At 32.7% G+C, this 72,089-nt stretch overlaps 3 protein-coding genes across 3 annotated transcripts; 1 reads left to right on the top strand and 2 right to left on the bottom strand.

Moving 5' to 3' along the window:
• Positions 1-2,912: 2,912 nt before the first annotated feature.
• LOC133180585 (complement component receptor 1-like protein) lies at positions 2,913-8,673 on the bottom strand. Its single transcript, XM_061315063.1, has 4 exons — positions 8,610-8,673; positions 8,213-8,398; positions 7,752-7,848; positions 2,913-3,061 (listed from the first exon to the last, which is right to left on the bottom strand). Exons 1-4 carry the CDS (start codon positions 8,671-8,673, stop codon positions 2,917-2,919), a joined length of 492 nt encoding a protein of 163 aa, XP_061171047.1. The 3' UTR covers positions 2,913-2,916.
• An 11,308-nt stretch (positions 8,674-19,981) lies between these two features.
• LOC133180705 (secretin receptor-like) lies at positions 19,982-38,926 on the bottom strand. Its single transcript, XM_061315173.1, has 13 exons — positions 38,346-38,926; positions 30,298-30,403; positions 27,001-27,111; positions 25,746-25,864; positions 25,526-25,620; positions 25,245-25,398; positions 24,671-24,827; positions 23,306-23,366; positions 22,436-22,508; positions 22,116-22,201; positions 21,753-21,891; positions 20,898-20,939; positions 19,982-20,392 (listed from the first exon to the last, which is right to left on the bottom strand). The coding sequence occupies exons 1-13, from the start codon at positions 38,436-38,438 to the stop codon at positions 20,099-20,101; spliced, it is 1,530 nt and encodes a 509-aa protein (XP_061171157.1). The 5' UTR covers positions 38,439-38,926; the 3' UTR covers positions 19,982-20,098.
• Positions 38,927-69,106: 30,180 nt separating this feature from the next.
• On the top strand, positions 69,107-70,185 carry LOC133180584 (complement C1q-like protein 3). Its single transcript, XM_061315062.1, has 2 exons — positions 69,107-69,488; positions 69,784-70,185. Exons 1-2 carry the CDS (start codon positions 69,107-69,109, stop codon positions 70,182-70,184), a joined length of 783 nt encoding a protein of 260 aa, XP_061171046.1. The 3' UTR covers position 70,185.
• The last annotated feature ends 1,904 nt before the right edge of the window (positions 70,186-72,089 follow it).

Below are 72,089 nucleotides of genomic sequence, written 5' to 3'. Positions count from 1 at the left end.
TATCATAACTATGTATTTAATTTGTTTAAATAATTCCCAGGAGTAGAGAAGAAGATTCTCAAAGAAATAATGCACTTTCACTATATGATATATATAGCCCCGCCCTAGCAAACCCCTGACCCTGGGGCTATGAATTTCACAATTAAGGTAGAGTCACTCTTGCTTATCATAACTATGCATTCAATTTGTTTCAATAATACCCAGGAGTAGAGAAGAAGATTTTCAAAGAAATAATACACTTTCACTACATGATCTATATAGCCCCGCCCTAGCACCAGAACCCCTGACCCTGGGGCCATAAATTTCACAATTTTGGTAGAGGGCTCAATGCCTATTACAATCATGCCAACAGTTTGACTGCATGATGTCCAGGAATAAAGAAGATTTTTAAAGATTGCATTAATTTTGGTGGTTTTAGTCACATTCCTCAGGCCCCAGGGGGGCAGGGACCATGAAATTCACAAATTTTGTTCCCCTACACACATAAATGCCATATGCTAAAATTGGCTGAAATTCGTTCAGTGGTTTCAGAGAAGAACCTGAAAATTTTCAAATGTTAACACACGACGCACGACGGACGACGCACGACGACGGACGAAAACAGATAGCAATAGGTCACCTGAGTGGCTCAGGTGACCTAATAAAAGAAGTATGTCTTTAAATATCGCAAGAGCAGCTCTAGCAATGCCATGGTTAGAAACAATTATTACAATGTATTGTACAAGCATCAGATCATAATTTGATTCAAGTCGAATTACTTCAATAAATTCTTTTTCATAGGAATATATACTAATCAAAACTTCAAAGCCACCAGTCTAATGAAAATGTAAATTTTAAGAATTGAAATCTGATTTATATCATTTCATGAATATGCTGTAACGCATGCAGTACGTTGGAGGTTCCTCTCTTTTTGCAGTCAATATTTTTTGTAAAGTTTGGGGTTTTGGCAGAGCATTTGCTGGTCCCAGCAATGTATCTCTGTTTGTAAAGAATTTTTTGATTTTAGGAGTCCAGTATAGGTAGGGTTTACTGAGATGTAAAATGTATTAAACACTGAAATGTGATTTCGAAGATTTTCATCTTTTGTAAGATTTGAAAAAACTTGAATCCTCATTACCTGACGATGCTTTTATATTAATATCACGAAAAATAGCTTTGTTCTTCTCGAGGTGAAGATTTTTGTAAAGATCTTCATATATGTTTCAAAGTAAATAGCTCACCAGAGCCGTATGCTCAAGTGTGCTTTTCTTATTAAAGAGTGTCCGGCGTCTGTCTATCGTGTGTTTTCTGTCGTGTATCGTCTAAAACATTTCACATTTTCGATTTCTTCTCGCATTTCAACTAAACTTACCACAAAACATCCTTGGGTGAAGGAAATTAAAGTTTGTTTTTTTTTCACAGGAAGTGCCAAGCCCTTCTTCAAGGGGGGGGGGGGGGTGATTAAGAATTCGTGAAAATTTAGTGGCATCATCAAGAACAACTTGGAAAGAAAAGATGAAACTCATGTGAAAGCTTTATTACATACTCTAGATGCAAGTTTTTTTTTTGTTTTTTTTTTTGTTTTTTTTTTATCATCACCCTTGGAGCCACCAGAGGGGTTCTAAGTTTTACATAGGAATATAGTCATAACATAGTCATAGTATCATCCGGTAGTGTTGAATCCAGTTTATTTCAATCATGTCTCCTGGGTTAGGACAGGGTTACAATGGGAGATCAAAGTTTACCATAGGAATGTATCGGAAACATCTTTAAAAACTTCTTCTAAAGCACAGCTAAGCAGTCATATTAATTCAGTATCCTCAGGTAGTGAAGATTCAAGTTTGTTCAAATTATGACCCCGGGGGCTTTTGCTGGACCACAACAGTGGATCAACTTTTTACATAGAAATATATAGGTGAAATATTTAAGGGCTGTTTGCGTAAAGGGCAATGAAGACTTCAAACAGTCGAATGACCTGACAACCATTGGAATGGACTAGCCAAAGGATATGTAATTTAAGGGAAATCTTTCGGAACGTCAGGCATGCAGAAGCAAGCTGAAGACGTTAAGGGTAAGAGCAAAATAAAAGTATAAAAGTTATAAGCACCAGTGGCAAGTATCCTGGGGAATAGATGTTAAGTTATAGGTGTAGTAAATGAGACATCCAGTTCTTATCTATTAATAGGAAATTAGGGGAAAAACAGAATGCAAATAGTTTCTTTTCCAATTCCCGTCTCTAAAGAAAAAAGAAATAGTGTGTAATTTACCCTCAAACAGAGCGGTATTGATAATCATTCCAATCATTAACTCAGACAGAGTAGAAGGAAAACCTATTTAATGATGAATATATAATAATGAAATTTGAATGTTCAGGCTAACGTTATGTTAGCACGATCCTACATTTGACATTTACGGCTATTAGTATACATGCGAATCTGTTCTTTACTTTTTCACCTTACATGTGTTTGGAGATGATATCAGTAGCGTGCTCCATCAGTTGATATTTAACAAAAGACGTACTCTAACACACAGATAATAAATATCACAAGTTTATTTTCGTCATACATATGTTTGTAAACTTTACATCTGATACAGTGACTGTTAGTTAGAAACCTAAAAGTACTTTAAAGTCCGCCAGCGGACTTTTCAAGTCTTAGTTAAAATTGCAAAGAGAATTCATTATTTTTTTTCTTTATTGATTTTCAAATATTAACCATATCTTGTACTCTATAAATTGAAAGCATCTTATATTGTGTGCTTTTAATTGAAAAGCAAACATGTGTCAAAGTATTGTATTTCTGGTAGCACAGATATCTTCAAAACATCGTTTCATAAATCAAATAATTTTAAAAGCTTCATGTATCCTTAACAGGTGATCGTTAAGAATTAGCTGATGTAACCACATTCTCTACACATAACAAATGGCTCTCTATTTCTTCACATTTTGTGGAGCTGGTGTTTCCCCCTGTCTGTGATGGGGGTGACGGGGTTTCCATGACCACTCCTCCACATTCCCCCTCCCTTCTCTCCCCCCTTGTACAAGGCTTTCTCATCGTCTTCTTCTCCTTTCTTTTTCTTGTTCCTGTATAAATTTGTGTAAACATACTATCATTGAAATATCTGATAAATAGCTTACTGTACATGTTTTAACAATCAGTGATTATTTAAATAAATCATTAAAAAAAATACAGAGTTATATATTACATGTAAAGTACATATTTCCGTTTTCCTATCATTGCGCTGTGTTTTAAGATGTGTAGCTTATAAGAGTTATAAGTAGAAATCTCTATTCCGTATGTTACTGTACATAGATGGCTATTTCCTTATCCTATCGTATTAAAAACAATTGTGACGGTACATATTGTCGTTTTGTACATATTGTCGTCGGCGACAATATGTACCTACCCTCACTGCACATATCGTCCTCCATCGATACATATTGTCGCCGGTTGAAAAGTTACACATGTACATATTGTCGCTGGCGACATTATGTGCCTCACCCTCACTGTACATATTGTCGCCCCACATATATTGTTGTTTAAAGATTTCTCTTTTTTTTGTTTTTTGGTAGTTTTGTGAATGTAATTGGTGTGTGAATCACACTGACGTATCACGTATGCTATTTCATGCAGCGTGATTGCGACGGTATTTTGTCGCCGTGTTCATATTGTCGCCGGCGACAATGTGTACCTACCTCACTGCGCATATTATCGTCCATCAGAACATGTCGCATGACAATGCACGGCAATGGTCCATATAAATATGACTTATCATTGCTTTGTTGTTTTTGAGAAGATAATTTTTAAACAATTTTCCCATATATTCCCGCGGGCCTCTTGCTGTTCCTCAGTGGTGGATCCAGAAATTTCAGAACGGAAAGGGGGGGGGCGGTTCAGAATTTTTTTTTGACAAACAAAAAAAAAGTCATTTGAATGTAAAGGTGTGTTACTGTATGTTATATGCTAAGTTTGTTTGTTGCTTAACGTCCCTCTCGAGAATTTTTCACTCATATGGAGACGCCACCACTTGCAGGTGGAGAGCTGCAAATTTTGACATATGCTCGGTACTTAGGGCCATTGAGCAGTGAGGGATCTCGGTTTATACGGTCTCATCCGAAGGATCAGTCTCCACGCCCCACAGTGGGATTCGAACCCGTGACGTAATGATCAACTCCTTACTCCGCGACTCTAGAGCAGATACTCTACCACTTCGCCACGCGGGCGACATATATGTTAAGTAAAATATTTAATTATGAAATTTTATCTGTGGACTCAATTGAGAGTATATATAAGTTAAACAATCAGAATTTACCAAAGCAAAATAAAAAAAATCAAACCTCCGGGAGGGGGGGGGGGGGGTGTGCTACATCTGTCTGGTTTTTGAGAAGATTTTTTAAAGATTTTCTATATATATTCCTATGTAAAACTTTGATCACCCATTGTGGCCCACCTTACCCCTGGGGTCATGATTTGAACAAAATTGATTTTATTTTTGTTTGTTTTTTGTTATAATGTCCATCTCGAGACCTTTTTATTCGTATGTAGACGTCACTACTTGCCGGTGGAGGGCTGCAAATTTAGACCTATGCTTGGCACTCAGGGTCATTGAGCAGTGAGGGAATTTTTTCGTTCCAGCACCTCAAAATTCAATATACGCTGTATAATGAAGCTTTCACATAAGTATCTTCTCTTCTTACCCAGTAGTTATTGAAAAAAAGATTTTTCTAAATATTCTATGAAAAACTTATGATCACCTATTGTAGCCACACCCTTCTCCCGAGGGACATGGTCTGAATAAAATTGAATCTACACTTCATAATGAAGCTTTCACATAAGTTTCAACTTTTCTTACACAGTGGTTCTTGAGAAGATGTTTAAAAGATGTCACTAAATTTTCACTTATTCTTAACTACTTCCCTTGAAAGAGGGCATGGCCCTTCATTTGAACAAACTTGAATCCCTTTTATTCACGGTAGCTGCAGAACTGTAGCTCTCTGGTTGAAAAAATTCAGACAGACAAACCAGAGAGCTACAGATCCAAGCGTTGTAAAAACCTTCGATTTACGCCGCCGCTTTTTTGTCGCTCGCTTCGGGTTTTATTTCTTGTATTTTATGCTTTCCCCCGCTTTAAGAATAGTATTCGATAATTAACCATATATTTTACTCCTATTCCTGATACTTTATTTACCTTTCAACGTTTCCAAACGGCCGTATAATGTGGAGTATGGAGTATCAGTTAAAAATGTATTCCGACATCCATGATTCATTGATGTCGTCCTGAAATAACACGCCCGAGTTTTATTTATCTTATTTCTTTTTTACGTACACATTGTCTTCGTTATAGACAATATTCATGATATTTGAACCTCCTGTATTTTAAATATTTTTATTTACATTTTCTCGACAAGTGCATTATGTTCTTTGAGAGGCCTTTTTTCGCACGACCCCAATATGGACGTCGGAATATTTTAATCCGACATTCCACATCCATTAATGGCTGTTTGGGACCGTTGAAAGGTAAAAAAAATATTAGGAATAGGAGTAAAAATATATGTTTAATTATCGGATACCATTCTCAAAGTGGGGGAAGGCATAAAATACAAGAAATAATACCCGAAGCGAGCGACAAAAAAGTGGCGGCGTAAATCGAAGGTTTTTACAACGCTTGGATCTGTAGCTCTCTGGTTTTCTGTCCGAATGCTTTCAACCAGAGAGCTACAGCTCTGCAGCTATATTCACGGATGCTTCGTGGCAAGTTTGGTTGAAATTGACCCAGTAGTTGAGAAGAAGCTGAAATTGTGAACAGCTAACAGACAGAGGGACGGTTAGACAAAATGTGATCAGTAAAGCTCACTTAAACTTCCAGTTTAGGTGATCTAATAATGTCAAGCCCAAGACCAATTATATCGGCACATGATTGTATATAAGAATAACGCAAAAAATTAATTTCCAAATAATCATTATTACTGAGCAAAAAACTAATACATGTATTCAATCTCCAAGTATACGTATATTACAAGAAAAAAAGAATAGGCTGATTTATCAGATATCTCAAGAATTACATTATCTTGACATATCATAGTGATGTACATCAATCCTGGACACAATTTTCTGACCAAAAAATTTTCTCCCTACGGTACTGCGAGTAATGCTGTCTGTCTCCCTCCGTACGTGCGTGTGTGTATGTCAACCGCTCTTTCCTTTCTCAGGTAAACATTCGTCAAAACAAAATATCGACGACAATATATGCCGACATTGACTGTACATATTGCCGCCGACGACAATATGTGCTGGTGCTTGACTGTACATTTTGTCGCCCATTATGCAGGAGGAAAATAAGGCTCCTCTTGGTACATATTGTCGCCGGCGACAATATGTTCCGATGGACGACAATATGTGCAGTGAGGGTAGGTACATATTGTCGCCGACGACAATATGTACAAAACGACAATATGTACCGTCACAACAATAACAGAAAAGGGAAAGGATGGGCCAAAGGGCAAAAATACTGATAGTGCAAAACAATTGAATATTTTTATATTTTTTCACTAAAAAGTTAATACTGTAATCACTTCACATAAATCTATAAGATCGTACTACGGATGATGACTAAACTTTGTTTTATACATGTATAGAATTCATACTCCAGCTCAAAAACTATAAAAGCTCAAATAGCTCTTTCAGGTAAAAAAAGAAGAAGAGTTTTTGGTCGGGTGGGGTGGATTTTACGGAAGCCCATTTAGGACCTATCAAAAAATATTTTCAAATTCGATATAACGAATTGTAGAATTTGTTATAACAAATTTAATTCGTTATAACAATTTCTTTGAATTCGTTATAACGAATTTAATCTGTTATAACAAATTTGTTGAATTAGTTATAACGAATTCAGAAATTTGTTGTAATGAATTAAATTCGTTTAAACGAATTGTAAAATTTGTTATAACAAATTTAATTCGTTATAACAAATTCAAAAATTTGTTGTAACGAATTAAATTCGTTAAATCAAATTCAACAATCGGGCCTATAGAAAAATATGTATGAATTCGATATAACGATTTATTGAATTCATTTTAAAGAATTTAAGTCGTTATAACAAATTAGAGAATTCGTTTTAACGAATTTAAATCGTTATAACAAGTTTCAGAATTTGTTATAACGAACTTAATTCGTTATAACAAATTTTTGAATTCGTGATAACGAATTCAATAAATTTGTTATAACAGATTAAATTCGTTATGACGAATTCAAAGAAACTGTTATAACGAATTAAATTCGTTATAACAAATTCGACAATTCGTTATATCGAATTCAAAAATATTTTTTGATAGGTCCTAAATGGGCTTCCGTAGGATTTAGAGTGGTGATCTGAAAATTCCACAAGAAGAATATGGTCCAACACCACGCTATATTTATTTATGAATAGTTATTGAAAAAGGTAAATGTTATACTGTATCCAGCTGGTACTGGTTTTTGTACGAGTTACTTTTCTTGTTCCACAATACTAAATCAATTGTTGCAGTGGCAGATGAAGACTTGATTCAGTGATACCATAATGGCAGATTATTAATTTTGTTATCTAGCAGGCGTGACTACAGTGGGAACGGGGTCACCTGTTTACCAAATATGTTTTTATTAAACTAAAAAATATTCCTTTTTTTTCATAAATCAAACAAGCTATTAATATACATCTTGATGACATCTGGTATATAGATTTGTGAAGTAAAGGATGCGAAATATCCTGCAGTGAATAAAAATTGCACAAATACTTACATGAAGCAAAATATAATCCTTGGTAAACAACATGGAATAAGGATTAATCCACCGACTACACCCAACAAAAGGACCCACCAAGGAACATCCACAATACCTGAAAAATTAATCTAATGTATTATTCTGAATCTCTATAAGCTTAAGGTCAATTAAAGATTTTTCTGATATGCATAATCACAATGACTTGACATTGTGAAGATATTTTATATGCCGTAAAGATTTCATGTCAAATCTAAACCTCTTTATATGTCTCATGCAGAATGGGCAAATAATTAAGTGTTACAATTGTTAATTATCCGATTGTCAAAACAATATTGACTCTTATTTAACAGAAAACATACTCAGATGAAACGATATTCTATCATTTATTTGGTCTTTTTATCGGGGGGGGGGGGGGGGGGGGTTAGGGTAATGTAGTACAATTTAAAACAATTTACAAATGTAAAACAGGGGTGACTTACTATCTGATACACAGGTAGGGGGCGCGCTAGACCAAGTGCCCCCGATCTGACAGATTAAGTCTGACTCCCCATTGAGGGTGTAGCTGGGGAGACACACGATTGTGTACTTTTCTGCCACGGCATAAGACGTCTTGTCCTCCGTCAGCGCGTAAGCATTGGCAGGTAGGGGAGGCTTGGTGCATGTGCCTAAAAGAAGATATTAATAATTAATATTCAACAGGACATCGAAAACCCGAAAGCGGAAAATAAAAAGTCAGTAATGGTATTTATACACACATTTATGCACACAAAGCTCAAATGTATCAAAAGCAAGGGTGCTCTCTTGACAAAATCAAAAGCGCTTCACATGCGATCGATCGATCGATCGAGAGGGTGAGAGAGAGAGAGAGAATCTTACCATGTATGAGATGAATCAAATTCAACAGCAGGAAGACTGCCGAGAGGAACTGCCTTTTTTTCATTCTAGTGTATGTTTACATCGTCAAATATTCTAAGTAAATAGGACATAAATATCAGAATTCCACAAACAGTTGTCAATTGTTGGTCTTTATAATTCAACGTTTGAAGGTAACATGTAAAACTTGTTGAATGATATCGGACGCGTGCCTGATAATAAAGAGAAATAAAACTTTTATACTTTTTTTTTTATTTCACGATGATTTTTTTTCTTGACAAAAGATATAAAGCTTTTGTAAGCCTTTACAAAAATAAAGTATTGGCCATTCATTCTTTGTCTCCCATTTTCATCATGCACATATTTTTTCTTTACAAACGAAAGGTATTACCTCCATTTTTCAACTGAGAGGTTTTCTTACAACTATGACAAAACAAAGATTCTAAATGACTAACATCAACGTTATTCAATACAAATATCATTTTTTCTCTACTCAATGACTACAAGAAACAAAAATTTTACATTTTAATCTTACCTCGGTTACAAGTTTGTTCGCCATGAAAAATGAAATATTTGACAAAGTGCGACCTTAAAAATCAAACGTCAGAGTATAAGTAGCGAGACTAAGAAGAGAAATTAAATAGGCCGAGTAAATACCCGCATTGTATCCAGGTTAATATTTTATTAACGGATTACTTATTTCTACTGCAGACTTTAAATGACTATAACAAGTTCATGTGAAGATATACAGTGTTCGCTGTATTTAAACAGATAGTTTCACTTGTATATATTAAAACAAATACATTTAGTTTAAATTTTGAGCCAGTTTCACTATTTTTCTGCATGATACGGAAGCCTATTAGGGCCGCAGCAGTATTTTTTTTTTATTAATTATCAGTTATTTGAAGATCATTCATCACAGTAAATAACATGCAATTAAGTCCAAAAAAATGTACATATTAACTTTATATATTAATATAATATTTTAATTCAATATTTTGCTTAATTATTGTAAACTTTAGACATTTCTTTATCAAAATGTAAACAATTATGGTTATTACTTAATTTTACATTAATTTTCATGCGTGATGTCAGAGAGAGAGAGAGAGGGAGGGGGATGAAACAATGGTTTTCACTTTATTTAGTAGGAGTTGTCTCTCTTTTAACGTTTGCGCTGATCTACATAATCAGAATTTAAGGATCTTGAACCTGCATCGCTTTATTTCCATTTGCTGGCGTTCAGGAGATATAAAGCTGAAAGCTACACTCTTCATTTTACTACAGGAACGCTGGCCTGTCGGCAATAAATGTCGTTTTATAAAGCAATTATTCCATGTTTTATCTGATCAAAAGGCACTTAGGCCATTAGAATCAACAAAATATAACGGGAGATTTGCACTTTCAGGTTTAGAGAGACCGCTAATTATTACACTCTCAGAAGCTGAGAATCGGTCACTAACACGCAAACTAACGATTCTGTCTTTTTTCACTATCTTTCGTCCATTTTCTACTAAAAAAGAAGTGAAATAAACAAAAAATCGTCAAATTGTAGGCATTGTTTTATTTGATACTTACGCAGCTAGGTTAAGGACGCCCATGAAATATACGCCTTAATATATTCAGGGAAAATGAATACAATTTTAATATTTTTTTTTAACAGCATTAGTTTTGATAAATGTGATATGTGGTGTTTGCACTTGTATATATCGGGTCTCTGCTGAGTTCGGCCAAAACGACATCGCTTACATCAGCTGTTTGTCACGTGACAATTTTAAAATTAGAACATATATGTACTACTACAAAGATCGTAAAAGTTCAACGATATACGGGCATTTTTACGCTATAAAATTTATTCTGTTATCTTTGAGACAAATTCCTTAACACGAAAAGTGCTGGGAGCAACTTCCTCATGCTCGGGAATTGTTTGAAATTTAGCCGTCTTTCTAAAAACTCCAGTCAAAAATGTAATTCGCATTGGAATAATGTTACATTACGGAATAAATCAACAAAGCACAACCAGCTCCCAGCACTTTTCAGAATAGTAGGGATAATAGCTACACGTGTTTAAAAATTTAGAATTTATAGTGAAGCGGATATCGTTGAACTTTTGATATTTTCGAGGGGCTGGACCTGTCATTCTAGCATGTTACTGTACAAATGTGCTCCCTACGGCCTAATATAAAGTCTACACATTATCAATTTAGTTTGACAATAAAATATGGATTAATATATTTCAGAATATTTCTCTCTTTTGGTCCGACTACGCGTGTTTCGTATTTATCTTTATTTTTACAAGCTACGATAAAAGCTTGATCCACGCCTCAAGTACAGAGAAACTGCGTGTCAAACTAAGAAATGACGTCACCTCAGTAAGTACAGCGAGATCAAGCTGGCTTTCATTCTACATACGCTAAGTGCTATTATGGCAAGATAAGTTGCACATCCATTTATCTTTATAATATTAATGATAAACGAAAGTATTTAATGTGTTTTAAAAAGAACATATAGTATTTATTCATCGAGATTCATTTGTATTGTTTTAACGTGACGTCATAATAGCATTACCGAACCTCTGCATAGGCTGACGTATATATGGGAGTCCTTAACCTAGCTGCGTAGTGGTTTTAATTATAAATTATCAAAAATACTACAAAGGCAGGGAAAGAATTCCGATATGTTGTTATATATCAGGAGAAGAAAATATATTTCAAGCAAAAAGTTTTATTTCTGAAAATGTTTGCAAACCTGACTTCTCTATTATTGCCGATGTTGTTTTTTGTTTTAATATTCATTTTTTTTTTAATTTAATTTAGAAATAAAATGTTTTTATTGCAAAAATCCTATTTAAACTTCGGGTTGTCTAGATAATAACTTGAAAAACAAATCTCCTTATTCACCCTAATTCTAAAACATCGTGTTTGTATCGTAGGGAGCCCGCATACATTCTTTTAAATTCTATCTCTTTAAAACCCGTAAATTCCTTGATAAGTTAGGCATGCAAAGGTCATATTACAATCTTCTTTGCTCACAAAGATAGCGGAGGCGGAATTCACTAACATGTAATAACATAGGTGTAACATTCTGACACACTTTCTATTTCCGCGAAAACAAAATCAGTTATCAATGCCGTGAATCATAAGGACTCTGGTTTGGCATATTGTTCATTCAGTTTTTTTTTTACGAGAAGGGAGTTGTTTGTTAATAGTTTACGATCAAAATTAAAGTTTGATAATGTCTACTTCCCATATGCCTTCTGTTGAATGATTTATAAAATGCAGGCCAGTAGAAACCGGGGGGGGGGGGGGGGCAGGGATGGAAGTGGGGTGCCCCCCCCCCCCCTAATTTTGACAGTACATACTTTGTGATAATTTACGATGCTGTCACCTTTTGCTTCTCAAGGGAATTGTATTTCTTTAAAGTCACCCCCTCCCCCCCCCCCCGATATGAAATTCTGAAAAAACACATTCGTTGTGTTTCTTTCCCCGTGTATATACAGAAGGCGGCTCTTGAATTTTTAAAGTACATTGGGTGGGTAAATGGTCAACCGACGATGATAATCTTCTGGAAAAAAAGTAAAAACTATTTACTTTACTATTTAAAGCTCGACCAATCTACATCGATAACTAAAAGACGATGTATGTATTACGTTTAGCATTTAAAGAAAATAAAATTACCCTCCCCCAACAAAAGATTGCAACGGGACATGGTTGGATATTGATAACTTGAAAACGTAACAGCTTTAAAGAATGGATTAGGCATACTTTATCGGTATACATTCGCATGTATAAAGGAAGTTTGGAGTTAACAAGCTATTTCAGAAAAAAGTGCTATATCTCTGCCTTTTCTTTAAGCAGTATTGGTGCTATACATGTACATACGCAACTACAAAAAAGATATGTAGTATATATTGCTTATGTCAGTATTATTCTTGAAAACTGACTGACATTTTCTTTCTTTAATAATACATACATACATACATACATACATACATATATATATATATATATATATATATATATATATATATATATATATATATATATATATATATATATATATTTTCGTCTGCGATTTTACTGTAAAACATGTTATTGCCTAGGGACTGGTAGGTTGATCCAATGTCATGCTTCTTTCATGAAACATTTTGAAACATGAAACATTTTATTCACTTAATGGCCTCACATGAGGCATAAAAGTACAAAAAGAAATAAATCAACAATGAAAAGGCATCAAATGAACAAAGAATTAACATATATACAATATTAATTTAGAGGTATTGGAAGGAATTTCAAGAGTGAACTAAAGACATTACAATCTTACATAATTTTGCCAAGCCAATTAAGGTAAATTTATCATCGCTGTTAAACAGGTTAGCAAAGCTATAGTTGCACAAGTCTTAATTTATTCTTCTGAAAGTTACCCTTCCTTGAAAAAAATAATGCCACGGTATTGAAATTCTTCTACAGTTGATAATTTCTCACCATTGCACATAAAAAAAAGTATTTCAGGTTGTCCACTTTTTGAAAATATTACAACATTTGTTTTTGAACTTTTAGATTCCAAGTTTCACAGTAAAGATACATAGCATTCAGGGCTGTCTGTAACTCAGATGCAGTTTCAGCAAATATAACGGTGTCGTCAGCATATAGTAACAAATACAACTTAAAAAACATCCCAATATCATCATTATTAAAAAGTAAATGAGATATTTTACCAACATCAGTGAGCCCATTATATGCGTGGGACAAGAAATCAGTCAAATCATTAAGAAATAATGAAAACAAGGGGAGATAGATTTTCACCTTGTCTCACACCGATATTACACGTAAAAAACTCTGAGCATTTCGCACCGCTTCTTTCACAAGATTTGGCATTTTTATACAAGTTCTGCAAAACATTAAGCATTTTACCATTAATTTACTGCGCAGAACTAGTACTATACTAGTACACTAGTACCTCGTGTCAAATATTTTCCTTATCTAGAAAGTAGTTATTTCACTCACATTTTGGAAGGGAAATTTCCGCCTGAGTACAGTACTAGGAAAATATGGAAATATCACTCCTAAAAATTATTACCTCAAAATACTCTATGGGATAGCCATCTTAATCATAGCAATATCCCCCACTCCTCCCTTCTGCCAGAATAAAGCTGGAGTACTTTCGCCAAAAAGTGACATAAATAAATAAAAGCTTTTTATTCGCTGAAATCTGTCCAATTTTGGAGTCTCTGCCTAAGTTCGTATGATATCTACGGCTAACCCACGTACATGTAGCCAGTTATATTTTTCTGCTACATGTATAGGGTAATGTAGATTCCTATTAACTACAGTTTTTTTTTTTTTTTTTTTTTTTATTTATTTTTTTTTTTTTTAAATAGACTTTCTACTATCTCACTTGTATTCGTGTTTTATTTGTATTTCAATCTTAAAATTACGAACACTAAAAATAAATAGCAAATACGTTTTAAAAAGTGTGTCCCTAGCTGTCTATACAAACCATTAAAGTTAATTTGGACTTCCTTATCACAAACAGAAATACGAATTTATTTTCAAAGTTTTATTCCTGACAAAAAAAAAAAAAAAAAAAAAAAAAAAAAAAAAAAAAAAAAAAATCCTAGTATCAGGAAGATTTCATGGTCTTCCATATGGGGAAAACAAAATCATTCTTCTCAAGGATTTATAACTCGCACACGAAAACATTAGCCATAATAACCCATTGATCACGACACTATGTCTAATATTTTTACTGAAAAAATCATTTGTTTTATAATAGTATTCTTTCTGTTTTCTAATGAATAAAAAAAACAACCCATATCTTCTGCTTTAATCTGATGACAATGCGTAATAGTGCAGACAGTCTATGATTAGTAAAACGGAGTGGCCGCTATTTGGTCAATAAAACACCCATTAACAAAAATCCTTATTATACTGTTGTTGATATTCTGTATCTACATCAGCACCGATGTATCAGTCACAAATTTAGTTGTCTTCGAATTCGTTTGCTAGCTCTGTCACTTTCAATCAAGAGGTCCTTAATTTGTTCTCTGACGCATATTTTCTAATTTGTCTGAATGTCAAAATAATCATGTAATACTATATAGAATTCACCGACACAAACAAATATTAACATAGCTGTAAAAGGAGTCTACTTTAAAGGTTGTTTATTCCATTATTAGGAATCTAATTAAACTGCTTGTTTGTAAGAATTGATGAAATATCCGGTTATGGACCCCCACACAATTTATGTCTTTTTAATTAAATTAATCTCATTAAGATCAGTTATTTCCTATAATTTGTCTTGAAAATTTCTGATTAGTCATTCAGTTTTAATAAATCTTGATTATACTTAGGAATCACATGTGGGTACTGATTATAAATGTCTACAGGCCTTTGTCAGAGGCATTCGGAAGTTAAGCTGGAGAGATGTCCATTATTATATTTTTGGTACACTGTAATATACATATATAACGGGATTTGAGGCAAGATTCTCAAGTTACATGTTTTACTATTATCTTTAAAAAGATCTCATTAGTATGAAAAATGCACGTGGGAAGCTTATGAGTTGTACCGAATATAGATAATTATACTTATTAAAAAATGTGTCAGATAAAAGAGACGATTTTTCCTAAAATGGAATAGCCTTTTGCTCTCTCTCATTTTCGAAAGATTTCTTGTCATTTGAAGTTATTTCCTAATTCTCCAGCGATCTCAAACACTTTTGCCTATTGCCCAATCCATGATATTTGCATTATTCCATTTCAAAAGATATGCTTTGCATCAAATTTGCAGTTCCGATTTACTAAGTTAAAATAGGCCATCCTCCATCTTCATAAATTACAAGTAAACAACATCTTTTTATTAGTATTATTCTAAAGTGTCTTTTTTTTCTTCAATCTAGAATGTCTCAAATTATCTACTTTCCAGTGTTCTTCTTTTCTTCAAGAACGGTTGCAAAATGTATTGTGAAAACCTTTTTTTTCCCTATTATGCAAAATCGATCTCATTTCATGATTTCACTAACTTTAGATTGTTCAACACCACAATTAACGAAACTTCTAAGTAGTCACTTTTATTATTTTAATTAAAATTTAATCGCAAAGCAAACACGCATTTTGAATTTGAATTTTAAATGGTTTCCTTAAGCGACAATTCAATGACGAAACACATTATTCTAAAATAAATTGCATGAAAGATGTTTTAAAGGTGCTTGGACACAGATTTGAAGTAAATATTTTCTCATTTTTTTGTATAATTTCATGACGTATATGTTACTATAGCATTTCATACTAAAATATAATAAAATCTTATTTCATCTCGAAGTTATTAAACCTTTTAATTTCTGGACACGTTGGATTAACAGATCCTTGCGCTTTCACACATTTTAATTTTATTCCTAATACTTAAGAAAAGTGGCAATTTTGTTGTGTATTAATGAAAATATTAAAACTATAACCCAGAAAATTCAGAGTAGAAATGTTCGAAAGCAAAACCCACTCACAGTATTGTTAGTCAGTGCTCAGTGGTGTGTGCAGAGTTTAACAATTGAACACACCCGGTGAATCGTAAACATTAACAATAACAGAGCTCGTGCCCTGTTTACAAGAACAGTTTACGTTTGTTCAATTTGTTAAACTCTGTACACATCACAGAGCACGGACTGACAATACTGGTGAGTTGGTTTTGCTTTCGAACATTTCTACTCTGAATTTTATGGATTATAGATGTAATATTTTTCATTTATACAAAATCGCTTTGTTTCTTAAATATTAAGGATAAAGTTAAAATTTGTGTAAGTGCAAAGATGTGTTTATCAAACGCGTCCCAGAATTCGTAGTTCCAATAATTTCCAGATAAAATAAGTTTTTAATTATATTTTCATGTGAAATGCAATTGCAATATACAAGTCGTGATATTATACAGAACATCTGAGAAAATATTAAGTTCAAAAATCTGTGTCTAAGCACCTTTAAAGAAAAGTCATGGTTGACTGAATTTTTTACTGATGTTTGAATTTATTTGTTTTTTATAAGAAAAGTTACACCTAAGCAGGAATAATCTGAAAAAAATTATAATCATTTTCATTAACTACTGAAGAATTCATTACAAATTTATAGTGACCACTGAGAAATTTTTTCTGGGGCATTAGTACATGTATGGAAGTTATAGGGGTTGTTAGTCACTTATGTCAAAATTAAATGATATTGAATTTCTAATAGAAATCTTTTAATCTCATTAATCGGAATTGTTTTATCTTTTTTCTTCTATATACATCTAATTAAATGGGATAATACGTATTATCAAAGCAATAAATAGAGATTAAATCTTACTTTAATTCAGCATCACATTTTATTTAATACAGAAAAAAAAAAACTACTTAGTATTTTACATCTCTCAGATTTGCTGTGTTGGGGTATTTTTTCTGTCTTCTTTTACAGAAGAGTTAACAATGGAGAATTCAAAATGAAACACTCTCTTTTCATCATGTACAGAATAAGAGCGACATCATTACTGACAGTCTAACATGGAATAAGTTGCTATTGTGTTAGATGACTTACACGTTATTACTGAGAGCCGTCCATTTCTAGAGAAAATATGAAAAGTAGCTGAAAATAAATCTTATTCCTCTGCATGCTATCTTAATGAGAGGTAACATTGCCTTTGGAGTCAGTTTTCCAATTGAAATGGTGGATAGATTCATTTACATTACCATATAGATCTAATAACAATAATGGTAGTGACCTTCTTGTATCCTTCCGCGTATTCCATTGTTGTAGATAGGCACCGTGTATGCATATTTTACAATAAAGCTCTCGTTCATTATTGTATAATTGAGTCTTTATCGAAGGAAAAGAACTAAGAGGGAACCTTTCTCTAACCCCCCAAAGACTAGATCAGAATAAACTGTTCGTTTCACTAGAAATATAAACCAGCTAACTTCTTCTGCCAATAGGCAGGAAGTACTGACATACATATACAGTTTTACTTACGTGTAAGGATGTGAAGACAGAAACATCTTGTGAAATCCCCAACCTTTTTTCTCTCTGTTCAGAGAAACTACCGAAAGATATATAGAAATTTGAAAAGGTGAGAATATAAAACTATATAAGAATGGCACCAGGTGAATCAGAACCATTTCTCTAAAAAAAAAAAAAGTACCCGCGGTGTTTATATATAGTCAACTGTTATACTATTCGAGGTATTCTAGCAATGACAAGAAATGGTACATGTATGAATATACAGATGATCCAGGTTGTCAAAAACAGGTTTTCTTTCTCTTTTTTTCTTCTTTTGTGAATTTCAAACCTGGGGCAGGGGTGCCCCTAAAAACCCTGTCTTAAATTATTCCTTAGATCACAACCTTTCACAGCATCATAAATGCATATATCATAATTTTTTTTAAGGGCAGGCCTGCCCTGAAGGACTTCTAGACCAAAATTCTTGGGTAAAAATGACGGAGAAACGGAGAAAATGCTGTTTAACCAAATTTTAATTTTAAACTGCAAATAATAGGTTTTAGGTTCAAAATGCACAATTGAAAAATTCAGACCAAAATACGATAAAAAATGGCTAATGAACATTGATTTTTAAATGTGACTTTTTCCGTGAAATTCTTCTCTCCTATAGGTCAATTTTTTGAAATTCTGAATACATCCTTTATCAAAACACGGGATCAAATTTTGCTCAATATGATATATATTTCGACAGTCACTATAATCTTTCAAAAGCATTTTCCTCCCTCTAAATTCTCAAGAACCCTATCTCAACAATGCAGCATCAATTCCTCTTGCTACATCAAAAACCAGAGAAATACGTCACATTATATTAAGACTAATCTAAATGATTTGTTTATTGAAAACGTATATAATAAAGCCTATGGTAAGCAGATATACAGAAAAGCACAACAAAATATTTTCCAATACATCTATACAAGGTCAAATCCCTCTCCCTAATTCAGTTATTGAATTAAAGCAGATGGAAGTCGTGCCGTGAAAGTTGAGATCTCGCACTACAGAACATGCCAGGAAAGATGTATTGAAGTCATACTTAAAATTCAACTTGCATTCAGCATTAAAATCATGAATCATGAATAGTTCAAACAAAAGTACACCATCAGTTCATATTTTTCCTTAAATTTACCTTCTAAAGAAGTATGTCTTAATTGGAGATTTTATCAGTTTAATTTCAATTTTTAATTATTTAACAATTTTTTTTTTCAATAATCAATCGGTACCCGTAACATTTTCTTCTCTGTATAACTTTAGGTGTCCAAATTTTCTCTGCCCAATCTCATGGGTAGGTGGGAGTTTTTTTATAATCCGAAAACGCAAAAATAAAAGAAAAATTCAATAATAATTTTGAAAATATTTAGCGATATTTACTATTTTGATATTTACTTACAAATTTTTGCCTCATTTTTCAGATTTGGAGAAAATTTTATTAAATGGTATATTATATGTTTTTGAATTTCAAAAATTCCTGACATTTCACTATTTTTCAGCAAGATAATATCGACAATTTACATGGATTCTTGAAGAAGTGAAGAATATTAAACAGTTTTGAATTTTATTATGCAAAATATACTGAAATGAAAAAAGAAACGCATACCTAAGTATAAGGCTAGAAAATTCTACTATATACAACACGATGATAGCCAAATAACATTATACGTAATTTTGCAGTCATGATTGTCATTAATCAAGGCATAAGGTCGAATAAAACGATATTGCAGCACCGCAACTATTGGTTCTAGGGAGTAGGGGTCAGAATGTAACATTAAATTGCTCGGCAATTTCATTCCGATGGAGTCTTTGCATTAGTCAGGAAATAACCATATCTCTTAGAATTTCAGTAAGGCGCGGACTCTTTTAGGCTCTATTTTATATTTCAAATTCTCACGGACAATTTCAAAACAATCACTGGCGATTTCAAAAATTGTTCAACCTATATTTAATGCCAACTACATGGCTCATAACGCAAAGCCCATAATTATGCAAATTACTCGTGCTCAAATCGAGCATGTCAGAGTCATGATGGAGTGATTTTCTACCGCATATCTATTTTTAGACATTATTTAAATCCCAATTAAATTCAAAACTATTTTAACCATGACGCAATTGCAGCAAATAGATCAAAATTATGCGTTTCATTTTCCTTTCAGAATATTATAAAACAAAAAGGTTTTATCAATGTTAAAAGGAGTGACAAGGTCAGTGTAATGAGATCTGATAAGAAACAAAAAAAAAAAAAAAAAATCAGAACCTTCAGTGAAATTTCTTTGTAATTTTTTATTATATATGATTTTTTTTCTACTCCATATTTTCCTTTTCCTTTTTAAATTGATACAGGTGTACGTAAACAAATAAGGAAAACAATATCTCATATGATCAAAGTATATTGAAACAACAATGAAAAAAGAGATGTATCATAATAAATTGCGTCTACAATGTACACAAAGTTATTAGCACTCATTTAAAACAATTGGGAGATGTACAGTCACAATAAAGTATCCTCCTCTGTTATAATCTTTCCATTACCCGAATTATCGATAGAATTGTTATTCACTATCTCCCCATTACACTGGGAGTCTTTTAAACCCAACTGACATGTTGATTTGTCATCAATGTTGACGTTTATAGTGACGTCACTAAACATGGCAGATGGAACTGCTTTGTCTTTTATAAACACTGTGGAACCAAGTGACATTGTTCGGGTTGACTTAGTGGATATCGTGCTGAATCGGCGGATAGTTCTCCGTCTGTTCCATCTCTTCAGTATTTCTTGTTGAACCTTGATAGTATAAAATTTTCTTGGTAATTTTCTCTGAAAAACCGCAAGGTCTAAACGATAGAGTGTATTATAGGTTACATTGGAAGTAACCTCTAGCTACCCTTAATGAACTTAATTTTTTACCATGACCTGTAAGTCTGCATGTATTGGTACGATTGAAATTTGTGAAAATACTGACCATGTCTCATGACCTTTGCTCTCATAAAGAAACATGAAATATTGAGATAAGGAACAGTATTCATTACAGAAGTTTACATATATGCTTGCCAACTAAAGCTTTAACAACTGCTTATAATACAGAGTTCGATTGACCAAGGAATAAGATCATGACAAGAACCCTTTCCAAATGAATTGAAAGTTCAGAAAAATACATACATACTCTACTCATTCATGTAATGGGCAAAAAAGTTAACATTGTGAAATAGGTTTATGAAACTAAATTTATATCTATAACTGATACAGATATTTCCCTTAACAATAATTATATCTCAAGCTTTAAACGTACCTCGCCATTGCAGAAACAAAACAGAACTGCAACAACAAGACCCTGAAATAAAGGCCAAAAATTAACAACAACTAATAACAGTTTTAAAATGTGTAAACAAATATTTGAAGTTGATACATTAATATATTGTTTAGTGACAAAACTGATATGAGTTGACTCCACTCTCTACATACATTCAGACAAGTTCCATACATTCTTGATACTTACCTGAAATGAGTTGACTCCACTCTCTACAAACAGCCACACAAGGTCCATACATTCTGGATACTAACCTGAAATGTGTTCATCCCAGGCCTAACATATACTCATACAAGTTCCATACATTCTTGATACCTACCTGAAATGAGTTAACTCCACTCTCTACATACAACCACACAAGTTCCATACATTCTTGATACCTACCTGAAATGAGTTAACTCCACTCTCTACATACAACCACACAAGTTCCATACATTCTTGATACCTACCTGAAATGAGTTAACTCCACTCTCTACATACAACCACACAAGTTCCATACATTCTTGATACCTACCTGAAATGAGTTAACTCCCCTCTCTACAAACAGCCACACAAGGTCCATACATTCTAGATACCTACCTGAAATGAGTTAACTCCACTCTCTACATACAGTCACATAAGTTCCATACATTCTAGATACCTACATGAAATGAGTTAACTCCACTCTACATACAGCCACACAAGTTCCATACATTCTTGATACCTACCTGAAATGAGTTAACTCCACTCTCTACATACAGCCTCACAAGTTCCATACATACTTCATACCTACCTGAAATGAGTTAACTCCACTCTCTACATACAGCAACAGAAGGTCCTTACATTCTAGATACCTACCTGAAATGAATTAACTCCACTCTCCACATAGAGCCACACAAGTTCCACACTTGGATCCATACATTCCGGCATGACAACAGATATCATGTAGTACACACCGAACAAAGGGATGAGGACCAAGGTGGAGCGGGCTAGTTTTCTATGACAAAAAACCATTCAAGAATTTAAAAAAAAAAACCACTAATCCATAAAAGTATATATTGATACATAGATTTACTTTAAGAGTTATGAAACACCTACGTAATTGTTTCAAAGATAAAAATAAATGATGGACCTCGTTGCATTTCATTATCTGATTTTAAATGGGATTTTTTCATGAACGAAAATTGGTCTAACGTTTACAGACATTATATAAAGATTTACCTATATCTATGTGGATCACTCATATGCAACGCAGTCAACTTTGTAAAGAGCACCCTTATAATATTCAAAAAGAATAGAAAGTTGATCTAAAAGAAGGAAAAAAATATAGCTTAGACATTGTCGATAAATGAATTAGAATTCTTCTTGCTGTAACAACTTATTAAGAATAAACGAAATATTGAATCTTTTACAATGACTTGAACAACCCCGAATTATCGTCCACCTATACTTCTATGTGCTCCTTTTTTCAATTTCATTTCATAAAAATAAACACACGTGTATCACAATTGTAACCACTCTTATTCTATAAACATACGTACCGCTATTGTGACTACAATAGGCCCTCGTATGATCCAAACATATTTGTTTTCAACACTGTGTGTACTCCAACATCTATCATTTAAACAATTATAACTAAATATTTGTATGTTAATTAAACAAAATGTCATAAGATCAACTGTTCTATCAAGACTTCTGACATGGAAGAATATCTATTAATAATATTTTGCTGAAGACAAATTAACGAACAAAGGAGTAGCAGTTTTATTTAATTATATAATGTATTTCTGCAGAATTATTACTGAATAGGGATGATTTCATGTAGAACAAGAAGGGAAATTAATAGCAAAGCTGGATTTGAAAGCAAAAGATCGCACAGTAGACATGAACACAAAACGAATATTCTTTTCTTAGAAGTCGCCCACCTGGCACAGTGGTTAAATCATTTGCTCTAGAGACAGGACGTTAGGAGTTGATCCCTACGTCGCGGGCTTGAATCCATTGCGGGACGTAGAGACCAGTCCTTCGGATGAGACCGAATAGAACCACGGTCCCGTGTCGCAGTAGGTGCTGGCACGAAAAAGATCCCTAACTGCTCAAAGGCCCTAAGTGCCGAGCATAGGTTAAAATTTGCAGTCCTTCACCCTCCAAGAGCAAGTGGTGGCGTCTCCATATGAGTGAAAATTCTCGAGAGGGACGTTAAACAACAAACAAACAAACACACAAACTTTTCTTAGAAAATATTTTTGTAGTTAACGTTGTGATTCAGTTTAGGAATACCAGTTTAGATTTTCTGCATACAAAATAATGTGTTATGATATATTAGATCCTCTGAACTGCCATAAAGATCTTTAAAGCGTGTTCGCATAAAACATTTGAAAAGAACTTTATATTCAATATAGATAACTTACAGTGTGTCTTCTAAGAATCTTCGCACGATAACCCATGGAATTATGCAAAGAAGAGGCGAGCCTGGAATAATAATATAATTATAAACATAAATTTAGAATTTGTTCCTTTGGAATGTCGCAAGAGTCTGAAAACCTTCCTAAAAAGGAAGGATTAGTTTTACATATTCTCTATGAACTGTAGAGTATGACTGACCCATGTACAATGTACATGCACGTGTATCACTTTGTCTTTCCCAAAGAATGCATTGCGTTTTCGTTTCCTATGTATCACTTTGTTTATCATTAGTATGTAGCACTTTAACTATCCCTTAGAGTGTATTACTTTTCTTTACTATACATGAATTCGACCACTTTTATATTTAAATCACCTTATCTATTCCTTGATATATATCACTGCCTCTAGCCATTTCACTTTGTCTGCCCCTTAATATATACAGGTATACTTTATCATTTTATATATCATTCAGTATGCGTCTTTTTGTCTTTCAGGTTAGTATGTATCTCATTGTGTATTCCTAAGTATGCAAGACCTTGTCTATCCTTGAGTAAGGATCTTTTGTCAATCCTTTAATATATCTCACTATGTGTACACCTTAGCATATCCTTTAGTTTGGTTGACTGATTATTTATTGCTTAACTCCGAGTATTTTAGCCATATTGTTTTAATATGTATTGCTTCGACTTTCCCTTAATATGCATCGCTTTGTTTTTTACTTATCACGTCGTGTATCCACTAAAGTTCATCACAGATGACTCTCTTCTTTCCAGACCTGGGTAATCGTTGTTTTCATGGAGAAGAAGGGGGGGGGGGGGTATGTACTTGGATTTCGTGGGTCGTGCAATGAATTCATATCCAATCCCTATGTACCAGCGAAGAACTTCAGTTTTTTTTATATATATACATATAAAAACATTTTACGCAAACCAGTAAAATTTTGCTTAGATTTACTCCCATTAATAAAATAATTTCTCGCACCTTCAGATTTTCAATGCTTATCAAAATTGCATGGAGTAATTTCAATATTATCAAAGTATCATAATGAAGATATGTCCAGGTCAAAGGTAGTTGTATGGAGAATTACATCTCATCAACTGATAAGAAGATTTATAGTCAGAATATCAGACAACATAGAAGTTCAAGAAAATCAATGTAATGTTAAGGACCTCCTTTTCACCTGAACTATTCATTTGCCTAATGATATTCTTAATGAAAGCTTTTCCCCTTATCTGACATGGCTTAAAGCTTCTTCCTAGGGATATTCTATGATTAAAAATCAAATCAATGGATAAAACACATAGAAAATTAGAGATGAAAATATTGTCTTTTTAAATTGGATTCAGGAAATCGAAGGAAATTATACTTACACCACCCAAAAATAATATACATAAAGAAGCGCTTGCTGTTCTTGAAGGTTGTGACGAAGATTATGTTATGAAGAAAAAGTCCTTCCAGAAATATCCATGTGTAATTTGCTACTATGATGTAGTTAAATATGGAGAATAGCAATTTACACGGCCAATTCTAAAAGAAAATAGAGTAGAGCTTTATCTAAATTGAATTCATTTGGTATTCTCTAGCGTTGTTTTATTCAACATCGCCTTTCCAATTCTAGAACATTATTCATTTACGTGTTTGGCAAAAGAATGAAGAAATGAGAAAATTTTACATCAGTAATTTCAATGTTCGATGCCTAATTTTTTTTTCACCTTTTAGACTAATGCATTTTATAATAGTACTTAACTGTGTATACTACGATACTCTAGAGGTGTTTGATTTCAAAAAGAAATAGCAAATTCAAATCAAGGGCAAATTATTTTATTTATTGCAGAGAACGAAATTGAGATAAATGCATGTAAACGTAAAATGTTCAATTACATACAAAGATACGCTGCGGAATAAGGGCGTTGACTTTCTTAGGGAGAATAAGATATTGCTTACCGATCCAAGGGTCGTTAAGGTTACTGTATTATTGATAACTGTGGTGTCACCGTCGGGCGTGTGGAATACATCCTTGATGAGGCAGATAATGGAACGCAAAACGAACGAAAAGAATAAATTGATATGAATGTAGTTTCTCTGACAATGTAATCTCCTGCAAAATAATATATCTATCATTTATTTCTGTCATTGCAATGACAAGTTATTTCAAGAGATTTTAAAATGGCATGCTCAAACACGAGATGTTTTCTTTTTTCTATCATGAATGTAACAATTCTTACTTAAAGGACAACATCACCATGATAGCAACACTCAGAAAGGTCAAGGATATGGAGTAACCGATCATATTTAATCTCTCTATGGTTGGCAAATCCTCCTTATAAAAGAATAATCAATGAGGAAAAATACACGCAACAGCAGACATGAACTAAAATTGACCTCTAAATTTAATTGTCTCTTATTTTGCAGGTCAGATATTTAAATTTGTAATACTGTTTTTACCATAAGAGGATCACGTGGGTTGTAGGGCTGCATGCACTGGGTAAAATCAGTCCATGTATTATTCGTCTCTGGATGAATAAACCATGTACCGTTAGGTAAACACTCTCGTCGAGCTTTCTCTGAAAAAAAAAGAGAGCTTAAAAAATCTACGATCTTTAAAATCAGAACAGCGCGATTATCACACAAACATTTTCAAAAACATCATATTGTTCACCATGTCAAATCAGTTTGTTGTTTAAAAAAATCGTTGTATTTTGCCAAATGTGAACTTCTACTATCTCTACATTATGAAAGTATGGAAAAAAGCAATGATTTGTGTACCCTCGACATTATATTGTCAAAATGAGCATGGCTAAGATTCATTATGCCTCTTCATGGTTTGTTTGAACATCTATGGAAATAGTTATGACCCGAAATCAATACTAATCTTTTAAATCCTGTGGCTTTGACTTTGCCCAACGCCCTTGAAGCATATATACAATACCTTTCCAGGTTAAAATAAGCGTGTAATGTGAATTATGAAGTTATGCTTTATACGTGAAATTTAACAAACATACACAAACGCACAGAGAGTCCGACTCACACACGTGGAGTTTCCTATCTACACTTTAAAATAGGTTTGTTGGAGTATAGACCTGGGCTGGGATTCATAAAACTTCTTAGTATATTCTTAAGTTTAAAAATTCACTTAAGTTATATATTTTATACTTAAGTCCCCTAAGTATTACTTAAATTTGGTAGAAATACTTAAGTGTAATTCATAAACATATTTAGTGCTTAAGTGTTGACTTAAAGTTAAGTGTCCTCAGGTGGTGTCTTAAGTAGATAAGAAATACTTAAGTTTTCTTTATCAAAATAAAAATAATGTTTTACAGAAGACATTTTAATCTTTCAGTAAGAAACCATGCTATTACATCCAGCTAGAAACTTGTCAACTGGTAAGATGCAGTATTGTGCAATGTGATGACAAAGTTGTATCAGTTGTGATGTAATACACATGGAACTAAATACCTCCATCACAAAAGAGTGCGCTTTTTGTTCAGGAAATTGTATGCGTTGCTAGGGTGACTTAACTTAAGTGCTCTAATTTTCTCAGAATTAAACTTAGCTAAGAATTGCACTTAGAATTTATATGAATATGACTTAAGAATTTTTTCTTAGCTAAGAATTTATTTTATACTTAAGTGTGAAACTTAGCATAAATCTTAAGTATGTTTATGAATCCCAGCCCTGTTCTTTATTACTGATTGAATACCTTTGGTGTTGAAGTTGTTTATGTAGTCCGGGCAGTTCTGTTCCAGAACAGTACCAGCTTTAGTTTCTGGCCAACACATAATGTTGTCAAAAACCGAGGGACAATAAAGTCCTGAAAATAGTAATGATTATGTGATGAACTCCATTTAGTAAACTGCAATTGAAAAAAAAAAAGAAAAAAAAGAAAAAAAAAACAGGTACCGTAACCACCTTTAAAAAATGTTTATTTGCCCTCTTCTGACCGACTTACTGAAAATGGCCTGACTCAAACTTTTTTACCTCAAGGACATGATATTATTTATTTATTTCGAATTTTCTCATCTCGTCAATAACTGTTTTAATTGTATCAATACCTTCAATTTTATTTGTCATTGATGCTGAAAATTTCTTGGTGAAAAATTTTTCCACCAATCTACCGACCCAATCTTTTATCTTGAGTCGGGAGAGGGCAAACAAACATTATTTTAAAGGTGGCCCTGTATTGAGAATGAAGTTTTCTTCTCCCATAGGCCCTAAAAACTATAAAAGACTAAGTAACCATTTTAGTGCAAGTTCAATGTTGCAACAAATTTCTATCAAAGCGCTCTTTCCCTATATGTTCAATGTTCACATGATTTGTTTTCTTTGTTTTCAAATTAGGTGAAAGATAAATTAAGGAACTGTAGTTTAATTCACTATGAAATTGCAAAAAGGAATATTTCCTTGCTTCTCATTATTTCCATTTTATTTAATTTGATATAGACAAACTACATGTACTTAACTACAAGAATTTTGAGTAAATCAGGATATCAATATAAAGACACCATCAACACTATTAAGTAAGGAACAACTTAAAAGATTGAAGAGAAATGCTGTTAGCACAACACATCAAAGTACCTAACAAAATTCAAGAACAAAACCATTAGTGTTATAAGGTTACCGTAGTGTATTGATTTGTTTTACTTGGTTAAGCAGCGTCATAATGTTTTAATGGTAATAGTTATAGCATGCATATTTATGTTGGCATATTTCTGCCCCCTACATGCAATATAAATTATGTTAACATGCAACATAATTATGTAGACATGCGACTTATTTATGTCAACATGCAAAATAATTATGTTTACATGCAAGTTACCAATCTCTCTAGAGAATATAATTTTAATGTTCGTAAACGTACTTAAGTTTATGCCAATATATGACATCATACAAGCAAGATGGAACAGAATTATGTTGACATGCGACTTATTTATGTTAACATGCAAGATAATTTTGTAGACATGCGACTTATCTATATCAACATGCAAGATAATTATGTAGACATGCAACTTATTTATGTCAACATGCAAGATAAGTATGTTGACATGCAACCTATTTACTTGCCTGTTAACATTAATATCTTTCATGTTAAAATGTAACTCGCATGTTGACATAAATAAGTTGCATGTTGACATAAATAAGTTGCATGTTGACATAAATAAGTCGCATATTGACATAATTAAGTTGCATGTTAACATAATCATCTTGCATGTTAAAATATAACTCGCATGTTGACATAAATAAGTCGCATGTTAACATAATTATCTTGCATGTTAACATAAATATGTCGCATGTCAACATAATTCTGTTGCATTTTGCTGTATGATGTCATACGATGGCATTAGAAAGTATGATACCAACATTAAAACTAGATTCTCTAAAAAGATTGGTAACTTGCATGTCAACATAATTATTATGCATGTAGGCATAATTATCTTGCATGTTGACATACTTTTCTCGCATGTTAACATAATTTATATTGCATGTAGGGGGCAGAAATATGCCACCATACATATTAGTATTAAGTTAATATGATTGATTGATTGTATGTTGTTTTACGTCCCATTCGAGAATTTTTCACTCATATAGATACGTCACCATATACATGTACCGGTGAAGTGCTTCAAATTTTGACCTTTACTCGGCACTCAGGGCCATTGAGCAGTAAGGGATCTTTATCGTGCCAACGGCTGTCGTGACACGGGGCCTCGGTTTTTAAGGTCTCTTCCGAAGGACCCGCAAATTTCACTTCAAAGTGCCGAGCGCACGGCGAAGGAACAGTTGCTACCCATTTTTTATCGACTTAGGTCAGTTGCGGCCGAGATTCGAACTCACGACCTCCCGATCACGGAGCGAGCGCTCTACCGACTGAGCTACCATGAACGGTTTAATTAATGTGAAACGTATTCATATAAAGGAACTAAAAAAAGGCAGGTTAGTAATTTACGATATGTACAATTCAAACAAAAACTTTTGAATAATCTGATATAAACATTTGATTGAGGTGTAAAAGCTAGGTGATTACTTCCTTTATTAAATGCTACAGTGTATGATGTGAAACTACGAGTGTTTTGGCTATTTCGTCGTGATCGGAAGGTCGTGGGTTAGGACCTCGGCTGCGAATTACCTTCGTCAATAAAAGCTGGCTATCAACTGTCTCTTCAAGCATTTGGCACTTTTAAAGTGAAAGTGCGGTTCTTTCGGATAAGACCTTAAACTCTGAGGCCCAGTGTCACGGCAAGCGTGGGCACGATAAATATCCCTTACTGATCACCGGCCCTGAGTGCCGTTAAAGGTCTAAATACTTGGTATCGCGATTAACTCACAGTTATCTAACTTAATGCGGCTCTTTTGCTGCGAACTCAAGGAAACTATAAATCTGGCGAGATTTCTGGGGCATGAATTACTTACGCTAGTGACAATCAAATGATTCGAACAATTAGTATTCCGAAGGTACTATGTATTGCAAAGGGTTGAACCTCAAATAGTAGGTTGGTTAATTTGGAATGTTTATAGTTTTTTATCAGCTTCCAAAAGTAACGATGATCAGAGAGAAATGGTTGAATTTAATTAGAAGAGTCGGCTTACTGAAAAAGTATCAATAAAAATGTAACACATGAGGACTAGGTTCTCTTAAAATCTATAAGCGAATGTTCAGCAAGGTATTTCACAAGGACTCCTTTCATATCTGCCCTTTAAAAATCCACAATGCTTGATCTCGCGTTGCATGCGAGAGCACATTGCCCCCAGCTAACAGATGTTTCCTACCTTCTCCGCGAAAGAGTTCCATTTTGTAAAGTAGTCGCGATATCAAGTATTTGAAGCCCCTCACCGGTATGTGGTTTCGTCTTAATATGTATTAAAAATTCTTGAATGGGACGTAAAACAACAACAATCAATCAATCAATCTTTGGCTATTTGCTACTTAACCGATATTTGTATATAACCGAAGAAAAAAAAGCTTGCTTGGGTTGCAAAAAGATATTCTTAATTAGAATACCTGTCAATTTTTCATCTAATGGCACAGTTGAGTTAAGACATTTGATCATTGCCCTCAGTATCAGCACACGTTGATTCTGAGCTGGAACCTTCACAGTGTATATTTTCTGAAATAAAAACAATATTTATTTGACGTAAATATAATGAGTTGGTCTTACACTACTGAAATAATCTTATAACAATTGCTATATATTACTTATTTTTTTAATGACACAAGTGAGAAATACTACTCAAATATTTTTGTAACTTAGAATGTATACTTTTTGATGTTAGAATAATTATTGACGAGCAATCTTCTTTCCATCAATATTCCTAAAACGGTCTTTTTTTAATAATATTGTGAGGTTTTCCTTGTTACGGGGGGATTATGCACACATTTAATTACTAGTCTAAAAATATAATCCTAGAGATTTTGGTTCCATCACTTTTATAGCTAATGTAACTTAAAGTAGACTGAATCTATTCTATGTATTTAAGGAACGAGGTGATAAGTGCTCCTTGGTTAAATGTCACTTGATTTCAGGGATCTTGTGAAACGAAGGAATATACTAGTAATGTACTCGATTATAAATGAATGTACTCCTAAGTGTGTCTTAATTCCATCCATTTTAATATTTAATCAGCATTCCTCCACTTTTTTTTCTCCCAATACAGCAATGTCTGTTGTGTTATTTTTCATTAACTTTTAAATAGTGAGAATATGGTGTTTGAAATTCAGAAAAAAACGCTTTTGAAGAAGGGTCTCAAATAACTAATTAGACACAGTAAAGCGAAGTTTTTCCAATACTGACACTTTTAATCAAAATTCTTTTACGTCTGTTTCTCCCAGTACAGCAATGTTTGTTATGATTTTTGTTCATTGACTTCTAAATACTTAGAATACAGTGTTTAAAATACAGAAAAATGCTTTTAAAGGAGGGTTCCAAATCCCTAGTAAGATAGAGTAAAGGGGAATCTTATACATATCTTTACTTTCTCTACAGGAAAAATGTTTTCCATAGATATTACCTTCAATGACTTTCTGTTTTGAAAGAAAATAAAAAAAATGAAAATCTAACTTAACGTATGGCATCACTGGAATATTACAACCGGGCCTTTTCTTGTATGCACTATTCAAAGATTTATCTTTATTTTTTTAAAGAATAAAAACGTAAGCATTCCAAAAAAGATTTTTCAATTAAAATTGAAAGTCCTGGACACTTGAACTTTTAGCATTTTAGAACTCGTATGCGTTGGTCTGTGTGAAGCAACAGTGTGACAATAAAGTCAAAGAGCGTCTTCGATCCACTCTGAAGACAATTGTGGAAAGGATCATCAGAGTATCACATATTAATAATGTTTTTGATCATATATCAATATAATATGTTAAAAAAAAAATATTGTACTTTTTGAAGACAGGGGACCGAGTTTCTAGGCAAATCTATGATTCTTATCTCCCTACAAAGACACAATTAACGGTAATGAAACATTGTTATAGAGCAATCCGAAGTGACAATGTTTAATTACAATTATATGTTTAACAATTATTTTTACATTACCTTTGAATTTGCTGATAATGTATTATCAAAAAAAGATTTTTTTTTTTTAATTTTACAGAAGTCGATTTATCAATAATAGATTAATTACATTTGAAAGTTAAGACACGTGTAATGAAATTGCACTGGTCAGTAATTGTCACCATAATCTATAGTATTATTTTTTGAAATATTAACGAGGTCTTAATTGGAATCGAAATATATTTTGGGTAAAAAAAAATTGTTACGGTGAAGTGTGATAAAAAAGATATTCCTTCCACCTTTTTCAATATTATCGTAAAAAGTTTATCGCCTTCGACACACTGATATACTGAATTTGACATGTTATCTGTCAAATAACTACTTCATTTGTTCTTTAACTTAACACATCGAAATTTAAGTCGTTTTAATTTAGTGATCCTATTTTGGGGATATCGGTCTTTACCCCAGTACTCATTGTGGTTCCAGGGCTTAGTTTCACTAAAGAACGTACGACTGAAAAATAAATCCACTTTTGCAATTTTATCATATTCTTTAAGTTGATGACTTTGAATTTTAAAGTAAAGAAGAAGAAATCAATTAACTAAATTCATTGAGAAATTTTTTTTTTTAATTTTTTTTTATTTTAGAACTTTTTAAAACTTTAAGTTTAAGTCGTTATTTCTTGTGTAAAGCAGGGTCCATACTTTTTATAACAGACTCAAAGATATATGAGCAAGGATTAACAGGTGAACTTCGGAAGAAAACATACACAAACACCACAGTTTGACTCATAGGTGTCGGAGGGCTAAAAAGTTAAAATCTTGAATAAACAATTCATGAGGACAAAATAATTATTGATGAAAAGATCTCTTTCGATTATTGTAAATGCCATGTTATTTGCTGTTTGTTGATTTTTTGTTAAATGGCCGCTGACCCGCGGGAAGACAGTGACATCAGCCAGCGATTTTATGTTACATGTAGAGTCTGTCCACAGTGTAAAAAAAAAAAAAAAAAAAAAAAAAAAAACTTAATCACTAGCATCTGGAGAAGAACGTCATTCAGCAACTTTTATTTATACAAAAATATGTTCCAAATGCATTTGAAAGAGTTTTTGTAAAGGAAATAATAGTTGAAATCACTTTAGAAACAAAAAAATAAATAAATGAAAAAAATAAGAATAAAAAATAAGCAAACCGGCTTAATCACTTATATTTTTTATTGTCTGAATTAAATATTAGTTGATATTACATGTATATGTGACTTGTGAAATTAAGGCACCAACTAGTTAAGCACCTGACTATGAAGGAATTTATTTCAAATTTAATTCAGTTTTAGATTGGATTTTAACACATCTTTATCATTTTCCTCTCTTTTTTTTTTATATCCCTAACACAGCTATGTTTGTTATGTTTTTGTTCTCTGACTTATCAATACTGAGAATATGGTGTTTGAAATTCAGAATTATGTTTTTGAAGACGGATTTTAAAGCCCAAGTGAGATAATACAAAGTAATATCTTATCCATAACTGATACTTTCTCTGCAGGAAATTTGAATGTTTTAAATATATATTAGTTGAAAAAAATTTCTGTTTAAGAAAAGAAAAACATCGTGTTCATCACTGATATCATAATAATACTTAAACTAAGTTTTGTTGTAAGGCGTATCTAAGGATTTAAAGATGAAAAAAATATAAACTTCAAAATCATTATCAAAGAAATATTTTTCACCACAAGTAAAATTGTGTATACTATTGGCTTTTAGTAAAACATATATTTGTCATGTGGTTTCTTCGTCTTTGAGGGTACCCTAGACAGACGGGCGTCTGTGGAAAGGGTCATACGAGTTTTCTTGTATTATAGCTATGTCTTTCATCATACATAAATTTGTAAACCACTTGTACTTTCCACGAAAAAGTGCACCGAGTTTTCCTTTTCATATCTGTGATGGGGTATCCCCTACAAACAGACAATTAACAGCAATGAAAGATTGATAAAGAAACTATCTTTTTGATTATTTATTTTTTACAATTGGATGTACGAACAATAATTATTACCCTTGCTTTGAATTTGTTGATCGTTAATTATCAAGAGAGAGAACAATTTATACAGACTTGTTTTTGATCAATAATGGATTAATTACAGTTAAAAGAACACGTAGCCTGAATATGAACCGGTCACAAATTGTCACCGGGAGTGCCTGATTGAATCTCCATTGACGATTGTTTTTGTTGAGAACCAGCAAACATGCAGTAGGGTATCAGTGATAAGCCTGATTGTTCGCGGACGAACACCTTAGAACAATTGGCTGTGTAGTGTTTAAGATCAAATCGTGAAATATGAATACCAAGTCAGTTTTTGTACTCGGTTTATCTCAATGATATTTGCGTTATCGTGTCTTTTTCGCTGTGTTTGCTTGAATGGTGCATTTAAAATAGCAGCTGAACATTTTTAGAAACGTATAAGAATTTGTAGACGAGACAGCTATATTTGATCAACATTGTGTCTTGTTGGCAAACACAAATATTTGTAAAAAAAAAAGCTTGTTTTTTTCCCTTAAGTTCTTTAGATTTTATTATGGTAATTTTTAAAACACAAAAATATTAAGTGTCTTCATCGACACCTTTTGCTTAAATTTCTTTTGCTTAAATGCATTTTTCAATCACATGTCATTTCTTAACTAAAAATTCCTTTTCAAAAATCGAATAAGCATTAGTTTCATAGTATGTTCATATCAATTCTAAAAAAAAAAAAAAAAAAAAAAAAAAAAAAAAAAAAAAAAATTATGGCTATTTTTTTAAAAGATAATACCATATTATTTTTATCTTCTTTTGTCAGTGTAACAATTTCAGGTTAATTCTTTCTTAAAATAATAATAACGTATGAATTATAAAAAAGAGCTGAATGAAAAGAATACGAAGTTAGTTGCGATTTCTCATTAAAATAAGTGGGTCAAAAACATTTTAGTGAAAGAGTTATATGTGATGAGAGTACTCTTTCTTGTGAGTGACATTGCTGATAAATTTTGAATATCAGCCTGAGTTAAAGCTCATAGATCATCGGCCGATCCAATCTTTCAACATTTGACACAGTTTCGTGTGTGGTATAAAGAAAAGTAGTAAAGAAATGGGTCTTAAGGTACTTTAGATATATGTGAAGCAATTATTATGTTAGTTTTAACTCTATATCTCTATATTTCCATTGGTCGTAATATATTAAACTTATCTAACGTATATGTAAACAATATAAATATTTTCTGTGATGTGTCATTATAAGATAAGCGCTTGATATCAACATGTATACCCTTCTGAAGACAGCCTAACAAGAGGAGGCATTAGTACCTGCTTTAATTGACTTGGCCCTGAGACATTCCAATGACTTCCTCTATATCAGCGATCAAGGAAAGGAAATGAAAAGGCTATATAAAATGTCCTCTTGTGATTTCGGCTTATATTTCTAGATAATTTGTTTTCTGTATAGAAAACACAGCTATGAATACATGTATAAGATTTAAACAAAAACAAAGGTCAAAGAACGGTCATCCGAGGAGGTCTCTTCATAAATGTCATTGTTTCTAGATTGTATCTTATGCTTTCAAACATCAATGATGCTATGCAACGTCGTACAGAGCATTTAATGGGATATATTTTACCAGATCTTATTAAAAAACATTTCAATGCTTAATAACAATCAACACACGGCGGGTGTGACCGGCACCAGGAGATACCTGATCCCACCTCTGTTCACGAGGCCCGCGTTTGCTCTGCTCACAATATGTATTGTTTTGTTGGATTTTGGAGCATGATTGCTGTCCGTTATCTTCACACATCATTTATACGTACTATATTACCTTTCCTGGTTAACGACGAGACATGTTTGTATCGGCTATTTGTTTTTCTTTAAAATGCTTTATATTTGAATTGCTAATTTTGTTGTTGTTACAAAACAACAATTAGAAGAAGATGCGTATTGAAAACTGCTTTATATTAATTTCCTTACATTCAGTTTGTGCCAACATACAGTGGCCGACTTCATTCAATCTTTGTTTTTTTTTATTTATAGGGAACACTTGATTGTCCAAATGTGGTTAAAAATAATTTAACTACCTAGAACATTTCATTTTAGGTCCGTATTTCTATATGCTTTTAAACTGCTTTAATCAGATATATTATTGGTGAAAATAAATATCTGTCATGGTTAAAAGATAAATTTTTACGATGATTTTGTTTCAGCTATTTGCCTCTATATTCAATATTGAACTCTAAAAAGTTATGTCAAAATTAGAATTCAACTTAATTTGATATTTTTGCTATGTTTCCCAAGAAGTTTAAGAAAATTTTCCCTAGATTTGTGATAATTTTCGATCTTAAACACGTGTTGCTTACTAGGCATTTATTAAAAAATTGATAGAGATGAGTTCGACATTTTTTACCGTAAAACTGTACTTTTTGATGAAAAGTGCATCAAGAAATTCAATTGATGAAAGAATGCTCCTACATCTGTTAAATGATACGTAATGTTTTATCAAAATCTACACCGATAAGACAAAACTAGCAAGAAAACAAAGTTTATCTTTAACAAATACTTGTTTATTATTTTAACAGAGTAATGGTTAATTCTTAATTATTCTGTGTATGAAAAATGATCATTTTTGTCTGTTTGTGGGGAACAATTATGAAATTTGTCACAATAGACGGTATTGTCATACTTTTTTTTTTTTTTACGGATTATGCTATTGCAACCTTTTAAAGCAAATACAACATTTTCTTGAACTTCACAATTTTCATTTCACTGGAATTGTTTACTAATTTTCTGCATTTTAAATACAATACATGAAGTCTTATATTTTGTTTTCTAGTTAATGATATATTGGTTGATTACATATTTTGTTTATTTCCTTGTTTAGAAAAGGTAAATATTCAAAGGTAGTGATTGATTGATTGATTGTATGTTGTTAAACGTCTCGTTCGAGAATTTTTCACTCATATAGAGACGTCACCATATACCGGTGAAGGGCTTCAAATTTTGTCCTTTACTCGGCACTCAGGGCCATTGAGCAATAAGTGATCTTTATCGTACCAACGCCTGCCGTGACACGGGGCCTCGGTTTTTAAGGTCTCATCCGGAGGACCCGCAACTTTCACTTCAAAGTGCCGAGCGCATGGCGAAGAAACAGTTGCTACCCATTTATTTATCGACTTAGGTCAGTCGCGGCCGAGATTCGAACACACGACCTCCCGATCACGAAGCGAGCGCTCTACCGACTGAGCTACCGTGAACGGTAAGGTAGTGATTGTGTTATAAATTAAATCGACATATGATACTTAACATATTCACTAGCAAACAAATGAGTTACTTATATTGCTCTTCATATCTGATAATACATTTGTAAAATTCTAGTGAAAAAGGGAGCTGATTATTCAATACATTTCAAAATTTCTAGATTTATTTCATTCGTACTGAACATGTCGTTTAATCATTTATATTTTGAATGAAAATTTGATCTAAAGTTATTATAAACTATCTCAACACATGTGCAAAATACTTCCCCTTGCATTTCTAAACATAAAGTTTGTATTTATACTTTTGTCGTAAGTTATTTCTCACAAATGTTCCAGGGGACTTATTGTAACTTCTTCATGCAAAGTAAACATTAGAAAACGAAGCACTCAGTGAACGAAACTCAGTGTCTGCAGACTAACGTCCACTTGATCGACTTACTAATTATATAAAAAAAGGACATGTATTTCCTTTTTGAGCCATTATATATACACTCGATCGCCAGTAATTGGGTAAATCTGATAGCTCCTTAACATCTTTAGGCTGAGTGTTCTTAATTATTTCCGCAAAAATTCAGGTCTATATTAACTTAGCCCATGCCTTGACTTTTGTTTAAAAGATTCATAAAACATGTTTTATCTATAACAGGTACGTCTTAGACTAGTATTAATTACTGCTTTGAGAATATCAAAATTATATAGTTCAATTGCTGAGTATCTTATTCAGAGGTTTTAATGTCGGTCATATTTATTTAATTTATGTAACTTTCATTCACTCACATGTACTTTGTTTTCAAGTGCAAATAAATATTTACAAATTAATTAATGGTTTTCCGAGTTGCCTCTCCCAATAGATTGTATCTATGGTGATAAGCCTTATTGTATGCAATTGTATGCAATTTTGATTTTTATGCCGTACTCATGATTATGTTGGTTTAAGAAGGATACTTGTTTAGATTAAAAGAGCAAATATGGCTGAAATGTAGACAACAAATATTTTTGCCTTGGTAGCTTGAATGCATAATTTGAAATCCTAAGCCGTTTCAGAGTAAGTTGTATTAATCGTGTACAATACTTTACGGAAATTTATCTGAAAATAAGCAGGGGAAATAGTAAAAATGCTTATTTTGATACACTTTTTATTTTAAAGTTTGCAAACTTATCTTTTATAAATTATATAATATATTTCCCAGAAAAATTCTTTCTAATTATTAGTTTTAAATGTATGTATCTCAGTAGAAATTTGTATTACAAGAAATAAAAAAAATGTAACCTACGGGATCGCTGTAACATCCTCTTCCAAGAACAGGTTGTCCCCGGAAAAAGAGCACAATTGTCACAAAATTCAAAAAGTTAATTAAACCATCCATCGGTTCACTAGTCGATTCACTTTGGTTACCTTTTACTTAATGTCTGAAAGTTTTAACTAGTGGTTTCAGAATGCCGTGCATTCCTCTCTCCGTATCGAATCATTTGTATTGTCTTTTAATTATGTTTTTATACTCCTATAGGCACTGGAAAGCGCATCCCATCTGACAGATGATAAAATCCTTATAAAATGTTACCAATAATTAGGAATTATGTAACAATAATCGCCAGGCAGTGTCATTCTCTGTAGCCCGGATGTTGTGTTATCAATAACACGGGGTGATAAATTGATATAATGGTCCAGGGGTTCTGTCTGTATCTTTGCAGCGTTCACATGGCATATCGCAAGTGATTCTCTTTTGTTGCTGTCGACCCTGAAGAAAAAAAAATCGTTTCGTGCTGTTAGTTTCTTTTACTGAGTCTGATCTTCTGTTCTTTTTATAGATTCCTCGATTAATATTCCTTGTGTAATTTCTCGATATAATCTGCTGAGCTGAAAGGACAGCGTCTTCCTTATATATATGGTTTAGGTCTAAACTGAATCCCGAAACAAGGACAGAGGTAATAATTATGCATGGAATTCAAGCTTTTAGAAATTTATATATAAACGCCGTAATCAGTAAATATCTGCATTAACAAGAAACACATAAAATTGCAACCACCTGTTACTTTAAACATAGAGAATTTAAGAAACGAGACATTTGAACTGCACGCGTCTGGGGAGTTTAAAATAACAAGCAAAAATAACCCATCCATTGGAAAATTAAATGTTCATTTAAAATCACAGTTTGCTTACTTATAGTATTTCGCTAATGACAATGAAAATGTTATTTTAAACCCGGGTGCATAAAAAAATTAAATGACTTACTATGAAAATAGTGAAGTAAAAAAAGAGGACGCGTCTGGTTAATGTAAGTAATTGGGGAGTTTTGACCGATATATACGATTATCTGTCAGATACTTAATATATTTCCTCCGTTACATATGTAATCCAATGCTTCCAAAGGTGTCTGTGAAATATTAGGGACCTTTGTATCCGGACGGGTGGCATTATTATTTTTAATGAGGCTGTAAATTACAATATAGGTATCAAATAAAAATTGTTCTTTAATTATATTGACCTAATGTCAACCTTTTAAACTATTAAAAAATATGTGTTGGTCTATCAGGAACAAACAAATTAAACTTTTGTGTAATTTACTTAGGAATTAACTGACATATTCTACTATAAATTGATTGCGTTGTGTTAAGTGACCGATTAAAAGAAAGGTAGGAATCTTTTGTGCAATATGGATTCCTACATTTTGCTATACTATCTGAATTTCATATTTTAGTGCCTTTAAAAGATATATATGTTAATGTTTAGTTCAAATCTATGAAAAATGTTCTTTTGTGCACAAAGTCTAGAAAAGATTAAAACAGTTATTTAAATATAATTGCAATATTCAGATACAATTACATACATTATATATTAATAGTTTAAATAAATAAATAAATAAATTTATTTAATTTAATTAATTAAAACCATGTATACCTATATCATATGTTGACCCCATTTCCATGTACATATTTCAAAAACTTCCTCTTAAGTATTTTAAAAACAAAGTAAGTCCATCTAACTATGATTCTTCTATACAATGAGATATTTAACTGAAACGTTCAAATGAATGATGGTTTATTTTGAAGCTGATGCTTGAAAAAATATCATAGACAAAAGGGGCCACCCTTATAATTGAATAAGTGATTAGATAATATTCAATAAAAGTTAGAGATTTGAATATAGAAAACAGTAATTAAGCTCATAGGTCCATTTAACAATGGGAGCAGAGCAAACACGGACCTCTAAAACATCAGAAATGGTATCAGATGCCATGGAGGAGTAAGCACCCATGTCGACCGGTCACACCTGCCGTGTGCTCATTGTCATGATCGGGTAAACGTAAATTTTTTTAAACAGTTCAGTATATATATCATGGCCGAACAATTAGTAGGAAAACGTCAGTCAACATTCGACTTAATGATAGATTGTTTTTTTTTCTTTCGGACAATGTCATTGTATCGACCATGGAATTCGCGAAATGATGAATTTAAAGGAGACATTTAATCTCCCTGTTTCATCAACTTCTTTTTCAATAGTTTGCATCGTTTTAGAAATTGTTCGTACATATAGAGCATGCTCGTGCATATAGAAATTGCTCTCTTCGCTTCGCTTGATGCAAATCATTTTCATTGTATTATTTTTATATCTTTTTCAAGAAAGTGTTGCGATTTATCTTTCCTATGCTACACATTGACTTTAATAATTGATCCTATAAAATGCTTAACATCTAAATTGTCTTTTCTTCCTTATTTCACGTGACTTTTTGGCAAAGAGCTAGGTTCACTTTATGCATAAAATGGCCCTTTACATATACCAATTTATTGACTAACACCTTATGTTTCATTTTAAACATCAAGATAAAGTAGAGACTTAGTGCTTTCATTTCCTATGAAATTTTTTCTCCTTAAAGTCCAAGTCTTGGAAAACGAGCTTTATGGAATTGCAATGTTCTTGAATTTTAAGGAAAACAGTTATATTTAAGTACTTTCAGAGAAGAAAAATAATATGAGCGCACCCTCTGATCTAAAAAATAAAATATGTTTTGTAATCCTCAGAAAAAGTTCTATCAGTAAATAATTGCATATTTTAGATCAGAGATTGCGCTCTATATTAATATTCGAAAAACAGTTTTAAAAGTTGGCTGTTTTTGTAAAATTGTTCAGGATATGAGGAAAATGATGCATTTCATGACGTCATAATGCATTGACTAGCCAGAAAATTACGTCATTTTTGGTAGATTCGCAATTGCCAAATGTCTAAATGAAATTTTATGCATTGTCAACTAAAATTAAGCAGTTTCAGTTTTTCAGAAATTCACAAGGCCAAAAAAGGCCCTAAGTGAACCTTGTTCTTTAAGACTGATGTAATGTCGATACCTTTGTCTTGCCATTCAAAAGAGATGTGGACAAACGAAAGCCTTCATTTTTGTTTCCGTAAAGACAGTTCTTAAAATATGAAGCAATTACTATTCGCGAAAAATAATATTTGCAATTTTATCAATTTGATTATTAAACTTCGACTAAGGAACCCTTCTACGTAAGTGTACTATTAAATGCACAATTGAATACATTGTAAATGCTCAGAATCTAGACATTCATCGAGTAAAATTATGAACCTTTGCAGAAAAATATACTTTGCTGTTAAATCTGTGAAGTTGTTCTATCGATATCTTTAATTCTACTACCAGAATTCTATTTGGAATTATATATTTTTTTTCTTTATCTCAAAACTAGTTTGTTATAATGTATTTAATTGTATTTCTTTGTGGTAATTTGAATGTGACATGCACATTAAAGCATTTCGTTGAGTTTGCAGAAAATCTTAAGAAGAATTAGAATTATCAGTATTAGAAAATTGCAATGGCAAAACATATATTATATTCTTCGTTTTATCATATTATTACCATTATTCTATCCTACAATATGAATTTTCCAATGTATTACATTTTCCCCCATATTTAGTTAAATGAGCGGTTTCCCTAGAATAATAAAGCATTTGATTTTGCTCTACACTAAAGATAGTATAAAACCTTATGCATGAAATTATGCATCTAATTTTTTTTAAACGACACATTTCGTATCGAAACCCTAACGCATATTACAGACACTAATGGATTTCACTTTCTGAAAATCTTATTTTTTTCTACATATATTGTAGACCTTCAAGGATAACATGTGGTGTTGCTTTCTCTTATACACCCATTACTTGGTCTATATAGATCGGTTTTTATCGAAATGATAAAATTAAGAAATGAAACGCCTGCTGAAACATATTTTTATATTTAATGTCAGACGTGCGCGGGTCATCAGAGAAAAGAGAAATCTGTTAGGGTGTTAGTAGTAGTAAATAAGCTCTTATCAATTACCAATTTTCAATTTGATTGCAGTCTTACAGATGGATTTAAAATATTAAGGTTGGAAATGCCATTAAAGCGTATGAATATTATGTCACAAAAAATCTTGTCCCAAAGATAATTTATGGCGTTTACTCTAAGATAAGAAATTATCAAATGAAGATGATCAAGGTGCTTCCTTGGGTCGAAAAAGCACAACGTTACAGCATGGGGATGTTACAGGAGTTTCAACGCTTTTTTAAGTCTGTACTTCACTAATTAAATAGTCATTAAAATCGCCTTTTTGTTAAAAAAAAAAAAAGATAACTTGGGATTAGATTTTATCATGCTTCATATCATTTATTTGGTCAATGTTTTTCATGCTATCTTCACTTTAGATTTCTTCTTTCCATGAACAATACCGAGATTTTACGCCAGGTGTCACCGGTTGACGGGGGGGAGGGGGGGGGGGGCACTTTACTCTCTTAGGCACCTGATCCTAATTCTGGTGTTTCTAGGATCCTTGATGTAACCGTGCTCTGAGATTGATCCTTATTCTATTCTCCTTCCTTTATTGAAATGCTGCAGACTACCGACCCACTGTAACAAACCATTCTTCTGTTAAACACTTAAAACAATTACAAGCTTCTTTCTCTGTATTACACAACTTTATTCAAATTGTATAACTTAAAGCTGTTGGTAATATTCTATACAAGACATTAAAACATCTCATGAATTATGATTAATTGATTGATTGATTGTGCGTTAAAGTATGATTTCACAATCTCACTAATATGAGACGTTACCAGATGCTTGTGAAGGGCTTTAAATATAGATATTCACTAGGCACTCAATGCTACTGAGTCTAATTTATCATTCTTGCTGCAGCATTGAAACGAGACCTTGGTAATAAGGTCTCATCAAAAGGGAAAAAAAAAACAACTTTAACTCCAAAGTACTTTGCACTTGACAACGGAAATTGAGACGGCTATTTACACCCACAGTATTATGATGAAACTCTCTTTTATTTATAAACAAAAACGGACGGAACTGTATCATCAGAAGGACGCTAGCGGTGGACTTTTATTCAGAGACTAAATTTAAAAAATGCGTCTGTTTCAATGTTCGAAAAAGAAATAAACAAGGTTAACAAATACGCTTAAGAAGTTATTTTGATGGGATTTTGTTGATTAGTGCGGACATTCCCTCTTGCTACAGGGGCGCTTAATCACAAATTTCCGGCTACAGCGCGAAAGTTATATACTAACTGATTTACTGTATGAAATGATAACATTTTATTTAGTACATGCAGTTTGAGCAATATTATTTTTATCTCTTATCAAAAGAAATTACCTTTAAAATGCAAATAGATTGTTTTTTTATTGAAAATGTTTTAAACATTCATATTTTTTTTTTATTTCTCCGTGATCGGGAGGTCATGAGTTCGAATCTCGGCCGCTACTAACCAAGTCGATGAAAATGGGTAGCAACTGTTCCTTCGCCATGTGATCGGCACTTTGGATGGAAAGTTGTGGGTCCTTCGGATGAGACCTTAAAAACCGAGGCCCCGTGTCACGGCAGGCGTTCGCATGATCAAATCCCTCACTGCTCAATGGCCCTGAGTGCTGAGTAAAGGTAAAAATTTGAAGCCCTTCACCGGTATATGGTGACGTCTCTCTGAGTGAAAAATTCTCGAATGGGACGTAAAACAACATACAATCAATCAGTCAATTATTTTTCTGAACTTTTGGCCAAACACAGATATTTCATATTAATTCTTATATATTTCATCACATCATTATAGCTAAATCCAGATCAGTTTGATATTGATATTCCAGGGGGTGATCTGCTTTTCCGAACATCTACTGCTCTCATTGACAATACATGCGTTTTCAATTTGTTTCTAGAGCTATTGGACGGCTAAAATTAATGTTCTCTACAAATGCGAAATGACGTAAAAGGATATATCAAATGTTCATTTGTTATTGAAGATAAACATGTTTTTGTTCGCTCATGAGGTATTTACTACCTCTAAATCTACGGATATTATTTTTCATAAAGACATAAACGTTATTATTGTCAAACTTTAAAGATACTTCTTGATTGTTCACAGATACGCATTTATCTGTACAGAATTAAGTCTATAACATTCCAAACACAACCTAGAAAACACACGCAGCAACAGTAAATGTAAAATCTCAGGCCAAAAGCAACATTCTACATAACACCTGCTTACCAAAAAATGATAGTCTAGACAGATTAAAAGTGAGAACCTGTGTACAGGCGTGTCAGAACTTTGCGGATATCGAGATAAGACTTTTATTGCAAAAAACTAACACAGATTACCTTTTAAATTATGATAGTAAGATCTATTAATTTCAATTGGGGTGAGAATTTATGATGTAACGAAAATATCATTTTAAAAGACAGGAAAAAATAATATACCTTCTTTATTTCACTCAAAGAAATTCTTATTCTGCTTTATTCAGTTAACGATCAGGTTGATGAGTGTAAAAGTAAATCCACATTGACGAAACAAGCTGAAGTTTTGACTTTATCAAAGAACTATCTTTTGACACTTATTGCGAGAATAATGTTGAGTTCAAAACATTATAAGCTGAATTATTTAGGCAAAACGAAATATAGACAGCTTGTGTACATAATTTATATTTCCGTCAAACTCATTAAATATCCTGATTTCAGTATCTTTTTCCATAAGATAAGAAATTGGAATTCACAAATTTTAAATATTTCCAGATTAAAAAAGTTAACGTGGTATTTATGTTTCGAACAGTTCTATCATATTGCCATGTTTTGGTCATGTGAAAACGGAAACAGATACAAAATTGGAGAATATCTATTGTCAAAAGCAGAAATCGCTTGGGTTTGTCCTTGATTATTCATAATTGTATCCAGTGTTATCATTTTGAGAAATCCGGTTTGTTTTTCTTTAATAAACTCTTGATTTCTTTTTGCCAACTTCTATATATGAGGTATCAAAATATCTGTATCTTTTTTTTTATGATGCTCGTTACTTTTTTATAGGCATTGGTAATAAGGATTAGTAAGGATTGCCATCTTTTATGATTGCAATAATAAGATGATTTTATCTTATCAGTTTTGCTTTCAACCATCAACATGCTGATTTATGGCTGCTAATTTTCGAAGAAAAATCAGGAAAAAAAATCTGGGAAAAAAACACGAATAAATGGAGATGGACTGGCTGATTTGATTGCATTCCTTTAAAATTGACAGTTTGGAATTGAATGTGTTTATATATTTTTTTTGACATACATCATATATGCATGATGATTTGTGCATATATCAAACGATTTTAACATGAAAAAAACCTTAAGGGCAATGAAATTGTATGCATTGTTAGATTTATTACATGTTTGTCTATGAACCAATCTTACTTGTAGTGAGATCGAATGTTGTATCTTTATTTTTTATTTCAGATAATGATTTCGTATTGTACATGTTACCTTGATTAAAACACATAAACACAACAGAGAAAAGACGAGATTTATTTCGTCTGAAAATATGTTTCATACTTCTTTGGAAAATAAAGAGGTAATAAATTGAAACAGCATTATTTTTTGCAAAGTAAAACAGCCAAAAAAAAAAAAAAAAAAAAAAAAAAAACACGCACACACACACACAAAATTTTAATGCCTTTTAGTGGAAGTTGAGGTAAAATGATATCTCCATAATTTTCTACAATTCAAAAACGCATCGCAATATTTATGTTTATTTTTGTAAGCGCAACTTTTACGTCAACGAATTTTATTTACAGGTAAATATGAAATAATCTCTTGAATGAATAGCGATTATAAATTCCTTTGACGTCTTTTCCTTCATTAGCAGATTTCTAATGAAGTGCAAGCTTATTTCATACAGTCATGAAATTCATTAATCCTTCTTAGAAATTATTGACGCAAGCATTGTGATTCTTACAGATACTTCTCATCGGTCGAGACAATTAACAGGCATGGTACTCACTGCCTGAACTGTTTAACTTTTTTGAAATTAATTATAACATCTCCGCGTTCTTCTAATAATTTCTCACATTTGATGTGAAACGTATGCAACTTCAAAAACAAAAATACAACGTCAAGTTTTCTGGTTTAATGTATCAAAATAGGTATTTATTCATTTGTCTTTTTCTATATGACATGTATTACTTCAGTCTTATAAAATGATGCCTAAATGTCATTCACACGAATGTGATGACGGTTATTGCTCTTTGTGCATCACAACTGATCAATCAAATTCATTAAACAACACAGAAGTTGAAAAACTAGGTTAAACTGTAGGTTCAAGGCCTTCATTTTAAACATCTAAAGCTACCTGTATGTGATAAACATATGTATGCTTAGATATAACGATTCGTATCATCAAGATACGAAGAAGTATGCATGTCTACAATATTCTTGAATGAAGGTTATTTAAATGACAAAACCCTAGAATGAATCTGAATTCATACCATGGGGATAATATGCATCCATTACTTTTCAGATGTCGTACTAGTTTTTTTTTTTTTTAGATTATGCATTAACCAGGAATAAGCATCGTACTCGTAATTTCGATTTTTCAACTGGCAATTAGTTGACATATTAAATAATCACCAGGCCCGTAGGAAGCAATTTAAGTTTGGGGGGCACAGCCATACATTTTGCAGTTGCACGTTGAGGGGGCACTACTCAAAATTTTCCCGACAAACAAAGAAAAAGGCAACAACTACCAAAAAATTCATTGACAATCAAAAAAAAAAAAAAAAAAAAAAAAAAAAAAAAAAAAAAAAAAAGGTCATCAGAGGTTTTAATTGATGTGGCACAAGCATATAGTATATATAGTATCTATGTTTACTATAGTAATCTATATATCGGCAATATTATTGGAGGGGGGGGGGGCGTGCACCCTCGGTTCCTACGGCCATGAACAACATGCCTTTCATGTTATCAACTTGTATGTAAATTAAAAAAAATAATAATAATAAAATAAAACTGCTACTGCTTTCTACTTTCAAAGCTATCTTTTTTATTTAACAATTCAAGAAATAATGAATCTAAGTATTTTTGTAACTAGTTTGTGTTTTTTCGTATTTATTCCAACAAGCGAGAGAATTGACTTCAGAAGGAAATTGTGAGATTTGGATTTAAAAAAAAAAATCAAGGGATTTTGGTTTATGTAGCTCCTAGAGATATTAATCAGATGTCAAATAAAAACTTAGAGAATTTCTGTAACTGTGCTCTCAAAAAACATAAGTATTTTGATTACTGGTGTGGTAGAAAGGTGTGTGAATGTCTAAATGATTGGACCTGAAAGTTTTTGAAAGCTACCAATGTCAAATGCTTGGTTGTTTCAATGTATCTTTAATTAAGTGGCTTTCTGTTGCTTTTTTTTTTTTTTTTTTTTACTGAAGTATTGTTTTAATCGTCATGCAGTATAGGTTGCACAACAGTATATAATTTTGCTATATATTCTTACCAAAAATACGCAACTTTGAGTAGGTGGTATTAATTGAAAACAAATGAGAAGTTTTCTTTTCAGGTCTTAAATTGTAAACCAATTCTTTATAAAGATTATAGTACCAAAGAATACATAGCCGTCCAGCAAGGCACGCAAGTTTGTTTCGGTCGAAGTCGAGCAGGTGCATGAAAATCAAGTCCAGGACCTAATCAAGCCCCACTCAAATACAGTATATAGAAAAATCATCACACCCTAAATTATATGAATCTAGACAATACAGGAAGTTTACAATTGTTTTTCATCTCATAAAAAATCAGCTCCAGTCTCGTGTTAAAATGCCCGAATCGGAAGGGAAGAATTAGCAATTATTTTGCGTCAGCCATGATTTGACGTGAACCTCAAGTGAAATACTGCAATGACACCCATTGTTGATAATACAAACGTTTCTCTTTTGTTTTTTCTTTCTTCTTGTGATGTAGTATATTACTTCTTTTGTCAATCATGGAAATTCATTTAGTATGAAGTATGAAGGTAACAAACATTAATCAGCTCAAAAGTCCATTGAAACAAAAGGAATTTGGAGCAGAGCAAACACGGATCACTTAAAACATCAGAGGTAGGATCAGGTGCCATAGAGGAGTAAGGATCCCCTGTCGACCTGTCACATCCGCCGTGAGCTCATAGTCATGATCGGGCAAACGGAAAAAAAAACCGTAAACGATTTAGAAATTGTGCGTACGTAGAGTATGAAACTGTTGTGAAAAAAATCCAAAAAAGTTAAGAATTTAAGTTAAGAATGGAAATAACAAAAGCATGATAAAACTTGAGATTTTTCTATTTCGTCCACAATTTCCCAATAAACAAAATAAACAGTTTTTCTTCCTTTAACAATTAGTTAATCGATTGACATATTATTGGGGACTTTAACACAATAAATACGTTTCTTGGTATCGTCTATTTTGTTCTATTTTGATATTTATTTATTTTCCAGTTGCATTCTATGAATTTTCTTCACAAAAAAAAAAAAAAAAAAAAAAAAAAAAAAAAAAAAAAATGACAAGAATAAAAATGTCAAGCAGTCAAGTGCACCGTAGGCTTTTATATGAACAAGTAAACAGAGTAATTTTTAGATTTTTCAATTGCAAAAGGTTGACAAATTATTCCTAGGAAAAACGTCAGTCAACATTAACCTAAATCAAAATTGTTTATATCGCTTTAACATTATTGTTTCATATTGACCTTAGACTGTTACAGAACATCATATGAATAATGAAAGTTGAGAAGAAAAAAGTTAGTTATTTACCATGAGTGATATTTTAATATGAAAAGACTTGTCAGACTCTGCCGTACATGTATTTGTTTCATCGAGTTCAGTGGGATACATCGAACCTAGAAGCAACGTTTAGATGAAACTGAATATACAAGTATTTTAAATCAATAAATCTAAATGCCCATTCGATGGCACCACTTAAAGATCTTTTCTACAGGGGCCAGCAGCTTTTCTGCTGAAAGTTAGAATTCTAGAAAAGTATTCAGCATCTTTCTAATAACACAACAATGAGTAGACCTTTTCATAGACAACGAGAAAAATACTGGATTATGAAACTAGACATTACTTTTCAATATAGTAGCAATGACAATACCGATGGTGTTGGGAATCTTTCAAGTCCACAGTCAAGGAATTTGAATGTTATGGATATTTTTAACAATTCAAAAATACGTAAGCGATGTAACAGGCATCGGTCTTACAATAAATCTATTATACATGATGTCTCTTTACATTCTCTACTACTTTATGTAAATAAACAGTTAGGTCTTCATCACATTCGAAACAAACATTACTCTGCCCCTTTGAAAATTTTAGATATTCTTTTTGAAAAGACAATCTTCGACACCAGAATAAATATTGGGGTCTATGATTATTGATATTGCAAATCATAGGCTTTTTAAACTGCCACTATTTTCGGAAAAGAACACTGCTCAAGTTCCTTAAACTTAAATCTGTCAACAAAGGACTTGAAGCATTAAATACTTGTAGTATTTCTTATCACAAAAGGGTCCAATCTGTATTCCACTTTATTTAAAGTTGAAGTCTACAACAAAAATTTCCTAAAATATTCATCGACTACCTTAAAAATTATTAGATTACCAAAAAAATCTACAATCTATATATCAAAAAGTTCCGGAGTTTCTGATTTGACACTAGCTATGTAGTTTTTTGGAGAGCATGTCTTCCCCAATGTTTGGGACTACTCATGGGTACTAATTGCCATACAACTTATTGAATTTATGTAAAGCAGAATTTATTAAAAAAAAACCCTTCTACATGAAAAATAAAGAGTCTCTTTCCGTGATCTTTAATTAAACATTCTAATTTGGTAGAGCACTTGCTCCGTGACCGGGCGGTCGTGGTTTCGAGCCCCGACCGCGACTGACCTAAGTCGATAAAAATAGGTACCAACTGTTCCTTCGCCAAGCGCTTTCCATTATGAAGGGAAAGTTGCGGGTGCATCGGATGAGATCTTAAAAACCGAGGCCCCGTGTCACGGCGGGCGTTGGCATGATAAAGACCCCTCACTGCTCAATGGCCCTGAGTGCCGAGTAAAGATCTATATATTAATTTGAAGCCCTTCACAAGTATATGGTGAAGTCTCTATATGAGGGAAATATTCTCGAACAGGACGTTTTTTTTTTGTTTTTGTTTGTTTGTTGTTTAACGTTCCTCTCGAGAATTTTTCACTCATATGGAGACGCCACCACTTGCCGGTGGAAAGCTGCAAATTTTGTCCTATACTCGGCACTTACGGCCATTGAGCAGTGAGGGATCTTTTTCGTGCCAGCACCTACTGCGACACGGGACCTCGGTTTATACGGTCTCATCCGAAGGACCGGTCTCCACGTCCCACAGTGGGATTCGAACCCGCGACGTAAGGATCAACTCCTTACTCCGCGACTCTAGAGCAGATGCTCTAATCACTGCGCCACGCGGGCGACCGAACAGGACGTAAAACAACATTCAAACAATCAATCAGTCAATCAATACATATATTTTTTTCATATATACGGTTTTTTTTTAATTGACAATATTCATTTCCATTCTTATAGTGATTAGATATATCCCATCGAATTCGAAATAACAGAATCCACAGAGTGTAATACGTCTGTTTCATATTTTTTTTATTTATTAGGAAAAGACATAAATGGCAGCCTAACTACAAAACTTTATGACAAACGAGATTACATCAATTTTTCTATCGACAACCTCTCTTATTTATGTAGCAATATACCACTAACAACAGCAAATCAAATTTATGTCTCGCAGTTGATTCTATATGCAAGATCATACTCTACCATGAACAATTTCGAAAACAAAGCAAGCTATTGACAAAATTTAAGTTGATACAAGGAACTCAGCAGTATTTTCACAAATTCCGTGATCGATGCGACCTTGTTAGCAAGTACAATCTCTTGTTATGTTTTAAGTACAATGTACACTAAAGTTTTCCATCAAAATTATTTGACCATTACTTTCACTCTAAATTGTCTATAGATTTTTCCATTTGCCAGATGATGAAAAGGAGCACACGGCGGGTGTGTCGGTCGACAGGGAATGTTCACTCCTCTATGGCACTTGATCTCTCCTCTGATTTTTACGCACCAAATCTGTATTGTTACAATGGACTTTTGAACTTGATTATTGTTCGTTATCTTCATAAATAAAATAATTCTCCTATATAAGAATACAGAACATGGTCCGCTAATAATGGGGTATAATTGATACAAATTGCAATTCCAAGAGGAGAGGATGTTAACGGAATACCTTAAAGATGCATCTGAAATTACCATTGTATTTAACTATGATTATAAATACCGAAAAGTGAAGAACTCTTACATGTACATGATGATTATCATTAATGAAAACAAAATATGTATTTTTCGGGATACAGACTAAGAATATAATGTTGAACAATTATTGACCGAGCTCGAGGTTGAGGACAACATTGATTTTGTTACCCACAAGGGATGAAATATTGATCGACGCGGAGGGGAGACCATTGTGTTTGTCTCGAAAGGGCTAACATAATCAATGTAGCCCGAAACACAGTCATTAATTGTTTTGTTGTATAAAAAAAAACATATCAATGAAATAATATTTTTTGGTTTCAATTTTTAAGATTCAGCAACTCATTTGTATTCAATACATTTTCTGCACATTAATTGCAGTGTTAGCGAATCTTCAAAAAAGCCAGGAATGTGTTACTTGTTTGAAGTCGTGATATTGCTATATCACAGTTAATCAATCTACTAATCTGAATCGAAATCAGTATGACAGTGGGGAAACAATCCTTACCTGTCAATTGCAAAAATCAAATGACTGTCAATATCTTTCGGAAGAACTAATATTAATTGTGTTGACCAGGAATGGCAATCGAATACAGCTCCAGTCTAAGCAGGGTTTTCTTTTTAAAATGAATTTTAAGAAGATTGCGTTCAATTTTCATATATTTTATTTTTTTCAACTAAACGATTACAGTTTTTCTAACCGATTGCCATCGTTCCAACCGAATAATCGGCTAACGGGTTAGAAATTGCCATCCCTAATGTCGACTGTTTGTCTATATGGAGACATTTCTTGACTGAATATACATGTAACAATGAAAATTTTAGAATGATTAATGGACAACATCTGCAGAGAAAAATCTATCAATTATGAAGGGAGGTTTTTCCACGTAAATAAAAATGACGTTTAGTTTTTTTTTTTTCATCATAATCTTGTCAAATACATGTACTTTTCATGAATTAAGTTTGAAACAAAAATGCATTCTTTAGATTGATTCGTGTATTTTTCTAACAGATTCTTAGAGACACAGTCTCGCATTTTTTGTTACATAACTGTCCAGTATTATTTATGAGCAATAACCTTCTTTTATCGGATATAACAAAATAAACAGCTCAATTGACTAAAAATAATCGAACGAAAAACAAATTTCATATTGATAAAAATCAAGGTACGTTGTTGTGAAATTTTCTGGAAAGAACACTAGAATTTACATATCCCACTGTGTAGAATTTCTCTATGCTGAAATCTGTATTTGTGTTGTCATGATGACGAAGCATGCATAAAAAGAACAGTTAACTGTAATCAAGAAGATGTGATGTTTTTGTATTACTCATCTAGAATCAGTTAACCTATTTGATATGAAAAGCTGATTTTGAGCTCTTGGAATAATGATAATTTAAATGCAGATTTAAACAACAACCCAAAAAATGGTATATATAAATTTCACCCTCTTTAAATTGACTTTTTTGTTGCATAAGGTATTTAAAAATTTTGGGTGGTACAATTATGTCATTAAAATGGAGAGAATTTGGTCGTGCCTCACCATAAAATAGTTGTATTATTATACAGTAATTCCTTCTAAATTATGTCTACAATTTTTGGCATTAAATTTAGGTATTCTTACTAATCATTAGTAAAGACATATGTTTTTCCGATGTTGATAGTTGAAAGATTTATGTTCTGCATATGACGTTTATAGCTCAAAGTTAATTCGATTTGCAAGAAAGTGTTCGTACAATATCAAACTTGGGAAAGCCACTTACAAATAAGTTAATGCTACAACAGTATCAACAATCTCGTTTAATATCAACATTTCGCAAATTCTATGGTCGATATAATTGGCTTGATTGCAAAAACAACCTATGTCGAATGTGTTGATTATTTAATGCAAATTAATAAAGCCATTACTTTCATAGTTACTGAGTTTTCTACGGATTACTCCTTTTACCAAATAAAGTTAAAAGACTTAAGGCAGCGTTGACTGGATGCTTACTCCTCCATGGCACCTGATCCCACCTTTGATGTTTAAGAGGACCGTGGCGTCTTCTCTGTCCTACATTGTGGAATGGACTTTTGAACCTGATTACTGTTCGTTATAGTCACAATTCATGACTATGCACTTAAGATATGCCAAGAAATGATGAAATATTCAAAATGTCAATTCAAAAGTTTTTGCCTGAAAATCGCTTGGTTTGACCAATATCTCAACCTTTACACCACTGACCCCAACTTTTTCTTTCATTATTTTAAACTACACGATACTTCCAACCGATCAGTACTTAAGTCATAAAAAGTTTGATACAAGAAATTATTTTATTGCATATTTAGATATTTAATACACCAAATATGACCCTTTTTAGTGCAAAATATCACACAATAACCTATGCGCATTAATTTGCATGATCTGTTAAATGATAAATATTATTCAAACTGTTTGACGTAAAATAAAACTATATTTATTGCCATAATAACATTTGATAAAATATGATAAAGATTAAAGTGATTCACCAAAGAGTTAACCGTTTACGGTAGCTCAGTCGGTAGAGCACTCGCTCCGTGATCGGGAGGTCGTGAGTTCGAATCTCGGCCGCGACTGACCTAAGTCGATAAAAAATGGGTAGCAACTATTCCTTCGCCATGCGCTCGGCACTTTGAAGTGAAAGTTGCGGGTCCTTCGGATGAGACCTTAAAAACCGAGGCCAGTGTCACGGCAGGCGTTGGCACGATAAAGATCCCTCACTGCTCAATGGCTCTGAGTGCCGAGTAAAGGTCAAAATTTGAAGCCCTTCACCGGTATATGGTGACATCTCTATATGAGTGAAAAATTCTCGAATGGGACGTAAAACAACATACCATCAATCAACATACAATCAAAGAGTTACAATTTAAGTGCAAAAAGGAAAAGTTAGTTGTGCCATAGCTCAGTATGATGCACACTGACCCCCAATTTTCTTTGCAATTTTGAGTCCTGCTATATAAGTACTTAACTGAAATATCCTTTAAAAAAAAATCCTTGATATAACTTATTTCACGTGTGACATACCTTAACAAATACTGTGTTGTATTTAAGAAATGAATTAATTTTTTGAAGATTCATGAGGACATGAACTACGACGCTTCACGCCGGCATATTTCATGAAGCGCGTTAGCGCTTCATGATAAATATGCCGGTGTGAAGCGTCGTAGTTCATGTACATCATGAATTTTCAAAAATTAAATTCATTTCTTATATTTACATTATTTTTCTGATGATTTGCCACAAATAACGCCATTCAATTGTCATTTTTAAAGCAAAACAATTTGCACCATAGTTTTGTCGTCAAGTAAGGTATTATGACGTAACAATGGAGATATTCATGCTCATGCATGGTAGTTCATGTGAAAATGAACAGCATTCTAATTTGCAAAGAACCTTAAGAAAAAATATTTGGAAATTTAAATATTTAAGAAATGAATTTAATTTTTGAAGAATTTAATTTTTTGGTGGTTTAACAAATGAGAATGAGATATTTACAAAATTCAATATAAAATTGCGTGAAATAAAATTACTGTTTGCAAAACAGGCGTGATTAACAGATCTTTATCGATAAACTAGAATACATAAAGAAGTTTGAATTTAATTATTCAATGGCTTTTTTTGCAAGTGGCATGCAATTTTTTGATATATTACACAGGAATAATATTTGATTTCACTAATTCAAAAGAAAAAAATGAAATTTTACCATTTCCCAAGTTTTTCATTTGCTTAGACTGCTCATGAAACTGTTTGTTAATTCTGTTCATCAGTAAAAAGATTAGCATTTTAATTAAAAGATTATAGAAAAATTTATTTCATGACACGCAGACTAATGTAAATCAGGCGAGGTAAAGATTATAAACCAAATGTCAGCTAATAAATTGGTGGGTATTTTGGTAACTGTGTTATCTAAAAAAATCATTTTCAATAAAATTGTGAGAGATTAGAGTGCTAAGATGTAAATAATTGGAATTTAAATTTTTTCAAGGCTTCAAATGTCAGTTGAATTTAATTTAACTATTCCATCACGGCAATTAGAACAAGTCTGACACACTTTCTTCCCCTCTAAAGTGAGCTCTATCTAACTAACGTGTTTCTAAGGATCTTTACCCGATAGCATTATTTCTTATTGGAAAATTAGTTTTTTTCCTCTCTCTTTCATGTAATGCACAGATTTCGATTGCCAATGAAACATGGTAAATTAAGATTAAATCAAATACAAGTAATTAAAATTTTCCTGAAAAAAAAATATAGCTATCAAAGTATTTCTTCTGATGAGTATTTAACAACATTCACTATGCAGGGGTGATTTTAGCTTTTACAAATACCGCGTATCACTACCAAGAAGATTCAGTAAATACTCCAATCAAAAACAGAAACAGAGATCGCAATTTTCACTGTTAAGGAGGGCGGGATTATAATAAATACAAAAATACAGAAAATGTATCATTTGGAATGTTTGTAATTCTACAAAATGTGATTAATTATTTGTAGAGTTGTAAATATTAACAAAAATACTGCGAGTATCATACACAACAGAATGATCCGGTGACATCGTTCACAGTGTAATAATGACTAAGTAATAAGAAATGAAGCTGTATGCATTAACATGAAAACTTCTTTAAATTATTTTATGTTCTGCATAGAAATTTATAATTTGATTGACAATTACATGTAGTTGGAAATCATTTTCTCTTAAATCTTATCAGCGTAGAAGTAAACAGTTTCTACTCCCCAAGCGTTCTGTTTGCTCAAATTCCTCTATAGATAACATTAGATAGAATAAAGAATTTTCAGTTCTTCTTTATTTGTTTTCGTTTTTGTTGAATTGTCTAACGAACTATGCTGAAAGTAAACAGATTTTCAAAAAGAAAAAAAAGTGCTATGAATTTCAAGTAATAGTTTTCATTCTTACACCTCTAATTCGAGCATCTTATAGTGAATTGGTGCGTACAGTACCGACCGGACACAACCTAACACCAGAGCGAACCCAAAGCGCACCCCGGGTTCGCTTTCTGGGTTCGCTCGGGGTCCGCTACGGGTCCGCTTTCAGAAATCTTGGGTGCGCTCTGGGTTCGCTTCGGGTTCGCTCTGCGTTCGCTCGGGGACAGCTCTGGGTCCGCTAGAGCGAACCCGGCGTTCGCTTTCTGGGTTCGCTTTACGCACTCATGCGCGAAGCGGACCCCGCTTTAATCTTGCCGCCAGTAAGCTCCGCCCCTTGTTTATTCCAAATACAGCAGTGAAATCGATCATTGTTGTTTTTGTGGCGATCGATACATGTGCATGTGCAGTGGCTGCAATGTTATTGTTGACAACATACACGAACGATCACGTTTTACACAAAATAGTTAAAAATATTTAGGAGTGGATATTTAAAAAAAAAAACAAACAAACAAACTTATTAATAGATATTTTAGATTAAAAATATTTACTGCTGCAATTAATCGACTTTGGAAAACTGGAAAAAAAATTATAAAAAAAATATTTTTGAAACTACATGTAAATAAGATTTAATAGGTATTTTAGATTACAAATAATTATTAATGTAATTCTCCGACTCATGTTCTATCATATGATATAGGTTGACTGTGAGTTTTGATTCTATTGGATTTTATAATATGCAGTATGGGGGTAAAAAAAATTTAAAAAGTGGCCTAAATAATGAATGAATACTTATATTCATCTTTCCATTTATGAATTCAAAAATCAGCATTTTTTTTAAAATTCATTCATCTGCAGAAATTAAAATAATAATAAGTATCAGGGATAAAAAGTAACCCGACAATCATGTCGTGTACATTTGTCGACTAATTATTTATGTAAGTATTGGGAATTAATATTTTTTTTTTTGTAAAAATGTACATTTCTGATGTATTGATATAAAAATATCATGACCACAATAAGCAGTTAACGTGACCCATCATCAGAGAAAAAAAAAATCGTTAAACATCTTAACTATACGCTTAATCATTTAAAGTTACGCTATTTAAAAGAATACAATACTGTACGACTTATTATATTGCTTATTTACTACCGATAATTAGTTCGTTCAATAATGTACATGTAAATCGCGCGTTGTTTTTTTTTTCTTTTTTATTTCAATTAATAATAATAATAATAATAAAAACAAGGTAAATCAAGCTTTACATTATTTTTTGTAAAAGATAAATCAAAATAATATCATAGCAGTTTACGATTGGACATACTGTACACGTACATTTATGCTGTTCTTTATTCATTTTTTTTTTTTTTTTTTTTTTTTTTTTTGTGTATTTATTTATTTATTTTTTTTTTTTACTTTTTTTCAATTAAGAAGATTAATAATTTTGATGTTGATCTGGATTTAAACAAAAATGTAAATTAGAATTATAAAAATAAAATAATTGAATGAAAACACGTACATATACATACTCTTGTACAGTATCTTGAGATAATGAAATGTTATAATTTGTCAAAAACTTTTTTTTCTTTTTTTAGTAACAATTGTGATAACCATTATTTTCTTTTATACAATAAAGAACTTTTTGTCTGATAAATTTACGCAATATAAATAGATGGATTTTAAAAATAAAAAATAAAGAAAATAAATGTGTAAATATAACATGCTACCTAGATATTAATTTATAAATATAAATATTTTTTAAATCGTGTTAATAATAATTTCACACTGTACATAAACACGCTTTGCTTGTAGAATGTTTTATTTACATCGAATGACAAACTGGCATGCTGATCGGTCGACGCGCTGATTGGTTAACACGTCTTATCGCTAATCCTGATTGACAGATCAGTTACGCAACACCGAACGCGCGTTCGCTTGCTGGGTTCGCTACTGAATTTGGGATTCGCTTTCGGCGTTCGCTCTGGGTCCGCTGCGGGTTCGCTCGGGGTGCGCTCCGGGTTCGCTCGGGGTCCGCTATAGCGAACCCCAAGCGAACCCGAAGCGAACCCAGGCAGCGAACCCGGGGTGCGCTTTGGGTTCGCTTTCTGTTAGGTTGTGTCTGGTCGGTACTGTAGGTATTTTGGTAATCCGGCTATTTAGAAAAGAACAATCAATTATATTTTATAATTGCGAGAGAAAGAGTACAAAAGCGTAGATAATTGGGGCATAAACTTCTTTCAATGCTTTAAATGTCACATAAATTAAGGTTACCATCAATTCAAAGAGTAAGAGTTATTCATATCTGCAAAACAATTTTACCTCCCAAAGAAAGTTTTTACCAAATAACTTGATGTCAAATTTACAGAGCTAAGCAAAATTTTTATTATAAATAGGGATAGAAAAAATCTCCTTTAATTCTACAATGTTATATTTTCGAATTCTTTCAATTACTGTATAAATAGGGAAGCTAATAATTCAGTCTATGGCTTAAGACCAAATTCTATTTATTTGCGGGAAGAATCCGTTTCTCAGCCTTGTATCACTTGTTAATACTTCTCGCCGCAAATCACGTATCAAGTGTCGAGCCGGAGACATCATTATTTGCAATTTAAATATATTTAAAAACGACGACGTCATAGCAATCATTTTAAACGGTCCTAAATTCAGCAAGCTCAGATCTTTCAAATGACAACAATACTTCATTTGTATTATGAATTCTGTCGAGGAGTATGGCAGACGATGGACTAAATATAAACAAGAATACAATGGCGCTCAGTCAGAATGCGTTTGTTTTGTTCACGATAAGTATTGTCTACTGTATTTTTCAAATTCATAACTGTTCGTTATCTTCACCTTTTACATTTAGATGTAATTATGTAATGGTATACAATGTTTTTTTAGGTGCGAAAATTAATCGTTACGGATGAATGTCCAACCTCAAGTTAAAGTTGTAGAGAATGAAAAAAAGATTTTTAGTATTAATCCATTCCAAGTAACGTTTTTTTCCTAAAAAAAAAATATAAGAAGAAGAAAGTGTATTTTGTCAAGGGAAAAGAAATAATGGTTTTTATATTTCTTGATAAACAATAGACGTTTTTGTTCGATAAGAATATGTTTCTTTGAAACAAATTCGAATACTTTTTAAGTTTTTTTAATTAAATAAAAAGGGAATGTTTATGTTTTTTTTCAAAACATATATCAATTGCTATTTCGTTTTCAATCAATAAAATGGTGTTTTAATGTTTCATAGTAACAAAGTCAATCTAATTAGTCGAGAGTATGTCACGTGCAGGAAGATAATTCGAGAGGTCTCTCTCAAGTGCAGGGTGACAACTGTGTTGTCTTTCTTAAGCTGACGATAAAATTGTGCGAAGCGAGGTTATAGGATGACAACTGTGCTTTTAATGGCAGTAAATATCTCAAGCAAAATAAGTTGGATATATAATTGATATTTATGCAAATTTGCTACCGTTATCAACAAATTTCCTGTGGACATTTTTTCAAACTCTAAAATGAGAGTTTTTTTTTTCTCAAATTGATTCAGTTAACTCTACTTCATTAAATGTCTCAAGATGATATATCTACTGGAGACCGTTTTGTAGGGTTTCATCGCAAATTATCAGTTCAGACTAGCTTTGTTACCATCTGGGAATACTTGTTGAATATCAATATTTTTTTTACTCAATCCTACAATAATGGACCAGAGAATAGAGGAGGTCACAAATGTGAACTAGATGCTGTCATGAGACAGTAATACCCGCACTAAGGTGTTTGCCTCTAAATGCACACTCCTTCATATTGGGCATACCAAGGAAAAAGTCCAAATAATTCTATAATTTACACAGTACATGTATTCGTCAAATCGAGCATAAAATGCTCAGGTGACCATGTGACCCATGAACCTCTTATACGCATTTCATATACTTAATTCATTACCAGTATGAAATAACAGAATTTAATTAATGATGTAAATTAGGTTTTGTTAAAAGGGAGGGGATATAAATTTTTGGCCCATAATTGGAACTTTTTAAATTTATTTTCTCAACAACAAATAATATTATTTTAGTACAAAGCATTTTTGGTGAATTTATCAAAATGTGCAAACTTTTTTTTAGTATTTGATTAGGCAAAAACCTCCTTGAAAAGCCATACCCAATCAATTTTGTCACCCCCCCCCCCCAACACACACACAATTTGCCTGTTTTTGGAAATAGGCCTAGATGGCAAAGTTATGTTAAAACATCGTTTGTTATGATAATTTAAAATTTGTTCTTGTACATGTATGTGAACACCTTTTTGAAAATTTCTACATCACATTGGGCTTGCGTCACCCTACCAGTGCTAGTACTAGTTTTACCATTATCATTTTTAGATTGCACATGCCATGTGACATGGTGCAGTGTTACATGTATATCAGTGGAAATTAATTCATTTTGTGTTTTAATTGGATTATATTTCATGAAGTTGACAGGACCTATGACAGTCGGTAAGTACAAGTTTAAGTATAGACTGGGGTAAAATAAACCGAAATGCAAATGGTTAGGTTAAAGTTTAAAAAGGATCAAAGATCATCGGCAATCTCCTATGCAGAGTTGTCGTTCTTTTCTCTCTCAGACACTGAATGTATGAGCCGATGGAAGAGAGTGGATCATCGAATGCCACAATAGACGAATTTCACATTCTGAAGAGTTATCTCCCGTTGTCGACATTACATTCAGTTACAGGCACAGATCCGGGAATTTTTTTCCGGGGGAGGGGGGGGGGGGTCCACACCTCAGTCCAAAAAAATTCCAGCCCAGAATTTCCTGAGAAGCAAAAAAAAAAAAAAAAAAAAAAAAAAACAAACAAACAAACAAAAAAATAAAAACAATGATGGTGGGGTCCATGTTTTTAAAGGGGGAAGGCATCCAAAGTCATTTTTTATTTGCTTCTGTAAATCAGTATATAGTCCTATTTAAATAACTTTGCAAATTCGGGGGGGGGGGGGGGTCCAATCTCCCTTGCCGCTCCCTGTCCCTGAAATGACAAATGATCATGTGACCCCTAAATAGTAGAAAACTTTTCCATTTGACTATACATAATTTTGTTTCTTGTGTTATTATGTTGGTTATGTACATCTAATGGTTTAAGGTTATGAACCCCTGGAGGTCATCCCCACTCTCTTAATGAACTGGTAATGTTCATAATATGACTACATCAAATTAAATAAAAGTGCATCAATGATAAGATTACTTGACATTTCATTCATGAATTTGGGTCAACCCATGTACCCTCCTAGAATTAGGAATGAAAATCATTCAAAGAGATGGACCATTAAACTATTTGTATATATTCACATTTTTTTTTATGTCAAACCAAAGTATTAGACTAGTTTGCATACATGAACAAACAGGGGTCTGGGAAGAGGAAGGGGCAAGGGGAAGGAGTTATCTCTTTACGTCTTAATTGTTGAAAACTCCTAAAATGAATGTTAACCTCAAATCTGACTTGTACGTCTTCATTATTTTTAAGTGGTGGTGTCTCCGTATGAGTGAAAAATTCCCAAGAGGGACATTTAACAACAAACAAACATTAATGACTTAAAAAACACAATATATATGTACATGTTTATTAGTCAACGCATATACTTCTTATCATATCTCTAGTTCTCCCTTGAATCAGAAATGATGATATAAATATTTTAAGAATGATTAAGAGTTGAAAAGGTTGTGCATTTTAAAATTCACTAAGCTCTGTGGTTGAATTAGCTATACCAGTTTAGCTTAATTTGCTTCTCAAATCACCTTGATTAACTATTTTTAATCATACTGTTTTCTGAAATGTGAAGTTTTTTCAACATGGATACAAGTCATACCTTTTCAGCTTCTGAAAACAATGCATGAAAAAAAAACTGCTTTTCTTTCCAAGTACTTGTGACCATCAGTTTTTAGCTCACTTGAGTTTTTTTGGTTTTCTGATCACATTTTGTTTGTCATCCATCTGTCCGCCTGTAAACTTTTCACATTTTTGTCTTCTTCACTAGAACCGCTGGGCCAATTTCAACCAACCCTGCCACAAAGCATCTTCGGGTAAAGGGGATTCAAGTTTGTTCAAGTGAAGGGTCACACCCTCTTTCAAGGGGGATAATCAAGAATTAGTGAAAAGTTAGTGGTATCATTTTAAAAAAGTCTTATCAAGAACCACTGACTGGGCCCAAAAAGTTGAAACTTTCTTTACACAGACTTAGTGTAGCTTCAAATTTGTTAAAACTATGACCCACTGGGGTAGGGTGGGGCCACATATGGGGATCCAATGATTTACATAGAAAAATGCAGGGGATTTTTTCCATCATAAATCTTCTTCTCATGAACAGCAAGGGCATTATTGTCGTCCGTTTTCACAAAAGGGACCTAGGGGACATTAAATCTCATTTGTCTGTCAGTCTGTCCATTTGTCAGTCTGTCCGTCTGTCACAATAAATTTAACCTTGCTCATAACTTCTGAATAATAAGAAATAGGGCTTTCATATTTCACATGTACATTACCTACAAGAACTTTCTAAACATACCATGATTTTTGAACCCATGACCTTGACCTTGAAGTTTGACCTACTTTTCAAAAAATTTAACATTATTTTAAATGATCATTTTGAAAGAGAAAAGATAGGGCGTTCATATTATACATGTATATTACCTGTGACAAGACCTTTCTAAATATATCATGACTTTTGACTCTGTGACATTGACCTTGAAGTTTAACCTACTTTTCAAAAATGTTATATTTCCTTATAACTTTTGATTGAGAACAGATAGGACTTTTATATTTGACATGTACATTACCTGTAACAAGATGTTTCCAAGCATGCTATGATTTTTTTACCCTTTGACCTTGATGTTTTACCTAATTTTCAAAAATTTTTACTTTCGTGATTACTTTTGAATGACATATGATAAGGCCTGCATATTTGAAACAATATGTCATAAATAATGGCATCCCATCCACTAGGACATGGAAAGCAGGGGACCACAATTCTTTGAATTTGCTTGTTAGTCATTTTGATATGAAAACATCCTCATATAGTGTAGATTCAAGTTTTTTATGCCCTGCCATGAATATGGCCGAGGCATATAGTGTTTGTCATGTACGACTTCAATAAAACGTCATATGCTGATACATACTGATGTAAGCTTTTCAACTGCATCAAAATTTTTGACCTTGACTTTTCCTTTGACCTTGACCTTACTTTTCTTAAATTAGTGTCTAGATCAGTTTTGAATAAACAATTCAAGATATATTTATCAAACTTCATATGCTGATATATACTGCTGAGAGATATCAATTGCATCAACTTTTTTGACCTTGACTTTTCCTTTGACCTTGACCTCACTTTTTTAAATTAGTGTTTATCTACGTTTTAAATAAACCATTTCTGATATTTTTATTGAACTTCTATGCTAATAGTAAATACATACTGATATAAGCTTTTCAACTGCATCAGCATTTTGACCTCAACCTTTCCTTTGACCTTGACCTCTCTTTTCTCAAATAAGTGTTAAGCTCAGTTTTAAATAAATCATTCAAGATATTTTTATCAAACCTAATATGCTGATATGTATTAGTGAGAGCTATTCAACTGCATCAAAAACTTTTCACCTTGCACTTTCCTGTGACCTTGACCTCCCTTCTCTTTAATTTGTATTTTGCTTACTAGTTTTAAAGAAACAATCTAAGATATTTTTATGTAAGCATGCACTTATACATAATTTTGTGAGAATTTATCATCTATATCCATTTTTTTTAGATTTTAGTTTCAATTTTAAAGAAACTGTTCAAGATATTCTCATCAAACTTCATACACTCATACAAATTTTCATGTTGCATTAGTAATATACATTCGGCGGGGCATTTATGTCCTATGGACATATTTCTAGTTTTCAAATCATGACCTCCGAGGATAGGGTCAGGCCACAATAAGGGATCAAAGTTTTATAGAGATTTAAAAGGAACAAAAATCTTCAAAATTCTTCTTTTTAAGAACAAAAAAAGCATGATTAATATGGAAACATTCCCAAGAGTGTAGATTCAAGTTTGTACAAATCATGACCCCATGGGTTAGGGAGGGGCCATTTTTTTCCTGCCCCTATTTGCTATCCACATGGAAATGCAAATTTTAAAACCATTTTACACATCCACAGGACAAAATCAATCATCTTCCAAATGATCATGATTTAAGGCTAGTGCATAAAATATAAGGGAAGTTCTGGGAACCAGGATGTTTAAACATGTTAAATATTTTTTTTTAAAAATGTGACCCCCATTTGACCCCCAGGGGGAAAATAAGAATTCCGAAACCTTACTGCACATCTATAGGACACCACCAACCATCTCCCAAAAGATGATTAGGCTACTGTGTAAAATGTAAGAGGAGTTCTGGGAACCAGGGGCTTTTTGCATAAAAAACGTTATTTTTCGACCCCCATTTGACCCCCAGGGTGAAAATGAAAATTCCGAAACCTTACTGCACATCTGCAGGACACCACTAACCATCCCCCAAAAGATGATTAGGCTGCTGTGTAAAATGTAAGAGGAGTTCAGGGAACCAGGGGCTTTTTGCATAAAAAATGTCATTTTTCGACCCCCATTTGACCCCCAGGGTGAAAATGAAAATTCCGAAACTTTACTGCACATCTACATGACACCACCAACCATCTCCCAAAAGATGATTAGGCTACTGTGTAAAATGTAAGAGGAGTTTGAGAAATAAGAGTGTGACAGACGGACGGACGGACGGACGGACAGACATGAGTAACAACAATATACCCGAACTTTCTTCAGAAAGTGCGGGTATAATTAGAGTTTTAATAAGGAATATATGAGCGATAAAAAAAAAAACTTTAATTTTTTTTTTTCTAAAGAACAGCAGTGCCATATTTGGTCATATTGATATGCAAGTATTGTAGATTCAAATTTGATCAAATGCTGGTCCCCGATCAAAGGATGAGACAATAGAGAATGTATTTGTATTTGAAATACAAGGAAAAAATCTTTTAATCAAGAACAGCGAAGGCCTGATAAGTCAAAATTGTATACAAGTAATTTGTAAAGTGCACATTCAAGGTTATTCAAAACAGAGTTAGGGTTTGGTTACTTACAATAGGGAATTAGAGATTTGTATGGGAATATAATAGTGAAATCTTTGAACATTGATTTGCCAAAAACGGCAGGGTCATAACTAGTCTTTTCAATAAATTAGTATCCTACGATAGTGCATATTGAGCTTTTTTTCAAATCATGGTTCTGGGAGATAAGTTGGGTCACAATTGGGGATAAGAGCTTAACAATGGAATGTACGGGAAATAAGTATTTTTAATTGTAACAGGACCAAGTTAATAATTACATTAAAATGCGATTATTTCTAAGTAGTGAGGATTCTTTTTCTTCTTCATTGATCCTGAGATCACGGTAGGGCTAACATTTGGTATTAATTTTTACATGCATGTCTACAAAAAAGTACAAAGATGCCATGTTAGTCATATCGATTAACTACCCTATGTTCTTTTTATTCAAGTTTGGTTAAATCATACTCTCGTAGGAAAAAGGATCGAGCCAAAGTTCGGGGCCAAATTTTTCATAGGAATAAAGAAGGAAATGTTCTGTAGAACCACAGGGACATTTTGTTTTCTTTGATCTGACATGGATCGATTTGTATGTGACTAGATACTGATTCATTGTTCTTAGTAGAACTGTAGCGGTTTTTTTTTTTAATTTGCATTATAATAAACACAAAGAAGTAAGAAAGTTTCATATGTTTTAGAGGTCCGCTCTAAAACTGATTTGTATTGTTTAAATGGACTTTTGAGCTAGTATACTGTTCTTTATCTCCATATGTTTCATGCATGATTTAAACATATCTAGGCAGATACTTGCACATGCAGTAATTAGCAAATTGTAAGTAACTGTTATTTCATAAAACTAAGCAATATCTAAATAATTTATGATTTTTGCAATTAGTCTGTTTCAAACATTAGTCTCATTTGAATCTTGAAAATAATATCTCGAATTTCTTCCATTCCAGCATAAAAGATTTTGGTCATTGTCTCATTCTTCAATACATTCCATAGTTTTTCTGTTGTTAAAGACAACTTTTTCATCTTTTATATTCATCAAACAGATGAATTGAATAAGCTGACTTAAGGTGATGTATCTTCTATTCCTGTTCCATTCTACGCATGGAGAGAAATAACAGACAGCATCTGAATGAGTTTTTTGAAATGTTATATACGTATAGCGAAAATTTTTAACGGTGATTTTTTGTATTTCAAAATGTTTTGCAAAATAATGAAATAACAATAACACTTTTATGACTTTTTTTGTCGTTTTGTATTTTGTTGCATTCCTAAGTTCCTCCTTATAAATAAATGTAAAAATTACAGGGGAAAAAATGAAATGAAGATAAGTAAATATATAAATCAAAGAGGAAGATGAAAATACGTAGGTTCTTCACAAGAGAATGCGCACTGTTTACAAACACAAATTTTCATGACATGCTGGGCTTGCAAATGAAGTGCTACACGACATAGTTTCGTATCGATATTAATATTGCAAAGAGCTAAATGAATATACTCTAGTTAAGATATTGTGTTTTGGTAAATCCGTCTGTTTTAAGTCTGAGTTTTCACTGTCCTTAGAGTCACTTTGTATCTACTCATGCTAAAGAACATAGTCTCTATTTCTGTTTATTATATAATGTATGAACATTATTTGTGGACATCTTATTATCCGTTGAAGTGTACATTTACAACATGATGCACTATTATTTATTCTAAGTAAAAATATTTCCAAAGCAAATAGAATTCATTGATCAATAAATTGATATGAAATATATGGAGATAACGAACAGTATTCAAGCTAAAAGTCCATTATACAATACAAAATAGGTGCAGAGGTGGGATATTCATTCAAAGTTAACAATATCTTTTTGGACATTGTTCATTTAATATGTAGTATGAAGGAAAGATCTCAGATAATAGAAGAACTACAATACTTTTCCTTTGGTGGGTACAATTGCCGTGCGAGTTCCGCTTCTTTCCTATCATAAAGTGTTTCTTGTGCATCGTGTAGTTTATACAAAATGTACTTTGTCATGATCGTATAAATCTTAGAGTGGATCACATAACATTTCCGACTAAATTATCAACAGGGGAAAGTTTGATTTACATATAGAAAATGTGTGCGTTACAGGTAACGAAGAATATATGAAATAAAACTTGTGGAAAAGGAGAGAGGCTCATTCTGGTACACCAGTTTAGAAGTACTTAAATAATAAAAAAGATATTTTAATATCTACCTGATTTAGTCTTATATTTCAATCTTAAATAAAAAAAAATGCTAACAGTAAAAGGGCAACAGTTAGATTAAAATATACGTATTATATATAAGTGAAAAGAAAACCATATCATAGTAAAGTTAACATATTTGATAGATACAACCAATGTGTTGCAACATACTTTTAACTATTATAAATGGAAAAAAGTTTTTTTTAAAAAGGATTTAGTAGATGATAGCGACAACTCATGGATACAATACAGTTCCAAAGAATCTCGTTACAAGGTTTTAAAATTGATGGGACAAAAAAACATATTTCAATTACTGTATATCCTTAATTTTCGCGACATCTTATTTTCGCTAGATTATTGTCTGGTATTTATAAGTAAAAAAAAAAACATTTGAAGACTCAGTTACCATGTTTGAAGGTGGTAATGTTATCACTGAAGATGTTCTACTGCAGGCTCGTAGAACACGGGGGGCAGTGGGGGTGTGTGTATATTTCTGAGTATAGTATTAAGCTATAGTTATTTTTCCTTAAGATGCTGGTCCCCCCCCCCCCCCCCCACACACACTTTCTGATGTTGTAGGGTCGAGCACTTTTTTTTACCTTTGACAGATTTTATAATAAAGTTGGCCCCGCCACTTTTGAAACGGTTGCTACTGGCCTGTGCTGTAGTTTTCGCAGGCATATATATATATATATAGTGAACAATTATGAAGCCTAGAAATGTTGATACCTATAATACTGAAATTCTTTTTGGTGGATTCCAAAACCGTGTTAGAAAGAATGAAAAAAATCGTCGTTTGGATTCTTTGAGGATATACCCTGATATTCCAAAGATTTTATTATCAACTAAAATTCTAAATTCCCTTCAGATGAAGAGATTTTGTCGGCAAATAGAAACCGAGCCCAAAGGACGTGGTATTTATTTGCCATCACAATCTACGGAATATTGTGGTACTAGTATACTCTCAAACAATTCCAATGAAGAGGGAATTCTTTATTTCAAAAATACATTTGTAATTCGAATTTTATTTGCACTAAAGTGCACTTACAATATTTTATTTGCTTTGTGAAAGGTAAAATTTTATACTTATAGTATCTTATGTATGTCACTGAATTCACTCTGTATAAATATTCTTATCAATTCTTATCAATAAAGATTTCTGCTTATTCCGTACATAAGGAGTTCAATGTCGTTGTGTGGATAAAATCAGGTATGGGGGTCTATACATTTGTAATTCTTTTCTTCTTCATTATCTGCATAAAATCGGAGGAACAGCTAAATTCTGGTAGCATATCTAATGGACATTGTGTGGATGACATACGGGCACTGCGGCAGGAGTTGGGTGCTCTGAGAGAAAAAGTATTTCTCCAGGAAACGGAAATCCTACGCCAGAAAGGAGAAATAACTCAACTCCGACAGGAAGTGGTCCGAAAACCGAAACAGAGTGTGCCTCCTCAGTCAGTCCCAATACAAGGCGGAAGTCAACAGACAGACCAAACTAGTTCTATTGAATCTTTCTCTCAGTTACATAAATGGTCAAATACAAAACGGTTACTAATGAATTCAGCAAACATTTCATCTTCCAGTACTTCGGGTAGGTACCTTTGGTAATAATAACTAGCACGATAAAGTATTTAAAAAAAGATTCTGTATAGATGCTTTCAACAAACACTTCTGCCTGTGTTGTGCTGCCATAGACTGAGAAAATTTACTTGATATTTAATGAAAGCTATATATCTGTACTCAATACTATTTAATGTTTTTTTTTAATTTTTTTTATCTAAAATCACCATAACCTATTCTAAATTTAGAGATAAATAAACAACTAAAATGGTATATTAGAAGTAACACACAATTGAAATATATACATACAATTGTCCTTTTTCTAGCTTCTCCCAAGATAGCGTTTTATGCCAATCGTATCAAAGAAAACCATAATCTCGCAGTCCACCAAGCTTTAATATTTTCGAATGATCTAACGAACGTCGGAAATTGCTACCATCATTCTACTGGGACCTTTATTCCGAACATCTCAGGAGTGTACGTCTTTGACGTCACAATACTTCTGTGTTCCCCGGGACATGAACTCCGAACAGACCTTGTCGTTGAGGGGAACGTAATGGCAGGACATTATACCGGCGACAGTACCAACTGTTCTAACGGGGGAGGGATGGCAGTACTGCACATCAATGCTGGTGACAGTGTATGGGTTAGGGTGCAAACATCTGATGGGACAAACGGAATTGCTTGGGAGAGTAGTTTTTCTGGTTTTCTTTTGTATGCAGATTAATAAAGAAGACCGTCTACAGGCGCTGTATCTTCTGTTTATCTTCATTCCCTGTCATCATTGCATTGCATTCGAGATAAGCTGAAAATTTCTTGCATAAGTCAATGAAGTGTTAATTATGTCTAAAAACTACATGTAAAACCCTAGACCTAATTAAAGTCAATCATGCATAGATGTTAAGGTCGTCTACAGCTTTCAACACATTTTCAGGTTTAGCTTGAGTCACTTGGCATAAGCTTGGTACAGAGGAAAATGCTTGAGAAATGTCAGGGAGTCATAAATTTCAAGTCACAGGCCTAGGGCAGCATACGAAGTTGAAAGTAGACCTATTGTCAAAAAAGTTGCACACAATCTTCTCAGCTTTTTAAATTGAAGTTGATAAGCCAGCGACTTGCCTTAAAATGCTGCTCTTTTGTATATAAAAACTGAATAGACTTTCGAACAAACTGAAAACAGATGCTAAGTACCACATCCAAGATGGCCTCCTTAGTTAAAACGTTGCAGCAGACAATATATTATCAAAAAGAGGATAATTTTCTCCATATAATTTAATAAAATGTACATTTACGTATACATTTTCGCTAGAAAAAACCCCCACTTTTTTCGCTTATTTTTTTTTTTTATTATTATTTTTATTTAAAATCTAGACTTAGCGGCTTAAATAGCTGTCCATTCAATGGAGATAGATATTTTACCTTTTAGCAGATAAGTAAGCCGCTACGATCTTGAACGCAACCTAGATATAAAACAACGCTGAACATTTATCCCTTGTTGAGAAAATCAATATAACTTGATTTTTATTAAATTTGCAACAATTTATCAAGCACATTTAAAAGAAGAAATCAAAACGAAATACAGGGACGAATTTTTAATCAAATAAATATTTCGCAAAAAAGAATCTTTTTATTATTTGTGTAGGCTGATTTTCTTTCAAAATTCATGTTGCGCATATACAGGAGTAAGCTTTTCATTTATTTATTTATTTTATTAATTTTAAAGATATTCTTGTGTCAACATTACCATATTTTGTATTTTGAACCATTAACAGATCTATCTTCAGTGACGAACATTTCATATGAACAAGTTGTATATAACGGTATACAAAAGTTTGGCAATCTATTCACAACCAATCAAAAAATTATATGAATAATTTTTTAATTCATAAACTTTTTCGAAGTTTAAAAGCAGATACAATTCGGATATTGTGCGTACATATTCTCAAATTTAAAACTATCTATATGAGAGTCATATGATTGTTGAGTTCCTGTTAATTAATGAATATGAAATATCTGCTTATATACTGTATTCTGTGTATTTTAATTAAAGTTAAAAACCACATTTTCCATGGCTAAAAGATGAAAAAAATGTTAAATGGATATAAATGCAAATATATGGCTGCAACAGTTGGAGCCATCTGAACATCTGAGCACATTGTATACCGACTGGAAATGATCTTGTATACGAGGAAAAGAAAACTCCAATTTGATGACCTGTAATTTGGAGATCTGAATCTTTCTGTTTCAGAAGTTTGTCAATAAATGTCGTCAGTATGCAGACCTCTGACAATGTCTATTTTTTTCAATACCTGACTTGATACTAAACAATTGTGGACATTTTAGGTGATTGTTATACTTTGATGTTCACCAGAAGAAGATCCATATTGACCTCGGCTTTGCAGCACATTTACTTATACACCACACAATAGGATTTTTTTCAGCAGAAATTAGGTCTATGATCTAAAGACTAAGCTGAAACTCAAATCTATAACATATCGGACATGTCAATCAAACTCATCGTATCTAATCATTTCTTCGCAAAAACGTTTCAGCCCAATTACGTGAAGATAAGCATTTTTTCTGTTCTTTTTTTTAAGTTAAAGCTTGAAAATGTTATATAAATATGAAGACA

The sequence above is a fragment of the Saccostrea echinata genome, unplaced genomic scaffold (assembly GCF_033153115.1).
Source record: "Saccostrea echinata isolate AGI-Se365-2 ecotype Australia unplaced genomic scaffold, CSIRO_AGI_Sech_v1 ptg000007l, whole genome shotgun sequence".
NCBI classification, from domain to species: domain Eukaryota; kingdom Metazoa; phylum Mollusca; class Bivalvia; order Ostreida; family Ostreidae; genus Saccostrea; species Saccostrea echinata.
The sequence above is the reverse complement of the archived record's forward strand: the minus strand, read 5'-3'. Positions and strand labels throughout refer to the sequence as shown.

Bases quoted from the DNA above. Each gene is read 5' to 3' on its own strand.
- LOC133180585 (XM_061315063.1), bottom strand. From the start codon at position 8,673: ATGAAAAAAAGGCAGTTCCTCTCGGCAGTCTTCCTGCTGTTGAATTTG. The intron at 8,399-8,609 runs GTAAGATTCTCT...ATCTTCTTTTAG, and splicing joins TTTGATTCATCTCATACATG to GCACATGCACCAAGCCTCCC. The intron at 3,062-7,751 runs GTAAGTATTTGT...AAATTTATACAG, and splicing joins AGGATTATATTTTGCTTCAT to GAACAAGAAAAAGAAAGGAG.
- LOC133180705 (XM_061315173.1), bottom strand. From the start codon at position 38,438: ATGGATGGTTTAATTAACTTTTTGAATTTTGTGACAATTGTGCTCTTT. The intron at 25,399-25,525 runs GTAAGAATTGTT...ATTATTTTGCAG, and splicing joins ATGGTGATGTTGTCCTTTAA to GAGATTACATTGTCAGAGAA. The intron at 24,828-25,244 runs GTAAGCAATATC...ATTTTCTTTTAG, and splicing joins CCTTAACGACCCTTGGATCG to AATTGGCCGTGTAAATTGCT.
- LOC133180584 (XM_061315062.1), top strand. From the start codon at position 69,107: ATGGGGGTCTATACATTTGTAATTCTTTTCTTCTTCATTATCTGCATA. The intron at 69,489-69,783 runs GTAGGTACCTTT...TCCTTTTTCTAG, and splicing joins TTCATCTTCCAGTACTTCGG to CTTCTCCCAAGATAGCGTTT.